A 60,948-nucleotide genomic window follows, 5' to 3' on the forward strand; every position below is an offset into this window, starting at 1 on the left:
TGTACAGAGAACCGTACCTAGATATTTAAGTCGGAGAAGAAGGCGATTGATACAGTTATCCGAAAATAACAAGAAAAAGCCGATTTTGTTGAAAGGAATTTTGATTTAACATCTATCGAATGTGTAGGCAGGATTGTCTAAATGTAACTCGATCCTCTATATAGCGTCGGTTAGTTGCAGTGTATCTCGTATTTATGTGAATCTATTTATAATTTTTAGGAGTTTTAATTTGGGTTCATAAAAATGAATTAACTTGCTAAATTTCTTTCTAGGCTAACATCAGTCGGTTGTTTTAAATGCGAAATAAAAAAGAGACTTTTTTTGTGTGTGTTGGCTATTCAAAAATAAAACGTTTTCTTTTTTCCGTGAGGAGGCTAATGAAAGCGCAATATTTAAAAACAGCAAGGACTGAGTCTTTTGAGATTTTGACTATTTCAAAACGAAGTTTAAATATTGTTTTTCTTCAGAACAGCCATAGCTCCTTAATCTAAATACAATCCCTGTAATCGATTAAATTATATGACTGACTATCTATTACTGACTGGTTATCTGGTGTTTGTATCTGCTCGAAAGTTTTAAAAAGTAGGTTGAAATCAGAGTTTTAATAAGAGAGCTAAAAAGCTATTAAGAAAGATTGAAAATGTATTTCCACTTTTCTAAAGCACGTATTCCTGTATGGCAAATATTCAGTTTAGCAAATATTCAGTTTAACAAGATTAAATTATCAGTTTAACAAGATTAATTAAATTATCAAATATTCAGTTTTGTACGTTGTTGCATGTGTTGTTCAATTCAAAGTTCGTTAAAAAAAAGGACATGTTTTTGAAACACTATAAAAGCTTGATGAGAAAATTCATTTGTTTCCTTAAGAAGAAGGCCAACTTGGGCATAAGAGGGAGAGGGGCCGTGTGCTTATACCCTTTACGTATCTCAAAATCTACAACAGCACAGCTCCTTCCTTGACAGTCAGGGAGGATATTTTTCTTGAAATTAGAAAATTCTTTGAAATAATGAAATCTATGTAAAGAAAATCCTGTCCAGTATTTTTTCTTTTTTTGTTTTTATCCTTGAAAAACTCAATTTGAGGGAATTTGTCGAAACATGTGAAATCTTTTAAAGTAAGATTTGTCGACAAAAAGACAGAAATTTCGATAGAAAAAGAAAGCCCACAAAGCAAAAAAGCATATCTTGATTTGTTAATCGATTGACTCATTTTAATTTTTTAACATGTTGTGCTAAGTTCCTATTTCAATTCAAATTTAGTGGCTTCGAATTTTGAAGTTAAAATATAGCTCTGATGGGGAGAGGGTGGCGACAGTAGTTAAAATTGGGGGGGGGGGCTTTCACTTATATTTTTGCCCTCATTCCCCCTAGATTTAAATAGTTTTTGGCATTTTCATGGCGAGAAAAACGAAATTGCCCCCCCCCCCAAGGTTTTGAAATAACATTTTGCAACCATCCCTAATATTTTTGTGAATTAGAGCCTCTTGAGACTGAAGGCTCCAAAATTCAAGTAAAAACGACCTTGAAAATGTCCAGATTGCGTATTTGAGATGAAACATATTATCTATATTGTTCATATATGCTCAACTCAAATGTTAAAGGAATGCAAAGACAGATATCTGACCGGTCTGTGTTAGCCTATGTAAACTAGACGTATTTACCCCCTCAACTGATGTAACTGAGAGGGTCACAATTTTGTTGTTGATTCTTCTTTTTCAATTTTTTCGTCGATCTAGGATAGCAAACGTTTCCCCCCTCTAAATTGATACCAGTGTATCGGTCTCTGTATCTCCATATTAAGAAGAACCACAATATTAGAAAAAAGGGTATAGTCCCCTGTACCCCCTCAATTGATGTAACTGAGAGGGTCACAATTTTGTTGCTGGTTCTTCTTTTTTCAATTTTTCGCTGATCTAGGATAGCAAACGTTTTCCCCCTCTAAATTGATACCAGTGTATCGGTCTCTTTACCTCAATATTAAGAAGAATCACACTATTAGAAAAAAGGGCATAGTCCCCTGTACACCCCCCAGCTGATGTAACTGAGAGGGTCACAATTTTGTTGTTGATTCTTCTGTTTCAATTTTTTTTGTTGATATAGGATAGCAAACGTTTTCCCCCTCTAAATCGATACCAATGTCTCGGTCTCTTTATCTCCATATTAAGAAGAACCACAATATTAGAAAAAAGGGCATAGTCCCCTGTACCCCCTCAATTGATGTAACTGAGAGGGTCACAATTTTGTTGCTGGTTCTTCTTTTTTCAATTTTTCGCTGATCTAGGATAGCAAATGTTCTCCCCCCCCCCTTCAAATTGATACCAATGTATTTGTCTCTTTACTTCAGTATTAAGAAGAACCGCAATATTAGAAAAAGGGCATAGCCCCTGTGCCCCTCTACTGATGTAACTGAGAGGGTCACACTTTTGCTGTTGGTTCTTCTTTTTCAATTTTCTCGTTGATCTAGGATAGCAAAAGTTTCCCCCCTCTAAATTGATACCAATGTCTCGGTCTCTTTATCTCCATATTACGAAGAACGTAGAACGAGAAAATAAGGAGAACAGAGATAAAAAACAAAGTAGTAACATCCAGTGAAAAACAAGAAAAAATGCACATGTATCGGCCAGGATCTCCACTCATCCGTCCTCAATTCAGAATTAAGAATAAAATAATATATAAATAAAGCAAAATTTTTTTTAAATCAGTTTTCTCACCGAAGGTCTCGAGCCAAATTGACCTTTCAATCACGTACGAAAAATCTCTGTAGGGAAGGGAGCCAGGTTTGATTTTCCTGTTAGGACAATTAAACCAGGCCCTGATTTTGCTTAAGACGTATTAAAAAAAGACGTATTTTTTGTAGCTTACCAGATACTCACAACTTTTGATTGCTATCAAAAACTATTTTGTTTTTCATTTTGAATCAGATTGAATTCCCAACATTTTATAAGGATTTGTCATTCTAAATTGCCGGTATCCCATGTGGCCCTCTTTTTTAACTGGTTCTCACAGTCGAAACAGTAAAGTAGTACATCTTCTCTTTTAGAAAACTAAGGAAGGCCTTTTTAGGGTTGTCCAGAATTCAAAATCCCTTTTTTGATTCTTCAACACATTAAGCTAGACTTAACGACTAAGCCCTTGAAACTTCGAGTCCATGATACAATCTGATATCTATAGTTTGCTTGTACAGGAGGCACGAGGGCACATATTTTCTGCTTAAAATTATATTTGAATTGGTACTTACTTGATTAATTACCACAATATTCTATACATCTACTGTATTTTCTTAATTAATCTGTGTTTTCTTTTTTTACGGTAGGATTAATCAATTTATCTAATTCAGGAGATAACAGGCTATTTATCTCCTCTTATTCTGAAATTTTTTAAATGCTGTAATTATAGATAATTTGCGTTTGTTGATGAATTATGGCAGTGCTATTTCGAAATTATTAAAACATTTTATTGTAATTACTGTAATTTTTTTTGCATTTTAAATGCGAGATTTATAAACCAGGCAATTCGTCATGATCACGACACGACACGTGTAAATATGTTCCCGATTTACGGAAACACAAGTTACTATTTATTGGTGACAATGTTCTTGAAAACACCCTCATTTTTTTCTGGGTTAACCCCTCGATGTGGTTGGACAAATCTCACAGGAATCTTTTAACTAAACCGCTTAAAACGAACATAAAATGAATTCACGCGACTTCCAGGATATGGAAGCTATAAAAAAAACCTTCATGGAATCCTTCAGGGGCCTGAAATATATTGAAAATATATTGAAAATATATATAATTTAAAATCTGAAATCATGATCTCTTCCATAATTTCCTATAATTTGGCATTTTCACCATAATAAACTATGATATGTCTCAGACCAGCGCAAATTAGTGAAAATCATGTGCCTGAGCGAGTATTGAGAATTCTTCAGCAAAGTCTTGCTTTAGCTGCTCTGATTATAATTAGCTTTGAAAAGCAGGAATGACGATTATTTATATAAATTGCTCTCTAGAGGTGAAAATTTTTTTTATTAAATTCTAGTCTTTTGTCTACACATTTGGTTTTTGATAATCATTTTTATTTCATTAATCTTTCATCTAGAATATCCTTCGTTGCAGAAATATTGTTTGTGTATAATTATTCATTTTTAACCACAAAAATGCTTACAGAGGAGGCTCTTTCATGAAAATTAAATAAAAAAACGTTTTTTTTTTAACTGAAAGTAAGGAGCAACATTAAAACGAACAGAAATTACTTTGTGTATGAAAGGGATTGTTCCCTCCTCAACGCCCCACTCTTTACGCTAAAATTTGACTCTTTCTCTCAATTCTACTTTATAAAACCGTAAACAACTTTAGTGTAGAGAGCAGAGCGTTGAGGAGGGAACAGCCCCTTTCATACACGGAGTAATTTCTGTTCGTTTTAAGTTTGAATGTCGCTCCTTACTTTCAGTTAAAACAAACTTGTTTTTTTTTATATATTTAATTTCTGTGAACGTTTTTGAATTAATGCATGTTTGATTTTGGCTCTCTGCACATGAATAATTAAAACAAAATCTGCGTATTAATTTTCTTTTTGCCAAATGACTTTCTCTTAGTTTTGATCAGACGATTCCGAGAAAAAGGGGTGGGAGAGGAGGCCTCGTTGCCCTCCAATTTTTCGGTTACCTAAAAAGGCAACTAGAACTTATAATTTTTAACGAACGCTTTTATTAGTAAAAAATATACGTAACTTACGAATTAACTTACGTAAGGAACTTCTATATTCGTATATTTTTATTATGTATATGAGGGGTTTGCCCCCTCGTTAAAAGTGGCACGAAACCCTGATCGTGAACTGAAAAAAGGCTCGGCTTATTTGCAAGAATGACTGCTTCATCCCCTAGAGAAGGACCACCCACTTACAGATGATCTTTAAAAGATAATCAAATAAATAAAAAAAACTAGTTTTTTTTTAACTGAAAGTAAGGAGCGACATTTAAACTTAAAACGAACAGAAATAACTCCGTGCATGAAATGGTTGTCCCCTCCGCAATCCCTCGCTCTTTACCTTAAAGTTTTTAAATTGTTTCAAAAAGTAGAATTGTGGCAGTGGATTGGAAGAGGACAACCATTTCATGCACGGAGTAATTTCTGTTCGTTTTAAGTTTAAATGTCGCTCCTTACTTTCAGTTAAAAAAAACTTTTTTTTTTTAATTTAATTTCTGAACGTTTTTGAATTCATGCATGTTTGATTTTGGCTCTCCGCCCATAAATTATTAAAATGAAATTTGCATATTAATTCTTTTTTTGGACAAATGGCTTTCTCTTAGTTTTGATCAGACGATTTTGAGAAATAAGGGGATGGGGAAGGAGGCATAGTTGCCCTCCAATTTTTCGGCTACTTAAAAAGGCAACTAGAACTTTTAATTTTTAGCTAACGGTTTTATTAGTAAAAATATTCGTAACTTAAGAATTAACTCACGTAACGAACTTCTATATTCTTATATTTTTATTAAGTATATGAGGGGGTTTGTCCCCTCGTTAATACCTTGCTCTTTACACTAAATCTTAAGTTTTGTTCCAATTCTTGAAGAATGACCCCTAAATCACAAAAACCATAGAATAAGTAGTTGAAATTGCTAAAAATACTTTAGCATAACGAGCGAGGTATTTAGGAGGAGAAGAACCCCTCATATGCGTAATAATCTCTGTTCGTCTTAAATTTTAATGCTGCTCCTTACTTTCAGTTGTTCATAATTATTTTTTGATTGTTTTTTTTTAAGTAATGCTAGAAAATCCTGTGCCCCCTTCATGGAATTTCTCTTCCCCCGTGACAATTCATCCAAGGGAAGATCCTCCTACGTAGCCCCCTCCCCTCAACCCCCCTCCAACCAAAAAAATCCCCTTGAAAACGTATGTACACTTCCCAATAACCATTACTGTATGTAAACACTGGTCAAAGTTTGTAACTTGCAGTCCCTCCCCGGGACTGTGGGGGAGTAAGTAAGCCCCAAAGATATAGTTATTATGTTTTTCGACTATGTTGAACAAAATGGCTATCTCAAAATTTTGATCCGTTGACTTAGGGAAAAAATGAGCGGAGGGGGCTTAGGTGCCATCCAATTTTTTTGGTCACTTAAAAAGGGCACTAGAACTTTTATTTTCCGTTATACTGAGCCCTCTCGTGACATTCAATCACCACTTGATCGATACGATCACGCCTGAAAAAAAAATAAACACGCACCCCTGATCGGTCTTCTGGCAAAGAATACGAAGTTCCACATTTTTGTAAAAAAATAGCTTGAAACTTCTACATTAGGGTTCTCTGATACGCTGAATGCGATGGTGTGATTTTCTATGACCGATTCTATGACTTTTATGGTGTGTTTCTCCTTAAAAGTAAGATGAAAAAAAAGTAAAACTACTTTGTAAATATTGGTATTTTGAGTTGTCTGCTAAATCTGTAAGCCCGAGGTTAATTCGGACTATTGTAATTCCTACTGTAGTAATTTCCTCACAAGAGATTTCTGTCATCTAACATTTAAGTGTTATTAATTTAACTTGCAAATACCTTTTCAGAATGCAATGATATTAAGAACCCATCAAAGTCTATTTTATTTATAAAGACGTTAGGTATAAGCCCACTATTTACCAGACTAAGAAAATATATAACTCAAAATCAGAAACTTTCTTAATATTCGTCATTTCTAGAAACAGTGAGCCCTCCTACGTGCTAACTGAAGACAACTTAAGACATTTACCTTTATATGTTCAGTTTTTCATCAGAAATTAAAATGTTTTTCACTAATAGGTTTCAAGTCATTAATTTAATTTTCGCTTATCCAATTTAAGGTTATTGTTGTTGGGCTAACCTGTGCGGAGAAGGGGGGTGTCTAAAGATTTTTCTAAGATATGTTGATTCCAAAAACATTATACTTAGGTGAACACTTACGAAAATCCAAGAAGTAGAAATAAAAATATTTAACCCTGTTTGGCTAACATATTAGGAAGAGATTATCCGACAAATTTAAAAGACCAATGGAGGAATCTTCTGGCAAGAAAGTATTATCCAATAATCTCGAAAATAACATCAACTAAGTAGACTCGCATGTTTTATTCAGAAGTTAATACGATAGATCAGAAAATGGAATTTGAAGGTTTATTATAGGACTTTTCGAAGGATTGCTAGAAGGTGGCACTTTTAAAATGCTACTGTGGAAATTCGAGACGGTGCTTTTTCTCAGCGGGAGTTATTCTGTTGTTATATTGAGCTTTAAAGACTTTGTTCCTGTGACTTGTTTAAGCATCGTTACTCATCTATTTATGTATACTAATACATCAATTATAGTAGCTTGTGTTTTAATCTTAATTGATGTTGCGCTGTTGGGTTGATTCATATACAATTTCTGCTAAATGACTCACTCATAATTTAACATTAAATGCGCCGATACAGCTATAAGTCTGACGAATCTTAAGAACCTTAGTCGTTTATCAACAGGTTTAAAGAATCTGAAGGAAATTAGAGGCTAATGAAAATTAGAAAATCAATGGCGTTTAACAGAAAAACTAGAACAGAAATTGTTTGTTGATGAGCCTTGACTATATTTAGTTGTAAATATTATTCACTATTAAGTTTGGGAAGTTGTATCCTAATGTTTCTGTGTTAGTTTCTAGTCTGATATGTGCATTTTGTTGACATAAAATCGAAGAAGTTAGAATCTATGTTTCAGAGAATATTATGTAACAATGTTTATGTTGCTAATGTTGCATTCCCTAATAAAGTTATCAATGAAAATATGGAATACCAATTAATTAGACACAGTCAAAGGTTGTGTGCTGTTTTTTCATTACGAGATAGTCCACAAACCAGTAGAGGAAAAAACGTTTACCTTTCGTAAACTAACGGATATTACTGCTTGTTAAATCTCATTTTAAAACATTGAGTGAAGTCTACAAGAGATAGCATGTAAGATCATTTCTTGACAGTTCAAAAAACAGAACTTATCTTCAGCAAATGCTTTCTGAAGCGGCTAAATAGGGTACAGGTTCTTTTTTGTCCTACATAACTGAACTGAAATAAATAAGAAAAAAAAATCGGTAATAAAAGAATTTATTTCTTTTTTTCTTTCTGATCGCGTTTGGGGTGTGGCTTTTTAAACTTATTATTAGACCTATTTGACTTCATCTTCTTCTTCAACGACGGTTTGGGATGGCTTATTTTTCCATTCTCTCCACTTTTCTCTTTTTTACTTGCCTTTCTGAGAAATGTAGACCCTAATGTGCTCACTTTGGCATTTCCATTTACTAATAAATTTTTGTTTCCTTTTTGTTTCTTCTTTTTTCCCACTAAGTTTTCATCTCGCGTCATATTTTCCTTCTTTGATCCTTTACTTGTTTCTGCTTTCGTCACACCGTCAATAGCTTCTGCCCCATCATTTTCAAGAATTTCCTCCTCTTCTTCTTTCTTAACTACGCTTTTCACATTGTTTGAAAGCTTTTTTATTTTAGCAACGAAAAAACCATCCATATTTGTAAGATGTGGATAGAATCGACGAGTCAGTGACAATGAAGGGTGAAATCTGAAAAAAAAAAAAACAGACTATTACCCACAAAAGTGAATACTAAAAATTCCGTTGGTGACAAAGGGAAATTCTTTCAAGATATTACTAAACAGCAAAATTAAAATGTAATTTATTAAACGGAGACTATATTGGTGGGTCGTTTGCTATAACTAATCATACATGATACGTTCAATCGGCACGGTGCACAGTCTAGAGTCATAACACTGATCTAGTAGGAAATGTCATCTGTTAGGGTTCCAGTAATGGCATGTTTCTCGTAATTCAGGTTTCAATTAATATCAGTCTTCTAATTTTGTACACCAAAATTTAGATTTTAATCAAATAGACGCCAATGTCTTCAATTTTCTCAGTCTCTTAAGCGAAAGAAAGAAACTATTTAAGTGATACATAACTGCAGTTTATGGTTCCCATAAAACTGAACTCCATTTAACTCAAAACCTATTTAACACAGCCTTATCAAATTCCACCCCAGCTAGACATAACCTAATTTGACTTAAGATTTGTGTGAGGGTTGAATGAAACGGGGATTAAGTATGAATGAGGGTTGAGTTGCATGGAGTTGAACTGAATGGGGTTTGGGATGAACAGGGTTGATTTACATCCGCACCACGGCTTATAGTTCTCAGGCATTTTCTTTTCGTCACCTTGTTAGCTAAAACAAAAAGTACTTTCCACAACATATTTTTGCTTGAATAATATGTTCTATACTGTTCTAAACTGAAAATAAAATGTTTTTTAAACATTTTTTTATTTTATTAATGTTAATAAATCTAAAATGCTGAGACTTCCAGGAATCAACTATAATACTTCCTTTGAGCCTTATGACGGTTCAAAACTCAAAAATTTTCGTCCTTATTGCCTTAACTCTTTCTTTATTACTAATCAAGCCCCAAGTCCTATCTTTAAAAGGGACTACTCCTGACTTGCTCCATCCTTTTATTAAAAGGATTATTTCTTAAAATGCGAATACATTAATATATATTATATTACTATTATGCCGTCCAGCCACATCTTCCCGTACTTTTCTCTTCATTAAAAAGCCTTTTGTTTAGAAGGTTTTCCAAGTGTGATTTTTTTTTTTGTGCTTAATTCAAACCTTAATAAAAAAAATTACTAGCTCCGAAAATTTTTGTGTGTTTTCCAAGTGTTTGTTTAAATGGTACGGGTAAACGGCGAAAGTAAGTATGACTTTCGTATTAGACCAATACTTGTTTGTTAGCTTTTCGAAAGGCACGCCCGCCCAGAGTCTCAGGGAGGTTGCCAAAGAAATTGACATAGGACCGTTAGATTACCTGGAATGAGGGGTAAACAAGGCACGCCTACCTATGGTCTAAGCCAGGCTGAACCAAGAATTTATAATTGACACAGGACCGTTAATTTGCATGGAAAGACAGGCAAAAAAGCGTCTAAAGTCGAGTGGGTCCATCCGCAATGAGTGTCAGGCAATGCGATTAATTCAATTCATAAACTTAGATATCTGCACTAATAAAAACTTAATTCAATGTTAGTTGACCAACAAGTTGACTGGAATTGTAAGGGAATAAGCGTCCAAAGCCTAGAAGGGCCTGTCTGCCTAGAGTGTTAGGCGAGTGAACCCATTTATAAGCTAAGACAGTTGAGCTAACAAAAAATGAATTAAATATTAATTGACCAATATTTAATTGACTGTATAGTTTAGTTCACTGCGCTGTCTTAGCTTATAAATGGGTTCACTCGCCTAACACTCTAGGCAGACGGACCCTTTTAGGCTTTGGACAAAGGAAGATTCTTCCTTTATTCGACACATGCAATTGTTTAATGTTTAATCGTTTTACTCTCAAGCTAGTTTCTTACGAAAAGAAACAAATAAAACAAGCACCATCAACTGTAAAAAAAAAAAAAAAAAATCCTAGAGCTACCTATGCTTTTTAAATTCTAGTCTGTACAATATAATACTTTCTTTGAGCCTTATGGCGGTTCAAAACTCTCAAAAAGTTTAGCCCTCATCGCCTTAACTCTTTCTTAATTACTAATCAAGACCCAAGTCCTATTTTTAAAAGGGAACACTCCTGACTTGCTCCATCCTTTTAATTTCTCAAAATACCAATATATTAATGTATATTATACAATGTACATTATGTATATACTCTTTCTTAATTACTAATCAAGGCCCAAGTCCTATTTTTAAAAGGGACTACTCCTGACGTGCTCCATCCTTTTAATTCCAAGTGTGATTTTTTTTTGTGCTTAATTCAAACCTCAATAAAAATTTTTACTATCTCCGACAATTCTTGCGTAACTCTTTCCTTTTAGTAAAAATGCCAAAAACTACAAACTAAAAAAAAATGTAGAATGTCTATAGAATCTAAATAAAAAACCGCACCAGGAAAACTTCTTTAAAGATAAAGGGTTTTCGTTGTAGAAACACTAAAAATTGTCTTAAATAATCAAAACTTAAAAAAGAAGGTAGAGATATGAGCGTTAATTCCTGTGAGAGAACGTTCATATAAGCGACCATTCTGCTATATAGGCCAAGGGTTATTATTTTCAACTTTTATAAACAAGAGAGTAAACTCACTTGTGGTGTTTGTATCTTGTAAATCCATCACGTCCAAAATCTAATCCAGTCGGTACTAATTGAATATGCCTCATTTTCAAAGCGTAATTGATAACATCCTCGTTTTCTTCAGGCTAAACAGGAAAATAAATATAAAATAAAGCAAGAACAAAGAGCAACAGCAACACAGTCGGAAATTTTGTCAGTTTCCACTCCTGAGTGAAAATCAGCAATTCTGATGTCAGAATGAGTTTCAAAACAACACTTTTAGATATCAAGTCTCATTTATCTGCACAGGAGATCACTGATAGATTCACGAAATTAGTTACTAAGATAAATAATTTCTTAAACCAGACTGCCTTTCCATTTACAAATAAAATAACGGGTATAATAAGAAACGACGCTATAGAAATGAAAATATAGAAAACCGGGTATAATATTTAAAATAAGACAGTGGAAAATAGCAGAAGTCTTTTTTCACTAATAATAATAATTAAAGTCCACATATTTCGGCTTCAAGTTTTCTTGACTTGTACTTATTATAGTTGTTCTTACCTAGGGCATATGTAATTTCTTCTTAATAAAAAGGCTGTTACATTTGGTCAGATTTCATTATCAAACCATCAACGAAATGAATTACAGCTGTTGCTTTATTGCATTGTGATATATAAGAGAGACAAGCGAATTTGTCATGCCTATATTTGATTTGTAGCTATTGCACGATGAACATGGATATTTAGTAAGATGTGGGTTTTTCATCGTTTGTGCTTTTTTTTACTTTATGCGTTTTTTTCACCTTAAATTTTATTGGGTGTTTACTGCTGCCGGTTACATATTGAACTAGATACCTTGTTCTGTTTTACTCACGACAGAGTTTACTTTACCGTTAAAAATGTATGTGAAAAGAATCAGCTCAAGTTACTTTTTTTTGCAATAATTTTTTCACAGCCTGAACAGGCCGTCAGGACATTTCAACCAGGCCTCTCGTAGCCATTCAAGGTGACAACTAACCCAGAGATGGGCTCTGAGCAGTTTCTTTGGTAGCCAAATTTTGATGGCAGCACATATTTTCAACGTTTCAGGTACAAAATTATTTTTAACACTATCTGAGAATTTATTTGCTTAAATAAATAGAATATAGAAAGCAGTAATGTATTCCAAACATTCCTACTATTTCTTCCTGACCCGGAAACTTCTCGATGCATGTTTCTGTCCTAATTGTTTCGATAAATATACAGAAAAATTTGCAATTGAAGCAATGGGTTTGAGGTAATACACATTACTTTTATTTATTCTTCCTTTCCTTAGCATTTTTTTTCCCTCCAAACCGTGTAAAAAGAAATATTACTAACATTTAAAGAAAATTCGTACTTGTGAAAGAAAAAAAAAAAAAACAACTGCACATCAGTAATAGACTTGTAGAAAGGAAAATTGGAGTGAAGCAGAATTGACAGTCAATCAACACAGATGGCAACATTCTTGGTAATAAAAAAACAGTGACACCAGAAAAAATAGTGCTATCTTCAGGTGATAGTTCAAATGTAGGAAAAATAATCCCTGCCAGGTTTGAGCAGGCAACTTACCAATATCGAGCAAGTAGAATAGACCATATAGCCACCAGTTTTTGAGTCAGCATCCAAACAGTCAATGGCTGCCAGAATCAGTTCCTTTTGAAGATGAGCGCATTTTAAAATATCCTTTTCTTCTTTTGAAGCTTTGGCAGACTGATCTTTTGATATGACACCAGTGCCAGAGCAAGGTGCGTCAAGCAAGACTCGATCAAATCCTTTGACCACCTAATTAGGGAGTCAATATTTTATTTGTCATGAGAGCAATTGCTAACGCTGGCACACATAAAGGCAATATTCAATAAATTCAAAAGTTGTGTAATTGAATTCAATTTCTTAAATAGTCTTTGAAGCACACAGTAAAATTGAACTTTAATCGATTAAATTCAATAAGTAATCCCAAACGTATTTGTTGTTTAAGTCTTGCTAGTGGGTCACTCAATTTTGGAATATAGCTAAAAAAAGGATTGAGGTTTTCGACCTGTGTAAATTTCAAATGCCTGTAACTTTTGATAGCAACATTTTAGAGAAACTTCTAAATATAAATATTTTTATCTTATAGAAACCAAATATGTAAGGAATTTGCGGGTACCGTTTTAACTTTTTAAGTTGTCCTTTGCATCCTCATTCGACACCCATTAACAATAATGTTTTTTTTCAAGTTTTTTGTGGTTAATAAAGGTTTGTTAAAATAGTTTCTATAAAACCCTAACTTTTTCAAACATCTAGCACTAGTCAATGAAGAAAATTCAAAGCCCAGGCCACTTTTCAAGCGTTTTTAACTGATTGACTCGGTCATTTGCCGAAAAAAAAACTTCCGCTAATAAACACACGGAAAGATTTATAGGGATTGCGATTATAACTTTGAAACTATCCTACACCACCCCGTCGAAGGGGCCAGCGCTCACTAGAGTTGTGTCACTAAATTTAATCTAAAAGTCAATAAACAGTAGAAAAAAATATACAACAATTTTTTCCTGAAGCAAACAGTTATTTTTTCTTTTGGAAAACAGCTGTTTGCTATTTGTTCCTGTAAAAATAGGGACCCAACAACCGAAAAGTCCATTTGAGGCCCGATGCAACGGAAATGAGTCAGGAGGATCTTCATTTTATTTCAAGAAGAATTAAGGCGTTATATTTTGACAAAAAAAAATAAATTTAGCCACAAAAGTCAATAAGCACATGTGAAAACAGGGGACATATTCCTTGGTTTTAGATATCGAGATACACATTAGACACAGGACATCCAGTATAAAGGATTTAATATTCAGAGGTAAGTATTATGGGGAACAGATGCGAAAGGTTACTCAAGAATGATTTACTCCATTCAGGAATTAAGGACACTGATGTCGATATTGGGAAAATGCTTATTTTATAACCTGGCTTCACCTAGTTTAAAATGTAATATCTTTTCTTTGACAACAGTTGTTCAATTTAATGCAGGCTGGAAACTGTTCACAAGAGATCTTAAGAACCTTTAACCGGTACTTACTAAACCTTATAGCTTTGCTATTACGTATTGATTACTGATTAGCCATTTATATGCATTTTAGGGGCCAGTCCGCGTAGTTGCAAGTCCAGAACTAGAACACTAGTTACATACACATAGAAAATATGGGATCTCATTTACTGATTATCCGAATACTATAATAATACAAAATAAAGTCACCAGCTTATTCACAGGCCCTTTTTTCATCAGCCTAGTTCAACCCCATTCCTCTGGTGACAAAGAAACAAGACATTAGGCTCATCAGCAATATTTTTCGATTTTCATCAAGCTTGCAAGAACATTACCATACTCCTCCCTTATTGGCAGAATGAAGGACTAGCCTAATATATCAATCCTATAATAGGACAGGAGAATAAAAACAGCCTAATATATTAATCCAATAATAGGACAGGAGTATAAAAGCTGATCTTTGATATTATTTTTAATTAGGCCCGAGGAACAAGACCTGAGCGAAAAAGCATATTTTTTCCCACAGCATCGGAATCTCAACAATTTGGTGAGTAAAAAAGAGGACCAAATTTGGTCCAGAAATTTCCATGGTTGGCATTTTTTACCAGTAGTTGATACCTTCGAACTAATTACCCAAAGCATATGTGCTCTTGGTGAGACTGCGCCGATTCATATCAGTTTACTCATAGGGTACAACCACGATAAAATGTTAATATTCAACTTAAGCATTAACCTCCTCTCTGACCAATCATATTCAAAAGACCACCTTTAAAATCCTACCTTTACCCAGATTAGTTTAAATTCGAGTGCTTTAAGTGGTATTTTAACACAGCAGACATGGGAACATAGATTCGGACAACACTTACTTTTGGCATTTTTCGCCCATCGTAGCTGCAGACCACAGCATTGGCCACACCTAGTCGATGAAGGTTACCAACCACTGCTTTCGCTCTTTCAGCACTAGCGTCATTGGCAAAAATCACGCCTGTATTCTTCATTAGGGCGGCTAAAAGGGGGACAAATAATAAACAATATAGTGTATTATAAATGTCACAACACAAATGGAGATCACAATAATTAAAGATAAATACGGGAAAATTTTTAGCAAACAGAAAGAGTTACTGTTGCATCAAAATGAAAAATTAAGTAAAACATAATTATTCAAGTATACCCGTAGATCATAAAAATTAAAGATATATAAATAAATGGCTCAGCAAAAGATAAAAAGTTATTATTACATTACAACAAGAAAATGAATTTAACCATTATTATCTACAGGACTGAAATAAATTAATATCATCATTACTGTTACTAGGTTTCATCACTACTATTACTAGGTTTAATTTTGGATTAGATTTTTTCTGCTCTTTTTTCCTTCTATTTCTTTTAGCCTTTTGTTCTATAGCAAAAAATAATTAAATATAAAAAATAAAAATAATTGCCTATTTTTTTTTTAAGTAGAGCTCGCCCAAGTTCTGAGTTCGGCCCAAGATATCCAGGAAACCCTTTTTCTATTAGCTTCATTTTACATACAAACAGAAACTTGTCTAGTTTGCTTCTTTTTAAAGGAATAATGGTGTCTTATTATGTTTCTTTTGGGAAAAATAAGATTTGGAAACGAACTTATTATTGTAAAGATATAACAACCACATAATTGTTCTCTCATTTTGTAGTTTAGACGAATTAAAGCTTTATTTTAAAGACTTACCAATATGAGAGGTTTTCCCTCCAGGAGCTGAGCTCATATCAAGGACTCTTTCCTTTTCTTGAGGAGCTAATGCCATTATTGGAAGAAAACTAGATGCACCCTAAAAGACAAAGTTTTTTTTTTGAATTTACAATAATTTAAACTTCTTTTCAAGTGGTATTTCCATAAAGACACCATAAACACTCAAACTGTGACAAAAGCTCCAAGACAATAAACTTGGTCAGACTGTGATTGAAGGTGAGACTCTTTAGGAAGAGAACACTCCTTCAAAAAATAGGTGAACTATACAGAAAATATAGGATATTGTTGGGTAAATCAGATATACCCCAATATTATTAGGGTCTTCAGCCTTTGTATTACCATGCTTTACAATTATCAAACAAAGTTTAAGGTTTGTATTTCACCACCTATTCTTATATTCTGCCGGGCAAATTCGCTGACTAAAAGAAATATAATAAGAATGTCTTTTGGAACAAGTTTGGTTCAAGTGACTCAAGAAAATCGTTGGATTCCTATGATCGTGATTTTCTACAATCAAAGGGTACCGAAAGTTAAAATAAACCAATTTTGTAGGGAAGAAACAGGCAATATATAAAGTCCCGATGAAATAAAAGAGCAGGTAAAAGTGACCAGTCAATCTGTAAAATCTGTTGATCCCCTTCCGAAAATTGCAGACGAGAATCAGACATGCATTATCATGCTTGGAAAAGCGACTGAAATTGATTGATCTCAAATTCATCGTTCAAATGACGCATCAGCAACAGAATACATATAATGAGCAAAGACTCAAGTAGTTGAAGATCTGGCTTTAAGCCTGACAAAATTCACCCTCCAACTCGACAAGACTACAGACCATTCCAAAATAGGGCAGCTTTTCTGGCGTTTACTATCCAATATTGTTCAAAGTAATCAAAGTGGCCTTTCTAGGTCACCAATTACTAATTGATTGCACAGATGTTTTTTTTGCTAAAAGACAATACAAGAGGATATTTTCCTCAGGTGACACGATAGGAAAGAAACAGGCAGCATATTTAAGTCCTGATGAATTAAAACAGTAGGTTAAAATGACCAGTCAGTTTGTAAAATCTACTGATCCTTTTCCCCGAACATTTTCATAAGTGACAAGCCTGGGTGCTAACATGGTCTGGAATCTTCAAGTTTCTTCTTTAGACAGACTCAAGGGACAACTTTGCCTAAAGCTGTTAAAAACTAGGAGAATGCTATGGTGCTCTGCCCACCCTCTACTTTCCTTCAAGAGGTCCCCTTAGTGACTAACAACAAATAAAAACTAGACAAGGCCAAAAATACTATAACATTTGAAAGTAAAAATACTAGACTAAAAAAAAAACTAAGAAAAACAACTAAGTAATTACAAACAAAATAAAGAACAAATGAATTTGACATCAGTTAATAGCCGTGACTTGGTAATTCACTAATTACGATCTCTTACGTCATTTATCTGTACGCCTGGAGTAGTGGACATTTGCAATTTGATCTGAACTTACTTGTAAAATATAATGTCCCGCTAAGTATTCAGGAGTTGCGCCAACAGGCACCTGAGAAGAATAGACGACGAGCCCGACCTTGGTCCATGCCCCCAAAGGATCCAAATTCACTCCACGGTTTATAAGGACCTGGAAAAATAAAATATAAGTAATCACTGTTTTTATAATAAAAAAAAGTAAATTGTTTTATTCCCTAATTTCTCAGATGGAAGATAATGACTTTTTTTTCTTGTACGTTTGGTTTCTAAGATCACATTCACAATTCGTTACATATACTCTAAGATTAAACGTTGACACAAGATGACGTAAAGTCTTTTTGGAGGTTGCGATTCGACCACTAACATTCCCGCTTTTAGCGAAATCTACTCATATGAGCGCATTTTTAAGGCAAAAACTAAGTGGTTTTAAGTATTTTTCAAATTTTTGGGTCAAATCAACCTTACTTTCTCCGAAAATAAGACAAAAAATCGGCGATCACAGCAATATCATGCTTAGAAAAGCGGCCGAAATTAAATGATCCCAAATTCCTTTTTTGAATCACGCAATCAGCAACAGATACAGGTAATAAGTAAAGATATCTTGGCTCAAGTAGCTTCAGATCTGAGTTCCGGCCTGGCAAAATTCACCTTCCAACTCGAGGAGAGTATAGACCATTCCAAAATAGGGCAGCTCGTAATAGTATTCGTACGCTATGTCAAAAACGACGCGATAAAGGAAATTTTTTCTTCTGTAAGCCTCTTACAACAACAACTAATGTAGCTGATGTGAAGATACTTGTGGATGACTTCTGCAAAGACGACAATATTTCGTGGAAAATTGTTTATGCAGTTTGTACGGACGGCATTATCCAGCTATGATGGGAAGAAAATTTGGTTTTGTTGCGCTAATGAAAGGCGATGCATCATAAATCATTTTTAAGCATTCTGCAAAGGCCTGTATTGGCAACCAAAACCTTGCCTCTAAAACTGGCAAAAGTATTAAAATCATAGTGAAATGTATGAACTGCTGGGGACAGGTAGCTCAGGTACTCGCACTTCCTACAATCAATAACAGTGTATTATTGTACATAATTGCATGTATTCATTGTTTGCTGACTGGAGGAGAATAGTGCTTCCAGTGGCTAGTTTTTCTGAAGAAGAAGTCAGAGGTGAAAGGATTTGTTGTGAGTCGATATACCTCCCTACAATTTTTGGAACTGGAACTACGTGCGAAAAAATGCTCTGAAGAACCACATTTTTAGGGAGCTGAATAAAGAAATGGGATATGATTCCGAGGTACTTCTGTACCATTCTAAAGTCGATTGGTTATGCCGAGGAAAGGTGCTGAATCGTGTTTTTGCCCTGCATACTTAATCAGTCCTGTGTATGCAAGAAAACTGTCATACAAATTTTTTAATAATTTTGAATTCATTTTTGTTTTATCATACTTGCATGATTTCTCTGCAGTTCTCAATCAACTCACTTGCACAAGATATACCAAGGGACTGCACTTGCGCACAGGACATCTTGGACACAGCTGGGTTGAATCTCCCAACCAGTTCTGCTTTATGCTTCAATGGGCATCTGAAGTTGACTAGACTGGTTTAAGCTCCATTATCTTAGACAAGGCTGTATTTTCCAAGTCCTAGACATGGCATACTTTAAACTTCAGCTCTAAATTAGGTTTATTTTGGCTCAGACATTCCTTCTACCATTTCCAATGACACAAGGGTGATTAGCCGCTGACAAAACAGGATATCACAAAAGTGTGTAGAGGGCTTTTTTTATGGGTGAGTCACATGTCATATTGTATTTGTATACACAAATAAAAAAGGAACAGAACAAAGACGGCACGAGAGGGACAGCTAAAAACCAAGTCGAGTTTTCTGGGACTGGAATTCTCGATTTTCAAAGCTCGTGATTTCCTAGCGTATTCATAAAATAGAAGGAGAAAACTTTCAAAATGAAAGGCCAGACTTAAAAATTTTATTTCAAATAAATTTGATGTAACAGATAAATATTTAACGCAAATTCAGATGAGAAAAGGTTAAAACTTTACTTCAGATTTTAACTGTATGCACTCAATGTGAATACTATGTGTTGTTCAGCATAAATCAATTTTACTTATAATCATATTCGAAAGAGTTGATCTGAAGATACAGGATTAACTACTACAACAATTGGATATTTCAAATGATGTATAGCAACTGGCACACGCAGAATAAGTTTATAATTTATTCTTTCAAATATCGACATTAAAAAAGAAATTTTATGGAGTAAATCTGCTGACCTTAGCAGTAAAGCTAAGATAAATAAGATTTCGTTTCCTGCTGTGTGCAATCCAATTTCGGAATAGTGTTGTTTAGATAAAATCGTCCCTTTAAATAGAAATTAGATAGGACACTCTGTCACATAAAGTTCTCCAAATCTTGTTTAGATGTGGAAACAACGAAGTTCCATACATGTCCAAGAAAGAGAAACCTGTAAGAGTGTTCTATAAAAAGGGTATACGACAGAAATGGACATCACTCCAATGATTGCTATGCCACCACATATGGCGCTCAGGCAGGGGTGCCAACTTTGAAACGTAAACCAATTCTTAAACATGGTCTTTTTTGTAGGGTTAATCTTACAAACACCCTTAAAAAATATGATAACTTTTTTCGACAGAGTTGTATTGACTGTGTTTCTGCTTTCCATGGTTATTGTGCAAGGATATAAACAAGGATTTTCTTTTCTTTTTTTTTGCAGAATTTCATGATCCGGATACTCTTTTTTATATCCATCAAGTCCATTTCCTAGTCACGAGGAATGCGTGGGGTTGGGGGGGGGGGCTTTCAACACGATCACCACTACCCCTTGGTTCAAATGTATGTTAAATGCAAGCAGAAAAACACGACCCCCTTAAACCGATCCATAGTTTAGCTCAAAGACCAGAAAGATACAATTCATGCCATGAATAGGCTGTTCACGAATGCAGACGCATCTTACCCACAAAAGCTACTTGCATTATCATATATTACTTACCTGTGCTAGGTCTCTTCGCCTTGTTTTGAGTGTATTGACTCTTATGGTCATGGGCCTTGGAACTTCGTTCGCTTCAAGAAATTCAATCACTTCTCCATGTGGGAAAATGTTCATTATCTGCTCCATCAAGTATTCATTGTATCCATAGTAGGTACAGAGGTCTTGTCTTAGTCTTTCAATATATTCTTGTCGATCTCTAGGAACATAAAAAATCAATGAGTAAACAAAGTGAAGAGCTTTTTCGACGTAATACCTTTAACTAGTTATCCTTTTCCCAGACTAAAGTACCTTTCCATGACAATCAAATAAACGATCAAATGCGGATAAGTTCATTTATTTAGACAGTGAGAACAGGTGCAACAGTCTGGATATTTCGATCGCTGTATATGTTATATACAACGACTTTTGTACCTGTTTTCACAATCCCCTTTGCACGTTTATTTGTTCGAAACTGAAGAACGAATAACATCATCTTGTGATTCACAAATCCGGTTATGTGCTAAACAGTAAATACTACCACATTATGCACAAAACACGTATTTAAAAAAAAACATAACGGATTTCCTGGTTATAAGCATCTTCTTAACAGCAAAAAGGGGAGGGGTGATTTTACTTGTAAGATTGGTCCTAAAAATCACAACGCCCTTCATAAAATTAAATATACAGTGCCCTACTGGTTCTGAGACCCTTACTTTTGTAGTTGCCAAAACAATTTCATTGATTTAAAGAATATGAAAATTGCAACTTAGAATGTCACAACATTAAAAAATAATTATTGTATTGACATTTGGACTGATGACTTTAGACGCTTTGAACTGGATTTATCAGGAGTTTCAGAAATCCATAATCTATAAGGTAAGAAACATAAAATAAGGTGATATAGAATTTATTTACTCAGGCAGGAAGGGTAGGGTGTATAGACAGGTGGTAGGAATCATGATGAATAAGGAATCTGCTAATTCTTGTTTAGACTGGGAAGGTAATAATAATATAATGTTTAGTATCTCATTTTGTGACTGGAAAGTACAGGGCATGACTCATAATAATATACGCCCCCTCTAGAACCGACTGTTGAAGATAGCAGTGACTTGGATGAATTTTACTTACAGTTACAGGAACAAATAGACAGGGTCCCAGGTAGAACTATGGTGTTTTATTAGATTTTAACGCCCCGACAAGTAGAAATACGGATAGATGGTATCTGGCCTAGATGAATCTGGTCTAGGAAAAGAAAACAGTAATGGCTACAGACTGCTGCAATTTTGTAGGTATAACAATCTAGTTATCACAAATGCAGTTTTTGGTCATAAAATAGCCCATAACTTAACACGGTATTCACAAGATGGTAAGAAAGCTAACCTTACTGATTCTGTTATTGTAAACCGAAGACTGGCAGGATCAATACAAGATACTAGGGTATATAGGTGTGCTGCTATTAATGTTAAAAGTAAAGATCACCATCTAGAACTGTCAAAAGAGTTGCAGGAAAAGATATAGAGGAAAAAGTGTCACAAAAGTTTGTGACACTTTGGAGTTGATGGAAGATATATTTTGTGAGGAAGACTTAGTGACAGCACTAAACGGATTAAAAAATAATAAGATCCTAGATGCTGATAGTGTGGTAGATAATTTTCTTAAATATGGTGATTATGAGGTCAGAAACCAGTTACGGAAGATTGCAAATATGATTTTTGAAAAAAGGGAAGTACCTAGCCATTTTAAGAAAACTCTAATTAAATCCCTGTATAAGAAAGGTAATAAGAATGAATGTGGTAGTTATAGAGGCATTAGCCTGGTTTCTTTAGCTATCAAACTACTTAGTACAATGACACTTTTTAGACTTAGAGATGCTGTAGATAAAGTTTTAAGGGAAAAACAATGTGGTTTAGTAAGGGAAAATGATGTTTTGACCAGATTTTCACTCTTAGATTAATAACTGAGAAGTGCCTGAGTCATCAAACACCTTAGTGCTCAGTTTTATAGATTATGAGCAAGCATTTGATTCAGCTTATAGAAGAGCTTTAGCAAAGGTCTTATCATTGTATAGTATATCAGACAAATAAACTAAAGTGATTATTGTTATACATGAGAATGATATTGCTGCGTTTAAGGTAGGAAATGAGGTTAGCAGCTTATTTCGTATTAAATCAAGAATTAAGCAGGGCTGCATTCTATCCCCATTTATATGCATTATTTTGATGGACTTCGTCTTAAGGAACACAGCAAAGGCAATGGAAGAACACGGTATCGAATAGAGAAGTAAAGCTCTCCTGGACTTAGATTATGCTAGTGATTTAAGCATCCTAGATGAAGATGTTAAAATATGAATGAACCTTAAGAAGTTCTGCGAGTTCAGGACGCGATAACAGATTTGAAAATTAGTTTTCACGAGACTAAGTCGCTAAGGCTAGGAATAATGTATCAAACAGTTCGTAGAAACGGACTGTAAGTAAGGAGCGACACGGCTCAGCAGTAACAAAAACTCTAAAAACAACAGAATTTTGGTATTAATAAATATATCAAAAGAATCGGCGTATTATGCTGATTCTAAAAAAACAATTCATTAAGCTTAGTGTTACCTAAAAGGCTATGAACCAGAGAAAATTTCTTGATTTTCGAAAAAGGGTAAAACACCCTCTAAAAGTCAAAGAATCTTAATGGAGATGAAACAATCTGACTCAGCGCATAAGAGAGCAATACTGTACAGGTTTTACGCTAAAGATTGACCTTACTGCTCTTTAAGCTGAAGATTGACTATTTGTCCCAATTTTTTAAGAACAACTTAAAACACAAGGGTCGCTTAATTAGAAAAGGAAGCTTTTTTAAGAACTTCAGGGTGAAAATCAAGGTATTGAGGAGGTGGGTAGCCCCTTCATACACATAAAAATTTTGTTCCTTACTTTCAGCTTTAAAAACTTGCTATTTTATTTAATTATTAGTAAAGATGGTGGGTGCAGGCTGTGTTGGCTTCAGGCGGCTTCGTGCTGCAGTGATTTTTTAGTAGTAGCAGTAATTTGATATCCCATCTCATTCATGGAAAAATAAAGCACCTTAATCAAACCATTTATCAAGATTAACTCTTCGCTGTAGCCTACCGACACTCACTTGGGCCTTCACCTCAGTGAACATAGCCTGACACCATCTCCACCCACTTGCTATGGTTGGCAACTAGGGTCTCAAGTCCTTGGAAATAACAGGACTGGGCCTCGTATATGTTTTTCAATGACCGACAAGTAAATTTTCTATATACACACTGTCCGGTTGACGAGTATGTCCACATTTTAAAAATGAAGGAATATTAACATTAACCATAGTCTCTTCTGAAATCAAGAGAAGAAAGCAAGTCTAGAAAAACATTGTTTGAGGCAAATGGCAAAGAAAAGGCATGACTTTCGTTGTGTTTCTTTATGAATTGTCTATCTTATTAACGATTCATTAGATACAGAGGATAGTATATTGAAGAGAGATAATCAAAGAAGGGCCAAACTAACATCTTATAAAGCAGTAAGAATTATCTCATGTTATAGACATGCAGGCTATTTTTCATGTTGAGGAAGTTGGTTGTATTGGGCTGGATTTCAGTATTAACTGTACACCCATTGTTTGTCACAGTACACATGCTCTAATTTCATAGATGGACCATAATCTTTGCTCTTTATCATACCATCAAATTTGCTTAAAATAAAATATTTCCCAATCTTGAAATGTGGTATCATTGCTGTCCACTTGTGTTTTTTTTTAGAGAGAGAGATAAAGTATGCATTGCATCAGCCAAAGCTAGCAATAGAAAATTATCAGAGATGCATTCAAAGCATTTTATATTAGTATCTTTAAAAGCACATCAATAGCATGACAGAAAGATGTAGTAAACATTGTCTCAAGTTAACACTCAATAAAGCCCAAGTCAAAACGTATACAGGAAAACATCTTACTTTCCTTCTTCTCTCCTGTTTTTTAGGTCTGATAAGACTACCAGTATATCTTTAATCCTCATGTTTATAATTGAGAGATCAGGAGGAAGTTGAGACTCCTTTTCAAGCTCTTCTCCATTTGGAAGATGAAACTTCTCAACTTGTTGAATATTCAATTGAAGTTCCTGCTCTGCAAGCTTTCTATAAAAGAAAAAAAAAGAACAGTCTTATTAGCCTACGTGCTTGCATATAGGATGGAAAAAGGACATACTTCAACAGAATAAGGAAAAAACACCTTAAAATCTGAATATGCAGGACTATAAATCTGCCTTTTCCCAGACTTCATCCATTTTTTTATTCCTAGAAGGGGGGTCCTTCCTATAAAGGTCTGGTCGGTGAGCCACTACTTTGATTCCCCTTATTACTTATGGCTTCTGTGTAGCCATTAGGTCTTAAAATGGTTTAAGTCTTGAGGGGCGAGGGTCTAAAATAGATAAAGTTCAATTATAGGTCAAAAATTGTTTATTTTTTCAAATCAAAGGGGTTAAAAAGGGAAGATACTTCCAATACAAACTCGAATCTCTGTAGAACATGCTAATATTAATTTAATTTTTTTTTCTTGGGGGGGGGGTGGGACAAAAATTTACATCATAAACATAAACAAAATATGTATAAGAGATGCGTTATTTAAAAGCATTTATATTAATATTATTTTATATTAATTTATCATTTTTAAAAGCATTTTATATTAATATCAATGAATATATTTCCAGTAAATAATCTATGATCCATACATAAAAGCAAAATAACAATTATAGGAAAGCACTGAAAAGACAAAGAATACTTTGATTACAACAGTGACATAAACAAGAAAAAAACTGGATAATTTAGTACCACTTCTGGGGATTCTTTTTACAAGAACAACAAACCAAATACATAAAAAAAAGCCTACAAAGGAAAAAAAGATAAACAAAGAAAAAAATTGTTGCATCAGGCATCCAGGGTGAAAGGAATCACTTCTTTGAACAGAACTGAAAGGGCCTCTGCAACAAAATAGATGTCCCAAATGTCTATACCAACAGAAAGTAAAATCAGGAAAAGGTATTTCGCATAAAAATAAGAACACCTTGAGTGCACCATACAACCATCTTTTTCTGCTTAAGCACATAACTAATTGAGAAAAAGATGATCTGGGAATGAACTGAAGACGGTTATTTGTTTGCTGTTTTCCTTTTTTTTAAGTAATTTTTTTTTTCATAGATATCTTTTCATGTCTAATATTCTATTTATGTTACATAATATTACTATTCTTAAGTGAGTCTAAGCTGTAGATTGTCTTGATTCACCTTAAAATACAGAGTCAGCTGATAAGAGCCTTTTTTATCCTACATCAAAACGCTACCTCTTAACAATAAGAAAACGAGCATAAATGCAAGCACACAGCTTCCATAGGGCACAGCACACACCATCAGTACTGTTGCCAAGCTATTCACAAGCATAAAAATGATGATTTCCATGATGTGTACATCAAAAACAAAAGTGCCTTTTCATAAACTCAAAAAACAGACCTGGAGTGATGTTACCAGCCAACCAATATTAAGTCAGAATTTTCAAGTAAAGGATGTCTAGATCCTTAACAATATTGTTATTTTCTTGCCAATAGCTAGTGAAAGTACCACTTGTCAGATTATCCGAAGGTGTTCCTGAAGGTTATTTACTTATGGTGTCCTTTTTTTATCATAGAAACTTCGAAAGCAGCTCATTTGATTGAAAATTGAAAGTGCTAGTGCCCTTTTTAATGGTTAAAAGTGATCGGAGGGCGACCAGCACCCCTACGCTGATCATTTCCCCAGACACATCCAAATAAAATTTTGAAATAGCCAATTTGTTCAGCCTAGTTGACCCCGAAATTATGTCTTTGAGGATGACAACCCCCCACCGCCCACATCCCTCAGGGGAAGAGAAGTTATGTTATAGAAGGGCGGCCATATAAACCTCGGAGGGGGTTACATTGGATTTGAAATCAGAAGTTCTAGTGCACTTTTAAGATTCGAAGTGATTGGAGGGCAGCTACCTTCCCCCTACACACAATATTTTATTGAAATGCATCTAATAGAAATTTTGATATGGCCCATTTCTTCAAAGATAGTCCAAAGATCACAGGCAGGGCAATTGCACTGCCTAAGCAAAGAAAATTTGGGCGCAAGGCATTTTTTTAAGATCAGAGCACTTTGTATAGAACAAGTTTTAGAAACTTCAAAAGGGGCTCATTCAATTGGAAATTGAAAGCCCATCAGCCCCATGCCCATCTTTTCTCGAAACACATCTAATAAAAATTTTGAGATAGGGATTTTGTTCAGCCTAGTTGAAACGTCCAGTAATTGTGTCTTTGAAGATTAACCCTCCCCCCAGAGCCCTATGGGCAAGGATTGTAAGTTATGCCCTGGGGGCATATAAGGTTTTTTTTATGGAAAGAGTGGTAGCATAAACTTCGGGGATGGGGGGGGGGGTCACCGGATTGTAAATTGAAATTTCTAGAGTCCTTTTTAATAGTTGAGAGTGAGTAAAGGGCAACCAGTGCCTCCCACACCCATCATTCCCAAAAATATCCAATCAAAACATTGATATATCCACTTTGTTAAGCATATTTGAAAGGTTCAGTAATTATGTCTTTGGGGATGAAATTCCCCCCCCCCCATGGCCCTCAGGGCAAGGGCTGTAATTTATATTATTTGCCCATTGTTAACATTAAAAGTTTTTATGGAAAAGGTGGCCGTCTAAACTTCAAATGTGGCTAATTCAATTGGAATTCAGCCATCCTAGTGTTCTTTCTAAGAGTCAAAAGTGATGGGAGTTAAACTAGCCCCACCCTGCGTCTCCTTTTCCCAAATGCATATGTTAGAAATTTTGGGATAGCCGTTTTGTTCCAAATAGGCTTAGGGGTTGAAAAGACCCCTCAGAACCTGGAAGCAGGGGTTGTAAATTATGCCCTAAAGGCATATAATGTTTTTTTTACGGAATGAGTGGTCATATAACCTTTGAATAGGGCTCATTTGATTCAAAATTGGAAGTTATACTGCTCTTTTTAGGAGTCAAAAGTGAATTCAGGGCAACCAGCCCTCCCCCTCCTCCCACAGCCATAATTTTCCAAAATAAGCATCCAACTAAATTTTATAGATGTCTACATTTTTCAGAATTGTTGAAAAATCTTGTAATTATGCCTTTGGAAACATCAACCCCATCACAGCCCCCAGAACAAGGGCTGTTAGTTAGACAATTCATTCACTGTTTTCATATAGTATGTTATTGAGAAAGGTACGCATGTTTGACCTTTACTTTCAAAAAAGACAAAGGGCATTCAGGCAAGCCTTTCGGAGAAGGAGGTTGAAGGGAGTGTTGAACTAGATCAAAATACATTATGTGTAAACATGCTGTCAGAACGGCGTAACTCAGGAATGACTGAATAAATTAATTTGGGACTTTCAGGAAATGACAAGGGAGATGATCAATTGACCAAAAGGGCAATATTTATACACTACTGCTGCTACAATTATCGCCACAACTACTGCTACAACTATCACCACTACTACTGCTACAACCACAATACAACATCTAAAATCTTGAGGGGAAATTTGAACCAAATCAAAAGACCCTATGTGCATGCAAATTGGCAAAAGAGCACATTTCAAGAGTGGATTTGAGTATTAAGTTGGAACTTTCAGAAAATGCTTAAAGGGGAATATGTGCATGCAATTACTACTTCTACATTTACTACTACTACTACTGCTACTTCAACCGCTACCTCTATTGCAACTACTTGCAAGTCTAAGAGCATTAAGATGAAAATAACAAAAATATATAAATATACAGGTTATCAAAAGGATATGTCAGCAATGACATAACAATAGCTAATTGCATTAAATTGATACTTTCAGTACTTGATGAGAATGATGACCTAATCACCTAAAGGCAATACATATACTACGTATTACTACCACTGGAGTTACTTAACTAATGACAGTATACTAAGCGTATTAAAGTGAAACTTTTAAGGAATGTTTGGCTGGATTTTGCATCACACAAAAAAATTAGATGCAAGCAGGTTTTCAAAAGGACATACAAGAAATATCATAGGCAGCACCACTCTATAATAGCTAGAAACATCATTGAAACTTTTAAAGGAGCTACTTTGAATCAAGATTAGAAATTCTAGTGCTCTTTTTAAGAGTAAAAAGAGATTGGAGGGCTCCTCCCAATCCTATTCATTTGCTAAAAATATCCAATCAAAATTTTGAGACAGCCATTTTGTTCAGCATAGTAGAACAGTCCAGTAACTATGGCCCAATATGCATTAAAACCAGTTCAAAAGGCACTGTGTGTAATGTTGCTAATAACAAACATCAGCAATATATTAAGAATGACTAGGAGTATTAATTTAAAAGGTTTTGCAGCTACTACTATTACTACATCTGCTGAAAAAAAAAACCTGAAATGAATCAAAAGAGTGTAAGTGTATCCAGATTTTAAAACAGTATAGATGGAATTTTTTGGGAATGATATTAAGTTTTATTTTTCAGGCCAACTTGAGGAGGTATAAACTTAAATTAAACAATACTATTTGTGTCAAGATTAAAAATTGCTGAAAAAGTTTCTCCAACATACAAAGAGCAAGCCAAACGAAGGATTCTTAAAGAGAACAAGAGCTAAGAGCTCATATGACACTAGTGACAAGGTCGGAAGAGCCAAGGGCCAAGAGCTCATATGGCATAAGGTCTAGCAAAATTCTAAGAATCAATAGATTAATTAAAAAAGGAAAATCAGAGGCTTAATACCGGTCAGGATTTAAAATAGGAGCTTTGAGACATGAGGTCCTTCTAAATATCAATATTCATTAAGATCCGATCACCCATTCGTACGTTAAAAATACCTCATTTTTTCTAATTTTTCCTCTCCCTTCAGCCACCCAGAAGGTCGAATCGGGGTAAACAACTTTATCAAGTCAATTTGTGCAGGTCCCTGACACGCCTACCAATTATTATCGTCCTGGCATGTCCAGATGCACCAAACTCGCCAAAGCACTGGACCACCACCACCCCCCCCCCTAATCCTTCAAAGAGAGCGGATCCAGTCCGGTTACGTCAATCATGCATCTACGGCACTTGCTTATACTACCCACCAAATTTCATCCCAATCTCTCTGCTCTAAGCGTTTTCCGGTCTCACCCTCCAACTCCCCCCAATGTAACCAGATCTGGTCGGGATTTAAAATAAGAGCTCTGAGACAAGAAATCCTTCTAAATATCAAATTTCATTAAGATTTGGTAACCCGTTCGTAAGTTTAAAATACCTCAGTTTTTCAAATTTGTCTGAATTAATAGCCCCCCCCCCCTCGCAACTCCCCCAAAGAGAGCGGATTCAGTCCGGTTGTGTCAATCATGTATCTGGCTTATTTTTCCCACCAAGTTTCATCCTGATCCCTCCACTCTATACATTTTTCAGGATTTCCTGTTCCCCCCTCCAACTCCAAGCTAATATCACCGGATATGGTCGGGATTTAAAATAAGGGCTCTGAGACACAAGGTCCTTCTACCTATCAAATTTCATTAAGATCCGATCACCCATTCATAAATTGAAAATACCTCATTTTTTTCAATTTTTCTTCTCCCTCCAGCCCCCCAGATGGTCAAATCAGGGAAACGACTGTTTCCCTGTGCAGGTCCCTTACACACATACCAATTTTCATTGTCCTAGTGCGTCCTGAAGCACCAAACTCGCCAAAGCACTGGACCCACCTCCCCAGTCCAATTATGCCAATAACGTATTTAGAACTTGTGCTTATCATTCCCATCAAGTTTCACCCCAATCTCTCCACTCTAAGTGTTTTCCAAGATTTCTGGTTTCCAAGATTTCTGTTTCTCCCCTCCAACCCCCTATGTCCCCAGATCCGCTTCGAATTGAAAATGGAGATCTGAGACACAAGATATCTCTATATATCAGGTTTCATTAAGATCCAATCACCCATTCTTAAGGTAAAGATACCTCAATTTTCAGGTTTTCCGAGATTTCCTCCTCCAACTCCCCCCGAGGTCACCAGACCTGGCCAGGATTTTAAATAAGAGCTCTGAAGCACAAGACTCTTCTAGATGTTAAATTTCATTAAGATCTGATCATCCACTTGTAAGTTAAAAACACCTCATTTTTTCAATTTAACCCCCCCCCCCAACTCCCTCAAAGAGAGCCAATCCGGTCTGGTTATTTCAATCACGTATTTAGGACTTGTGCTTATTCTTCCCACCAAGTATCATCATGATCTCTCCACTCTAAGCGTTTTCCAAGATTTCCAGTTTCTTCCTCCAACTCCCCCAATGTCACCAGATCCGGAAAGAATTTAAAATAAGAGCTTTGAGACATGAGGTCCTTCCACAAATCAAATTTCATTAGGATCCAATCCCCCTTTCATAAGTTAAAAATACCTCATCAGGCCCCCTCCAACTCCCCCAAAGAGAGCGGATCTGATCCGGTTATGTTAACCACGTATCTAGGACTTGTGCTTATTCTTCCTGTGCTTTGAAAAATGGAATAGTTGTGGGCATCAAGTAATGGCTAACTGTAGAAAAAGCCAAGACAGATACTCCAATTGAGTGAGAAGCAAACCCGGCATTAATTCCCCCCTTATTATGACTGTATAAAAAGGAGGTTAGTTCATTTTTAATAGGTATGTCCAACTATTATACATCCATGCATCATTGGTTAGGGCAGTTTCATCCCGATCTCTCCACTCTAAGCATTTTCCAAGATTTCCAGCCTCCCCACCCCCAATGACACGGGATACAGTCGGGATTTAAAGTAAGAGGTCTTAATTACGAGGTCCTTCTAAATATCCAATTCCATTAAGATCCGATCACTTGTTCATAAGTTAAAAATACCTCATTTTTTCTAATTTTTCCAAATTAGCCCCCGCCCACTCCCCCAAAGAGAGCGGATTCGTTCCAGTTATGTCAATCACGTATCTAGGACTTGTGCTTATTTTTCCCACCAAGTTTCATCCTGATCCCTCCACTGTAAGTGTTTTCCAAGATTTCAGGTTTCCTCCTCCAACTCCCCCTAATGTCGTCAGATCCGATAAGGATTTAAAATAAGAGCTCTGAGACACGATATCCTTCTAAACATCAAATTTCATTAAGATCCATTCACCTGTTTGTAAGTTACAAATGCCTCATTTTTCTAATTTTTCCAAATTAACTGTCACCCCACTCCCCCCCCAGATGGTCAAACTGGGGAAACAACTATTTTTAATTTAATATGTTCTGGTCCCTGATACACCTGCCAAATTTCGTTGTTCTAGCTTATCTGGAAGTGCGACTGACAGACTGACAGAAAAACAGACTGCCAGGAGAGACAGACTGACAGAAATTACAATTGCTATATGTCACTTGGTAAATACCAAGCGTCATAAAAACTGAAAAGATATAAAATATTATTTTTCCATGAAAAAGAATATGTAAAAAAAGAACAGAAATCAACTAAAAAAAAATTTCTGCAAAACCATTTTTTCAAAGAAGTGTAAAGAGCTCCACTAGGCCAAAAATGAGCAGAAATAAAGTCTAATAACCTTCCAAGCATAAACAACCACAAACCAACGAAATAAAACACAAAATGAACAGAAATTATAATAAATAATTAAGTTAAACTCAAAACAAGCAATGCATGTGGGTTGTCAGCCCTGCTCATATTAATTTTTCCTTGTTTTGAGTTTGACTTGGTTATTTATTTTAATTTCTGTTCATTTTGAGTTTCATTTATTTATTGATGGTAATTTGTGGTAGTTTTACAATAGGAAGGTTATTTGGCTTTATTTTTGCTCATTTTTGGCTTAGTGGAGCTCTTTACTTTTCTTTGAAAAACTTGTCTTGTAGAAAAAGTTTTTAGATAAATTAAAATCATAAAACAAGTTTGCAAATCAAGCAAATATACCCACTTCCCAACATTAAAATTTTCCACTCTAAGATTTTTTGTTTACTTTTCTCTTTAGCTACAGCATCCAAGTTGTTAAAATCAAATGTCAATATATTGCCATTAGAGAAAACAAGCAAGCTTAAAAATGGAAACTAACAAGCACTTCTCTATTGATAGTCCCCAACATGGACTGAGACCCAAGATAAGAATCACTTTAGCCCATAAATTAAGATAGTCCTCTTTCCCTTAATGAACCTAACTACTCTAAGATACTTTGACTCAAGTATTCTAATTAAAAATGTCTTAAAGCTCAGTTTTCTTACTGTTTTAAAGAGAAGGCAAAATAAAATGTTGTATTCAATTGTTACTTTATTTATTTGGTATTAGATAAACCAAGTGTTTTAAGCACATTAGTCATTATTCTTTCTTTCTGTCAATTCTGACATCCATTTTTTTTTAAATATATATCATAGCTTTTTAAACCCATCCCAAATAGGCAGGGGTTCTAACTTCCAACAGCATCTAAGCTATTAATGAGGCTTTTGACAAGTGGTTTCTGCAACTCCCTCATTCCCTCTTAAATACACTATGATTGGCTTTATTTATCTGGTATTAGATGGTTCAACTCTCAAGGTACATTTTTCACTGTCCTTCCTTTTTAATATGCTCTTTTGATATGGGTAATGTAAAAAGCCAGTCAATCAAAAGGGGGGAGGGGGCACATTTAACATCCCTGGCTAAATGGCTGCAATTTCGAAGTAGAGCTTAGGTATGACTTAATTACTGATTATTTTTTTTTAATTGATTAATAGAATAATTCAATAGCGAATAATGACATACACCCCAATTCTTATAGCTAGCAACATATGGGGCTGATATAACTTACTCATCTTCAATTTTCTGTTGCCTAATCTTTTTGGACTGCTTCTCAATGGGTAGCTCTTCATCACTTTGCTCTTCATCTTCAGAACCAAAATCATCTTTCATATATGCATCATCTTCTTCTTGAATGGATGCTTCTTCTTCTGAGTCACTACTAAATAGTTGATGAGTCTCTTCATCTACTTTGTCATTCTGACTAATGTCATCAGAATCATATTCTTGATTCTTCTTATGTTTTTTAGCTCTCTTTATGTCACTAGGAATTTCTTGTTGTTCAGCATTGTTTTTTTTGCTGACTTTAACTATACTCTTTTTCTTCAGGAGTTTTTCTGCTCTCTGTGCAGCTCTTTTTTTAGCCCTTCTGCCAAGTTCTTTTGGGGTTTCATCTGTAAAATGAAAATAGCATTTTGAACATTGAAAGTTAAACAATTTTACACTTTACTAATTTTAGAATTATTAGAAGATCTAAAGCCAAACTGACAAACCAAGACAGAGCCAAAGAAGTTCATCTAGTGTTTGGGCAATATCTAACCACTGTATCAATTCTTATTCTTTGTAGATGTATTAGTTTTGAGTTACAATTTCTTGGTTTAAGGTAATTATCTCCAAAAGAACTTAAATACAAAACCTATTCAAAACACCTCATTATCTTCTAACTAAAAGCAATTTTAGAAATAAAAGGTGAAGTACCAGCTAGTAGCATGCTAAAGTATTTTTTTTTTTTTTTTTTTTTTTTTACTTGTGAGGGGTCCCAGAAGATGCTTCACTGACACAACAGTCACAAGTCAGAGCAGTATCCCCACCCCCACCTAAACCTTCTGTAGGTCAGATTATGATTCATGCTTTAGATACTAATTATTTTCATTAAAGTGCATATCATGCTCCAACACTTAGAATCTTCAGGGAGCAGTTCTATCATTATTTCTGGTCATTTTTGTTGATTTTAAGTTTAACTTAATTATTTACTTTAATTTCTGTTTTTTTACAATTCACCTACTCATCCTTAACAGTGCCTGTTTTCTTTTATGTCTGATTTGGTTATTAACTCTAATTTTTGTCTGTTTTGGGTTTCATTTATTTCTGTTCATCTTTTTTTTTTTTTAACTAACATAGCTTTAAAATGTTGGTAACATAGTTTTTAAAATGTTTTGGTAAGGAATTAAAATGTTGGATTTTAATTCAAATGTTGGGCAGATTTTAAATATTTTGTCAAGATTTTAAACCAGCAGTAGTTCTGTGCAACAATTTTTAACAATATACTTCCTATAAAACTCAGCAGGGATGGGAAGTCGAGATTTTTTTCATTAAATGAAATCAAAGTTTACAAAATTTTTGGTTCTCTATGAAATTTTTGGGTTGAGGCCATTCTGTAGACAACCCTGGGGTTGGAGGATAAATATAACAAAGCTGTATTCCAATTGTGTTAGCTATGATTATTCTAATTATAATGAAGTAAGAACTGTTGTTTTAACATTTTTACTTCTCAATAGCCCCTAATCTAGACTGCAGGGTAGGAAAGTTACTGCATGCCAGGTATCACTTTGGTGGCATGTCTCTGCACATCATCCAACTTCTTGTGCCACTCTTCTTTAAACCCATCTACCCATAAATTGAACAGACTGACAAAATAAAGAAGCAAAAGACACATAGAAAATTTAAGTTTGAGCTAGATATTCATACATTAGAGAGGAGGAGGGCAGATGTGTTCCTGAGGCTGGAAGTATCTGGGGAAAAATTTAGTATGGTAAGACCCCAAGTTCTTGGCCAGTGCCTAACCTTAGCCAGATATTTTGATTTAAAAGCATCTTTCCTATCTATAGATAGCAGGCTCCTTATCTTGGACATTATGTGTATAGGGTTAAATAGTAGTGATTTGCTGATGGTTAAGACTAGATGAATTGGAATTGGCTGATTACAATCTAGGTAAAACATCTAGTTTTTCAACATTTGAATTTAGGAAAAAGTTACCTCTACACTCTAGCATAGTTAAATACATTATTCTGACTCACAATACTAGTGTTAAATTAATCTATCCAAGCTTGACTGCAAGATTGGGATATATTGTTCTAGCTTTGAGATCCTCTGTCAAAGATTAGACAGTATTTCCAAAGACTAGACTCAAGCTTCAAATATGTGGCCAAGATTAAGCTTTACTGTTTTTTATCAATATATCAATGTTTTGAGTGTTGTATATGATTAAAATATTCAAACCAACTACATACTTATTATATAGGCACCCATAAGCTGAATTTTAGATGGGAGGGCTTTAAAAATACTTTATATCCTTGAATATCAATCTATACTTTATTTTTTCATTAGAGACCATCTTATTGTACAAACACACAATTTTTCCTTTAAAAATGTAAAATATAATGGGCAGGGGGAGAGAGTTGCCCCCTCACTTATGGGTGCCCATGGCTTGTTAAGAAAATTTTGACACATCCAACAGTGAAATAATATGCTTCCTAGGTGGTATAATAGAAATTTTACACTGATTTGGCTGTTAAAGAGTGGATTAACTGGTAAACTACAGCAGCACCCCCACCCCCCTCTCATCTCAAAAAAGCGTAATCAAAGTAAAAAATTTCAAAAAAGTGGGAAACCCTCAGCTACCCCCCTCCCAATCAGAGTGCAGCTTCCCCCTCCCTAATTTTAGCACTGAGAAAATGTAGCATTACTTTGTCAAAAACAGCACAGAGAAAATGTAGCATTATTTTGTCAGAAACAATGGATAATTTTTAAGAGCTAAAAAAGCACTTAAATCTGAAATTGTGGTAGAAGCAGTTATTATATTCATAAAGAGCATAAAAAAAACATTGAGTGGTATATTGACTTTATACAGAAGCCAGTTATATGGTTTGCTATAAATTTACCCAATTACCTCTCCTCTTTGAATGACTCTGGTAGGAGGGGGGTTGTATGGAAGGTTATAGTTGATCTGTAATTAAAACATTAACTATTTATTATTATTCTGCATATTATGAAGTAAGGATTGGGTAAAATTCTAGTTTAGCTACTTTTTGCTATATTGGAAAGGGGTTTGGTTAGGGAAATGAAACTTTCTGTAGTGAATCCAGGGCCACAAATATACTCAGGGAAGATATTACCAAGCTTCCATGTTAACCCTCTTTTGATTCCTAAGTCTCAGAAATTTACTCACTTGACAGGTCCTGTACCTATAGTTTTGACAAAATAACATTTTACCTTAATTTTCAGTAATCAGGTTTTTTTTCTCTGGATTTAATTCTGCAAATGCTACTCCTGATATCTGAGTACAATTTTAAGCCATATCCATGTTTTCTTTGTAAAATTAGGAAATATATTTGCAGATCTTTAGAACCTCATAAATCGGAGCAAAATTCTAGTTTGGTGACTTTTTACTATATTGGAAAGGGGTTAGGTTAGGAAAATGAAAGTTTTGGGGAAGGGTCTACAGGCTAACATATATCCTGGTAAGGTATTTTAAAGTACCCACCTCCACTCCTTCTTTCCACTCACTTCTTGAGATAAGTTGTGAAGCTGAAAACAGTTTTCTTGTACTTCATATAAGCAAAAGATTGGTAAAATTCTAGTTAATTGACTTCTTGCTATCTCAGAAAGGGTTTAGGTTAGGAAAATGAAACTTTCAGGGATGAATCTAAAGACTAAAGTATGTCCCAGGATGGTATTTTGAAGCAACTACCTCTACTCCTTCTCCCTCTAGAGGGCCCTGAACTTTGATAACCTTTATAAATATGTGTGTTATAAATGTGAAACCTTGCAAAATACATCTTCTGCTTAATTGAAGTACAACAAAAATTGTTTTCAGCTTCATAACTTTGCTCAATTCCATTTTATAAGGTTTTAAAGATATGCAAATACATTTCCTAAATTAAAAAAACCCATTGATATGGCTCAAAATTCTGCTCAAATAACAGGAATCGCATTTTCAGAACTAAAGGCAGAGAAAAAGCAACTAGGCTACTAACTGAAAATTAAGGTAAAATGTTGTTTTGTCAAAATTTCAACAGGTATGAACCTGTCATGTAGGCAAATTTCAGGGCCCTCTAGAGGGAGAAGGAATGGAGGTGGGTACTTTAAAAATACCTTCCAGGGACACACTTTAGCCTGTAGACCCATCCCTGAAAGTTTCATTTTCTTAACCTAAACCCTTTCCAAGATAAAAAGAAGTCAATTAACTAGAACTTTACCAAAAGATCTGCTTTTCAAGGTTTCACTTTCATAACACAAAGATTATTAAAAGCCATCAAAGGTCACTGACCTCTGAAGGGAGAAGGAGTGGATGTAGGTACTTTGAAATACCTTCCCATGACATATTTTAGTCTGTAGATCCATCCCTGAAAGTTTCATTTTCCTAACCTAACCCCTTTCCAAGATAGCAAAAAAAGCTAAACTAGAATTTTAACAATAAGTAGGGCCTAGGCTATTATTTATAACTCTTTTCTAAATTGAAAAATAAGAGAAAATGTACCATCTTTAAGGATCTATAAAGGGCTGAAATTCAACTTCTAGCTAAATTAATTAGCTTATTTTATTAAGAAAGATTAGGCTATACAAAATGGCATCAAGTGATATAGGCCTAGTCACCTAATTTATAGTAGGTAATGGAAATACCTGCAACAAATTTAGCTGTATAATTTACAACTCTTGCTCTATGGGACTGGGGGTTGCGCCATCCCTAGAACCATAATTATTTTGTCCTTTAACAATCTGGGCTTTCGCAAAAATTTCGGCTTAATATTAATTTATCATTACTAAAAATAATTTAAAAGAATAACAAATCATGAAAATACCATCCTAAGTAAATATCTCCAACATAAGCTAAAGAAATACCCCTAGGGTTGAGATAAAAGCATTATTTTTCTTTATAGGCTAATTAGTATAATGTTAAACGCCCAATACATTACCTTTTACGATATCGGCTAACTTAGGAGGTTTCTGCTTTTTTGTTTTTCTTCCTGGTCCTCGTTTTTGTTTCTCTTCGTAATTTACTTTCCTACCCATATTAACAAACCACGAGCAACAGCAGCTGTAAATTGTCTATTTGGATTGGGCAATTATTTGTCCCATACCTGAGTTCTTTATCCCCATCTCTTCACGGTAGCAAAATTTCTTGACAGCAGCAAGAATAGCTATAGCTTTTATTCTTGTTATCCCAGAAAAATTTGTATAATCAGCCTAGTTAAAAGTTAGCTACTACACACAGTTTATTGACAAGTAAGGTAAGAACAACACGATTTTCCATAAAATTTGACTACAGGTTCAGCAAATTTGGGTTGGCTAGGCTATGTAATTTTTAGCTCTTCACAGTTGGCTTGCTAGGTGAGGCTATGCCTTATAATTTGTATAATTATAATAATCCATGATTACTATTTCTTGGGGCATTGTAATTTGGATAAGTTCAAACACAGGTAAATTTAAATTTTCAGTTTACAAGATAATTTGGTAAACATTTGTAGATAAAATTTTAGGCTAGTTTAGCTACTTTTGGCTATGCTGTAAAGGGGTTGGGTTAGGAAAATGAAACTTTCAAGGATTGGTCTAAAGGTTAAAGTATGTCCTGGGAAGGTATTTTGAAGTATTTATTTCCACTCCTCTCTCTAGGGGTCCTGACATTTGTTGACCTTTAAACATCTGTGTGTAATAGCCTAAAGTTGAAACCTTGTAAAATAGATCTTCTGCTTAAATGAAGTACAACAAAATTGTTTTCAGCTTCACAACTTTGCTTAATCCCAATTTATAAAGTTCTAAAGATAGGCCTATGCAAATATAGCCTAATTCCTAAATTTCAAGACTAGCTTGTATGCCATTAATGAATCCCATTGTCTAAGTCTATTGTGTGAGAGATGTTATTTTGAGCTTCTGTAATTGGATAGAATATAGGAGATTTTTAAGTCTCATTATATGTTTAATTACATTTCCCTGTACTGATTCCAGAGTTGATATCTCACCCTTATTGACTGGAGTAGCAATACAAATCACAATTCTTATTTTGGTCTGATTATACCAACAATTCTGACCTGCTGCTTTCTTCCCATCAAGAAAGACATTATCCAGTCCACCACACCCTCTTTATTACCAATTGCCATCTGTTTCAGCTAGAGTCTTTGATGGCAAACTTTATTGAAGGCTTTAGCAAAGTCTAGCAGAACTATATCAACTGGGAGACTGGTCAAAGAGCTTGTTTATGTAATTATGTGAGGTGATCAGATTTGTTTCAACTAATCTACCTGGTCAGTATCTGTGTTGGTGTTTTGCTAGAGGGTTGTTTGTGGCCAAATGTTTAAGTACATCAGCATTCACAATACCTTCTAGGATTTCCCCAACAACAGAGGTAATACTACTGATTGGCTGATAATTGAGAGCTTTGGCCCTTTCATCTTCTTTGTGTATTGGTAACACATTGGCAACTTTCCAGTCCAATTGTTTGACTCTGATGTCAATAGACTTTTGAAAAATCTTGAGAGTGATAGTACTAATTGGGTGTGAACTTCCTTTAAGAATTGTGGATGAATGTTATCTGGCCCAACAGGCTTATTTAGATTAGGCTTTTTAAGCCATGATTCAAGATCAGCCTTAACCACTATTATTAGAGACACTTGGGTGTTAATTATGTATTGTGGTGGGGTTGGGAATGGGGCAGCATATGCAGGTGTGAATATGGACATAAATTGGTGATTTGATGCATAAGTAATTTTTGGGGGGTCATTTGACTGGATTCCATTTTAAATCAGCTCAGTAACCATGTGTCTACCAAGGTTATGTGCAGAAGCCTATTTCCAGAACTTCTTGGGGTTGGTTTTGAGGTTTCCGCAATGGCCTCCTTGTAATTCCCTGTCAATTTTCTGGACAGTGCTCAAACTTTGTTCCTTATAGCTTTGAACTTAAATAGGTAGTCTGCCCCATGGTGGTTCTGGTTTATGAGCTTTTACAGTTTCTTGTTCTTGTTCCTTACAATTTTCAATTCTCTGGTCAGAAGGGGAGAGTTCTTGGTTTGCAGCTCCACATGATAGTTGTGTGTTTATTGACAGTGTCCAACAATACATTTGTCATTAAGCACTTTTTTTGACTTATGAAGACTCCCCACACCTTTGACATGCAGACAGAAATATCTTTTCAAGCTCTGCCATCTGGTGTTACAGTACACCATAGGTACTTGAATTCCATGACATTTCCATTTGATTTGCCATCCAAGAGGATTTAGAATAAAGCAGAATGGTTTAGGGTCATCATTTAAGTCTTGGAGCTGCTTATGGTAAACCTAATGTGCTTCAAGGCCTGAGAGACATCATCAACCATGTCTTGCAAGCTCTCAGCATTGGTTTCCAACAAGGCAATGTTGTCTGCAAAATCTAACTGTCAAGGATTGACAGTGATGTCTTTTGATGACAAGAGATTACTCTTTAGACTAACCACATTGGCTTATTACTTTGCTATTTGGAATTCTTGACTACCTGTTGATTTGGAGTATATAACAAAGGCAGCAGTGATTGAATGAGTCCAAAGCTCTAGCCTTTTTTTTTACCTTGATTAGCCACATCCCATGGCTTACAGTAGTACAGCTTGAATGGATGCTATGTAGATTGACATTGTTTTTGTTTTTTTTCTTTTTTAAGATCTCATGTCTGGCCCATAGTGCCTTTCTAGAATGGTTAAGACCCCTTATACCTTTGACATGCTTGCAGAAATAGCTGTTCCAGCTCTGTCATCTTGTGTTACAATAGATCCAAGGTACTTGAATTTGTTGATATTTTCAATTGTTTACCATCCATGATACTTTGACTTAGAGCAGAAAGATTGAGGGTCATTATTTTAGTCATGGAGATGCTTATGGCCAGTTCATTATGCTTCATGGCCTTGGCAACATCATCAACCATTTCTTGCAAACTGTCCAGTTGTCTAAAGATGACCCCATTATGTTTTAACAGTGCATTGTTCATTATCAAGTGTATTGCATAATTGAATAATATGGGCAATAGGCATCATCCCTGTCCAACCCCAAACTCAACTGGAACCTTGGGAGTGTCATTACATGAAATATGGATACAGGTCTCAGCATCCATGTACCTGCTTTGAAGTATGTCAATTAGGTCCTATAGCACTCCATCTTCTGCCATAATCTTCCATGGTTCTTCTCTGATTAGGGAGTCAACAGCAGCAATGAGCAGTGGTAGGTGATATCAATTGTACTGTTACTGGATTATGAGTAGCTGCTCCAGGTATATGCAGCCTGGTCTGAAGCCTGCCTGTTCAGGATAGATTGGCTTGTCCCATGAATTTTAAATCTATCTAAAAAGAATAGTGCAGAAAATTCTCATCACATGATCAATTATGGGATGCCTCTATAATTTCCACAAACAGCCTTATCCCCTTTTTATAGAATAGAACAAAGATTGATAATTTTCAGTCTTTGTCTTCTATACTTGTACAAACAGGCTGGTTAGGAGGCATAATAGAGTTGACAAGGCCTTGTAAATTTTTAATACAGATGCCATCCTTTCCTGGTTTTCTATTGCTCTTCATACATTTAATTATTTTTAGTATTTATGGGATGCTTTGTGAGTATAAATTGATATTGTAAGGCTCCATAGCAGCACATGAGAAAGGTAGCATGCCACATGGGGTTAAGTAGCTTAGAGAGGTGTTCTTGCCAGTGCTCATAATGTATATTTGGGTTGAAACTTTTTTATTACAGTGCTTTGGACAGAGATGAGTGAACTCTTAAGTTCTTGGCACTTTGGTTGTGTCACACTTGTAATTTTGTTAGAACAAAATAAGTTCCACTACTTGCAGCAATAGAATCTGAGTATTACCAATATTAATACCCTCTTTTCTCTAAGACAATAAAATGGTGGGTCCCAAGATTAGAAATTTTTGTTAAATAGGTTGGAGCCCACCCAACTTTGGGAACCACTCTTATAGGCAGTAATACTGAGGGGTGTGTAAATCTTCTTCAATTCCATTTTGTTTGCCAGCTACATGATTTTGATTAAATAATAAAAAAAAATATTTTCCACAAGCCATGTTTTGCAGTATATAGTTGTTGCATGTCAACAAAATTTAGTTTTCAATTTTCATCACAATTTGCTTGTGAAATAGATAATTCTTGCTGGTTTTAAAGTCCTTAACTGTAGCAGTACTAGTGTGTATATAGTATCTTTTGGTTGCTTCAATGCTCTTCTAGACATGCACTAAAAGTTCAAGCTTAATACTCAAAGTTATTCCTGGGAAGTAGCTGTTACACCCTTTTAATAACCTGTATCAACATATTGTTTAATATCCTCCTCAATGTTTGCTGAAAGTTCCAATGCAATGCAACTAGATCAGTACATCCACTAATAGTAGTTGTAGCCTTTGTAGCGGTTGTAGTAGTGGTCACTGTTAAAGTTGTATTAGTGTTACTAGCTGTTGTAGTAGTAGTAATATGCACATAGTGCCAATTGGTTAGTTCAGCATCCCCCTTAAAATGCCCTGAAAGTTTCAACATAATAATCCTGATCATTCCTGAAATGTTACTGATGCCTCCTTTTGACAACCCCCATGCAAAGAGTATGTTTCAGTGTAGTTCAGTGTCCCCCTAAACATTCACTAAAAGTTTCATTTTCATACTATTAGCCCCAGTAGTGGTAGGAGTAGCTGCAGTAGCAGTATATACTGAGTGCCTTTTATTTAGTTCAACATCCCTAACACACCCTGAAAGTTTCAACATAATATTATAAACTGTTCCCAAGAAATTAAGACTGTTATAAACTGTTCCCAAGAAACTTAAATGCACTATGCGTTTTTACTTAATTCAACATCCCCATAATATTCTTTGAAAATTTCATTTTAATACAATTAGCCTCACTAGTGGCAGTAATCGCAATAGTAGTAGTATGCATATTATGCTCTTTGATTAGTATAAAATCTGCCTCAACATACCCTGAAAGTTTCAACTTAATACTCTAAGCCAGCATTTTCCAAACTGGGAGGCGTGCCTCCCTAGGGAAGTATTAGTAGTGGTATGCATATTATGCCTTTTGGTTAGTATAAAATCTGCTGCAACATACCTGAAAGTTTCAACTTAATACTATAAGCCAGCGTTTTCCAAACTGGGAGGTGCGCCTCCCTAGGCAGGCCCGGGCTAGTCAAAAGGGAGACTGAACAAAAGCTAGGTTTTCCGTCTCAAGGTAAAATTAGCAAGATTTTATATATGCTGCTCAACAACCTCTGTTCCGGATTTATCAATTAGACGATCTTTGTGATGAATTAGTTTCTCAGATATGCTTATAAAATTCGCCTTAGAAGTAGAAGAAGAAACTGATGTAGCTAAAACCGCTTATTTAATTGGATATTTCCCATGTGTTGAAGAGAATAATATAAATAAAGATATATTTTTTTCGAATCTATTCCTTGCAAAGCAATTTTTTTGGTGCGAAAGGTTTATTGTGAAAAAATTCCTTTTGCTTTGTAAAGACAGTGCAAAGCTTTGTCAGGTGAATTTTGGGGAAATTAAGTTGACATGTCTCCACTTTTAAATTTTTGCACCCAAGATAACATAGAAGCAAACAAAAATCCGTTTGTTGAACACTTTGATACTTTGTTAATCTATTTCTGAAATTATTTTAATGATCTCAATTTTACAAAATATGTGTGGATACAGAATTCATTTATTGACAGAGAAGGTTAGAAATTTGTATTAACAAGTAATGAGGAATAAAACTTGATTAAATTAGCTTGTGATAATTCTGTAAAAAAAAATTAAGAATACATCTCTAATTCAATTTTGGCTAGGTATTAAGAATGAATATCATATTTTATCTAATAAAGCTTTGAGAAAGAGAGAGAGAAGGATTTATTGACAAAACATATAAACAAAAAATTATTGCTTCTTCCTTTAAAAAGCAAAGCTTGTCCATGGGGAAGGTAGAGAAAAAAAATCCTTAAAACAAAAAGAGCACTTGGCCACCAACACCAGTAATACCATCACACTAAACGATAAATACAAAAGAATATCTTATAGGCTATTATGATTTTCTTCTGGGAACATCATATCAACAAAACCCCAACAATCAATCAATCAAAGCTCATATCATATTTGCAAAAAGCAGTTCCTCAATGGTTTTTCTTAATATTTGGGATCTCCAGTAATCTTAATATCACTTGAAAACTATTCCATTTCAGTGTACCTCTATAAAAAACAGAAAAACCTGAACGGGAAGAAATACCTCTAGGTACATAGAAGTCAACACTGCCCTTTTTTATCATGAGTATGGACAGTAGACCTAATGGACAATAAATCACCAAAAAAAACAAGGCTAAAGGTCCAAAAATAAACCACAATACATAGAATTCATGAGGGCCTTCAGCCAGTAAAATTTTCTAAGTTGGGTAAATTTCCCAAACAGACTTGTGTGGAGATATGCTGGCTAATATTCTTACTGCATGATTTTGTAGAACTCTTATTGGTTTTGGGATAGAAGGAAAAATAGAGAGCCAAATACTCAAACAATAAAGTATACACGGGTGTATTAAAGAAAAATAAAGATGGCAAAGGACAGAGTTAGGAAAACAATGCTGGAGTTTCTTCATTATACCTAGGTTTCCTCCTAGAATTTTACTATTTAAAGTTACACGTTGCTTAAAAGGTAAAGCTTCATCTATTACAATCCCCTTGTAATGGACCAAAGGTGTTGTCAAACACCTTTCGTCACTAGTTTTATAGATTATGAGCTAGCATTTGGTTCTGTTGATAGAAAAGCTTTAGCAAAGTTCTTATCCTTGTATGGTATACCAGACAAATACATTGAAGTGACAGCACTATGTACGAAAAAAACACTGCTCTGGTTAAAATAGGAAATGAAATTAGCAGCTGGTTTTGTATTAAACCAGGGGTTAAACAAGGTTGTGTTCTATCCCCCTTCATATGGATTATTTTGATGGACTTTGTCTTAAGGAGCACAGAAAAAGCGATGGGAGATCATGGAGTCAAATGGGGAGGAAAAACTTTCCTTAACTTAGATTATTCTGATGATTTTAGCATCCTAGATGAAAGCATGAGCAAAATGAATGAGCTTTTAGAGGTTTTGCAAGTTCAGGGTGCTAGAAGGTTTGAAAATTAATGTTAGGAAGACTAAGTCACGAAGGCTAAGAATAAGTGAAGATGAAAAGGTGACGTTGTGCAAGAAAGAGATTGATCAAAAGGGCAGCTTTACTTACGTTGGTACTATTATTAGCAAAGATGGCGAGAGCAGTGAAGATGCTAAAAGTACAATAGCCAAAGCTCAAGGTGTTTTTTCACAATTAAAAAAGTTTGGAAGAATAGGAGGACACGTCCGCAAACCAAGACTAGAATATTGGAAGGTCTATTGATGACAGTGTTCAAAAATGGCTCTGAAGCATGGGCGCTCTGAAAAGTGGATGAAGATTTGATAGATGTTTTCCAGAGAAATTGCCTATGGAATGTTCTGGGTACCTGGCTGACTGACCGTATTTCAAACAGTAGGCTGTACAAAAAATGTGGTTCAATCCTGCTTTCTGGGGCTATAACGAAATAAAGGTTGAGATGGCTACGGCATGATCTGCAGATGAAGGATGACAGATTGCCGAAGATTGTCCTTTTCGGCCAACCGTCTAGGGCTAAACAGAAAACAGATCGTCCTTGGTTGGGGTGGGAGGCTGTCATAAAGAAAGATTTGAAGGAAATGGAACTTCCCGGGAGGATGTAAAGACAGAGGCTTTAAATGGAATTTGATGGAGAAGGAGTGTGTGTAACTGTGCTGGCCTCAGGCGGCTTGGTTCTGCGGGGAGTTGTTAGTAGTAGTAGTAGTGGTATTGCAATCCCAAGGTATTTGAGAGGTGCATTCCGTTTTATAACCTCATTGGACATATCTAATTCCTCGGTCCATAGGTAAAAGTCTGGTGATCACAGGAAAATAAGAAAATTAGACTTATCCATGTTAATCTTTAGTTTTTTATGGCACTTGGTATTAACAAGTGACATAAAGCAATCGCAAATTCTTTTGGTCTGTTGGTCCCGGTTTTGCTACTTTAGGCACTTCCAGGTAAGCTAGGACGATGAAATTTGGCAGGCGTATCAGGGACCGGACCAGATTAAATTAGAAATAGTCGTTTTCCCGATTTGACCATCTGGGGGGGGGGGGGCTGTTAATTCGGAAAAAATAGAAAAAATGAAGTATTTTTAACTTACGAACGGTTGATCAGATCTTAATGAAATTTGATGTTTGGAAGGATATCGTCTCTCAGAGCTGTTATTTTAAATCCCGACCGGATCTGGTGAGATTGGGAGGGGGAAACCTAAAATCTTGGAAAACACTTAGTAGAGGGATCGGGATGAAACTTGGTGAGAAAAAATAAGTACAAGTCCTAGAAAGGTAAGAAAATATTTCTTACCTTTTTTTATTGTAACAACTGAAAAATGAGGTATTACTGGTAAATTTAGTCCATCCGTACATATCTCGGTAAATATACGTTTAGCTTGATCTTCATCCTCAAAGACTGCATTCCTCCATACAGCCACATTATTTTCGTTAGGCTGATACTCTTACAGCCATAAGCCTATCAGACATACACAGGGTCTGATCTTTAAAATACTTCACTTCTGAATACAGTTTAAAATTATCATTTTCAACAATAAAACGTCATTTTCTGCAGCATTTGTGCAAGACTTTAACCCCTGAGAATTCAGACCGTAAGGCTATTTGCTCCAATTCAATTGCTTGTATTCTATTTTCTACTACAATAAATCGCTGTTCAATTGATTGGACTGAACTACGAGTTTCTTGCATATTGTCCATGATCTTTGTAAAGTGCTCTGATTGTGTCAGTAATGAAACTTGACCCAGTAATAAATATCTGGGTTTCCTGACTTATTTGGGGTGCTTGCAGCAATATCCTCGCTAGAATCAACACCTGGGTAACTCCTTCTTTTCCTCCCCATCTTAACTTAGTAGTAGCTAAAATTGACATATTGGAAAAAAAAAAAGAACTACCAGCCTTTTATCGTCCTTTCATTTTTCCACTGTAATATTGCTTTAATCCCATATCATGAATAGTTTCAGAAAATCACTTTGAAGGAATCATAGCTTATGATTTCTGATCTTGAGTTTTGTTTAGGGAAAGGCCTGTATTTTCAAACAGTCTTTTATCAGCTTATGTAAAGTTTTCGTTGTATTATAGCAAACAGATAATGTAGCAATAATCAATCTCCATTCATTTCATTAAGTCAATCATAGAGTAGTGAATAGCAAGTACTATGGTCTTAATTGGTTGAGACATGAATCATGACTGAAAAAGAAAAGCAATGCTTTTTGCTTTAAAAGCATTGATGCCGTTCGCAAGATATCATAATACAAAACAGGATTTTCTACATTAGCTGAAATGAAAGCAAAATATCATGTTCACTTGGTTGTAGAAAAGGAGCTTCGTGCAGTCATTTCATCATTGACACCGATATTTGACAGACTTTGTGCTAGCAAGCACATTCATGTTTTTAAAAGACAATAACATGTTATTCGTTTTCTTAGTTTGTAAGAGTTTGTCTTAATACATTTTGTAGTAGTTAAATTTTCGCGTCTGTATTATTCAAGAAAATGAAAACGAGGCTCCATAAGATTAAACACTTTTAAGGGAGTTGTGGTAAAATAAAGTATGGAAACGTCTGCTCTGAGTTGTTCCTAAAGTATTGCTGTTACGCCCTTTTGACAATCTATATGCTTATAGTTTGTTTTGATTTAGTTCAACATCCTCCTAAACATTTCCTGAAAGCTTCAGTAGTAGTGATAGTTGTAGTAGTAGTTTTAAAATAGCAGTATGCACATAGTCCCCATTTTTTAACATCCCCCCACAACACACGCTGAAAATTTTTAACTTCATACCCTAAACCGATCCTGGGACATTGCTAATACGTCCTTTTGACAACCTGTATGTATATTGTGTTTTTATTTTATTCAACTTTCCCTGAAGTTTTCTCTCTATTACTCTTAGCTTTAATAGTGGTAGTAATAGTAGTAGCAGTAGCAGAAGCTGGAATAGTTGCTTGCAAATATTGCCTTTTGGTTATTTCAACCCCCCCCCCCCCCACAACAAGCTCTGTAAGTTCTAACTATATATTCCAGCTGTTCCTGTAGGTTTCAACAGTAGTACCTGATATGTGCCCTTACAACAACTGACAAGTGTATAGTCGGTTTTGAGTAAGTTAAACATTTCCCTTAACATTCCCTGAAAGCTTCACTTGGATGGCCTTGGCCCTTTTGGATACATAAGATCAAGCATGCCCCCTCTCCCAATGATAAATACTATACGTAAACAATAGGCGACTTGTATAACTTGCAGCCCTTGTCCCAAGGGCTGTGGTGTGGGGGGTATCCCAAGAGACAAGGTTTTTGGACTTTTCAACAATGTTGAACAAGAAGTCTGTCTCATAATTTGGATTGGAAGTATCTGGGTAAAAAGTAAGTGGGAGGGGGGATTGGTTGCCCTCCTATCACTTGACTTAAATGAGCACTGGAGCTTTCAATTTCCAATCGAAAGAGCCCCTTTCAAAATTTTGTATGACACCTCTTTCCATACGAAGTACCTTCGTGAAAAAATAATTATTATAATAGATAGATTATGTATTGTTCCGACTTCACTTTTTACTTAAGTAGTGCTATTGCGCTGTGTAAAAAACTATGGTTAGGGTATTTTCCACCAATACATAAACACTCCATGCAAATCTTTCTAATAATCTCTGGTCTAAGAAAATTCAGCCAGAGACAAAATAAAATTACATAGCACTAATAAGTACTCTCCCGCCTGGACTGGGTTTAGCTTTGGTAAGGGAATTTCAAATTCTTCTGAAAACAAGAGCTAAGAGCTCATATGGCACTTGTGACGAGGTCGGAAGAGCCGAGAGCTCATATGGTACGAGGTCGGAAGAGCCAAGAGCTCATTTGGACGAGGTCGGAAGAGCCGAGAGCTCATATGGTACGAGGTCGGAAGAGCCAAGAGCTCATTTGGCACTTGTGAGAAGGTCAGAACCTAAAGTTAAACTTTATAGCACAAGATCCTTCTAAATATCAAATTTCATTAAGATCTGGTCACCCTTTCGTAAGTTACAAATACCTCAATTTTCAAAATTACCTCCCCCCTCCCAATTCCACCAAAGAGAGCAGATCCGGTCCAGTTATGTCAGTCACGTATCTTAGACAGGTTTTTATTCTTCCCATCCAGTTTCATCCTGATCTCACCGCTTTAAGTATTTTCTAAGATTTCCGGTCCCCCCAACTGCCCCCCCCCAATTACGTTTGATCCGGTTGAGATTTAAAATAAGATATCAGAGTTACGAGGTCCTTCTAAATATGAAGTTTCATGAAGATCCGATCACTCCTTCGTAAGTTAAAAATACGTTATTTTTCTTATTTTTCAGAATTACCCCCCCCCCCCCCCGCAATTGAGCGGATCCGTTCCAATTATGTAAATTACGTATGCAAGACTTTTGCTTATTTTTCCAACCAAGTTTCATCCCAATCCCTCCAATGTAAGCGTTTCCCATCATTTTAGGTCTCCCCACCCCAAACTTCCCCCAATGTCACCAGATCCGGTCAGGATTTAAAATAAGAGCTTTGAGCCACGATATCCTTCTAAAAATCAAATTTCATGGAGATCCAATCACCCGTTCGTAAGTTAAAAATACCTCATTTTTTCTAATTTTTCAGAATTAACCCCCCCCCCCCCAACTACCCAAAAGAGAGCGGATCCGTTCCGTTTATGTCAATCATCTATCTAGGACTTGTGTTTATTTTTCCCACCATGTTTCATCCCGATCCCTCCACTCTAAGTGTTTTCCAAGTTTTAGGTTCCCCCTCCCAACTCCCCGCCCCCATCACAAGATCTGGTCGGGATTTAAAATAAGAGCTCTAAGACACGATATCCTTCTAAACATCAAATTTCATTGAGATCCGATCACCCGTTCGCAAGTTGAAAATACCTCATTTTTCTAATTTTTAAGACTTACTCCCCCCCCCCCCCCAACTACCCCAAAGAGAACAAATAAGTTCCGATTATGTCAATCATGTATCTAGGACTTGCGCTTATTTTTCCCATCAAATTTCATCCCGATCCCTCTACTCTAAGTGTTTTCCAAGATTTTAGGTTTCCCCCCTCCAACTCCCCCCAATGTCATCAGACCCAGTCGGGATTTAAAATAAGAGCTCTGAGACACAATATCATTCCAAACATCAAATTTCATTAAGATCCAATCACCCGCTCATAAGTTAAAAATACTTCATTTTTTCTATTTTTCAGAATTAACCGGCCCCTACCCCCCCCCCCCCCAGATGGTCAAATCGGGAAAACGACTATTTCTAATTTAATCTGGTCCGGTCCCTGATACGCTTGCCAAATTTCATCGTCCTAGCTTACCTGGAAGTGCCTAAAGTAGCAAAACCGGGACTTTAGGTTTTCCCCCTCCGACTCCCCCCAATGTCATCAGATCCGGTCGGGATTTAAAATAAGAGCTCTAAGACACAATATCATTCCAAACATGAAATTTCATTAAGATCCAAATACCCGCTGATAAGTTAAAAATACTTCATTTTTTCTGTTTTTTGCGAATTAACCGGGCCCCCACTCCCCCCCAGATGGTCAAATCGAGAAAACGACTATTTCTAATTTAATCTGGTGTGGTCCCTGATACGCTTGCCAAATTTCATCGTCCTAGCTTACCTGGAAGTGCCTAAAGTAGCAAAACCGGGACAGACCGACAGAATTGGCGACTGCTATATGTCACTTGGTTAATACCAAGTGCCATAAAAAAGGAACAGTATTATGTCATTAGACACAGTGACAAGCAGTTTAGAGTTTGCTAATCGAGACGAAAATCAGACAGTTGTGATTCGTCTCCATTGCCGGAGAGCATTTTGAAATGCACAGAATCTGCTTTGTGGGTAGAAAGTTTTGAAATTTCTGAAGAATAGAGACAAAATCAATACGTAAATTTGTATGCAACTAGCCTATCCGTCACATGTTCCGAACCGACTTTTCCTATTTTATTTCCTATGTATTCCATTAAATTCAAAACGTATTTTAATTCGGTATTTGAAAATTCTAGGCCAAAAGGCTCAGCGTGCGCAAAGACGGGGTCTCTCCCCAGTAAATTTTGTCTCTTAGAAATTAATATAAAAAAAAATTATAAAAAAAAGTTTTTTTCAAAAAGACGTGGATAGCCACATTATAGCCTAAGACGATCAGAAACTCAGTCAGAAAATCATTCAGACTTCAAACAAAGAAGTAGTCCTACTCCTGTTCATGATAATTTCTGTTTGTTTCAAGTTGGATTTCATCGTTCATTATAATTTCTGTTCGTTTTTGGATTTATTTATTCATCTATAGCAGTTTCTGTTATCTTTATATTCAATGCAGTTATTTATTTCAGTTTCTGTACGTGTTGGTGTTATTTATTTATTGGTAATAATTGCTGTTCATTTTAGGTTTGAAGTATTACAAGACTTTATTTCTGCTCTTCTTAAGTATCATCATGGTTCTTTGCTTTTCTTTCAAAATCATCTTTTTTTTAATAGATAAGGAAAAGAAAGGTTTTGAATAAGACAAAAAAGGGCCCAATTCAAATTTTAATGAAGGGGTGGAGTCTCCCAACCTCTTATTCCTTCTTTCCAGGGGTGCCATCTCTGCATATTTATATTTGTTGTTTATTTCTAGTGTAGCCTAACCTTAGGATCTTTCGTATTAGCCACTGGAATGCTGAGTGATACTGAAGTAAAATGACATTTCCGCTGTAAAGTTTATTTACTTCAAGGGAAACGAATATGTTGTAAATGGGGGTTTAAGGTTTATTTCATACATGACTCTGGGATTTTCCATGTTGTCTAATTCGGCTTATTCCACCCAGTAGCGAAGCTGTAGCTTAATAACATCTCTACCATGAAGTTCGCTGCATCAAAGGAAACTTTGGGTGTAAAATTTTCGGTTTAACATATATTTCAAACATAACCCTAGGCTTTTGCAGTATTTTAAGGGAGCTGAAGTTTAAGCTCAAATCCTTAAGAAAAAAAGCCTTGGAGACAAGAATAGAAGTGACTTTGCAAACAAATGTAAGGAGAGTAAACCACCCTAATATCTGTCTTTTGTGGTGGCAGCCCCAAAGAATCAACATAGACAATCACAAAATTATAAAACAGTTTTCAAAAACTCTTGCTTGACTTATTTACTCTGATGAAAAAATTTCCCTCTATTAAATTATTGCCCTTTTAATCTTTTATCAAATACCTGCAAATATACAGAAGTTTATTTTGGAGGAACCTCATTTGGGGGAAGGTTGTAGATATTACAATTTGCAAATTGTTAGAAAACTATATGAAATGAAAGTTTGACAGATTACAATGTCTTTCACCATTCTTTTGATTTGTTCATGGCAAAGCTGCTAAACAGAGATTTTGTCTGGATTATTCTAGACAATATGTATCCCCATAAAATTTTCTGATTGAGCTGCAATTCTGCTGTTCTTGTCTCTTTTTTTTTAAGTTTTACCCTCCCTTTTTGTAAATCTAACACACATATTCCCCCTTCTCTCTTCCTCTCTCTCCTCCTTCCCTCTCTTGCTCACTCAGTGTCTGGTAACGGAGCATAATAGTAGCTAGAAAGATTACAGGTAGATTGAGATTTTATCTATGTTTTTTTTTTTTCTGGTGCACATTTGGTGTATATATTTTGCAATTTTGACGAATCCTCCTCCCAAGTCCATGCCTATGCTGGCTCCAACCCTACATTAGTTGTAAATTAGACATGTCAAAATTCGTAATGCAGGGTTTTAAGGTATCACTGATCAACACTATTACAGGATTGCGAAATCGCATGTTAACCCGAACCGATTGACATATCACCCCGCCATTCTGCTAAATAATTGATTATGAAATAAGCTAATAATTGATGAAATAAGCAAATATAGTCATATCAAGTACTGCCAGGGTTTTTGTGTCTCATGGGTGTGAAAGTCACAATTTTTAGAGGAAGTGTCAGAATATCTGTCGTGGGGAGGGGGATTATGGCACTTAGGCCCAAGTATTTAAGTGTTCCAATGAATGTAAATTATTTTACAGGGTAATGAAGTCTGATACGCATACAAGAAATATGTCTAAACTTAGTCTGAAGTCATTAATATTCACGCATTATATATATAATATATATATATATTTATTTTTTTTTTCAGTTGACCAATGAACGTATCGGGTTTGAGACGAAACATTAAGAATATCGCCCATAACTATACTGATGCTCAGGTTAAAGTCAGAGAAGCCACCAGCAATGATCCGTGGGGACCGCCAAGTAGTATCATGTCTGAAGTAGCAGATCTCACTTATAATGTTGTTGCATTTACTGAAGTCATGCAGATGATCTGGAAAAGGTTGAACGACCATGGTAAAAATTGGCGCCATGTTTATAAAGCTTTGGTGTTGCTTGATTATCTTATTAAATGTGGTAATGAAAAGGTTGCTCAGCAATGCAAAGAAAATATTTATGCTATTATAACTTTGAAAGATTTCCAATATTATGAAGATAATAAAGATCAAGGAATGAATGTCAGGGAAAAGGCTAAGCAATTAGTTGCGTTATTAAAAGATGATGAAAGGTTAAAAGTAGAGCGAGGTCGAGCTTTGAAAGCACGGGAGCGTTTTGCTCAACAGTCTGGCCTCAGTAATACAGAAAGTCATAGTGCTTTAAGGACTTCTAGTAGTCTCTCAGAGTCTTCAAGCAGCAGGGAAGCTCGAAACGGCTCGGATATGGACCTTGCACGACCTAGTACTGCTGGAGAAGAGGAGCTACAGTTACAGCTTGCCATAGCGATGTCACGAGAGGAGGCAGAAGCAGAAGAATCAAGAAAGCGGAGTGACGAGCTCAGACTTGCCCTAGCTATAAGCCAATCAAGAAAAAGTGATGGTGAAACAGAATTAAATCAGAGTCAACCTAAAAGTGAGTCGCATCTTCTTGATCTTATGGATCTAGAACTGGGTCCTACTCAACGGGAAACAACTTTATCACCCAGTGATGCTCCCACGCCTGGATGGGTTGACCCTTGGGGCACCCCAGCTCATCCTGCTGAGCCTCCTATGCCCCCAAGGCCCAAAGTACTAGACCCATGGGCTAGCCCTGTAAACGCTACTGGAAATGATCCATGGGGATCAAATGAACTAGTCGAGCCTGTTTCAGCTGATCCTTGGGCTCCGTTGTCAGAAGAAAGGAAAACTCCAGTCCCTGGTCCATCGAGTCCTTGGAGCCCAAACTCAACTTCTAGTGTTGAAGAGTTCGATTTACTTTCAAATCGCCCCTTAAGCTCTTCCCGGAATAGTATGGCGTCACCTAGTGGTTTGGAAAATAGTTCATTAAATAAGCAAACATATTTGCCAAAAAGAACTCCAGAAGCTTTTCTTGGTGCTAATGCAAACTTGGTAAACTTGGACAATCTTGTTGCACCAAAGCCTCCCAATCCGATTGCTAATCCGTTTTCAATGACGACTCCATTAATTGGCGCATCACAGCCTAATCCATTCCAACCGACTGTTGCTGTCGCAAAACCTTCCATAAATGACCTTAGAAATCAGTCTGTTTTCAATGCAGGGACTAGCACTAGTGCAGTACCCCAAAACAACCCATGGGCTCCGGTTTCACCAACCTCAAATCCTTTTCTTGCTTCGTAGTATGTTTTTTTTTTGGGATTGATTAGATTCAAAGTAGTTTTCATTGCTTAACTACCTTATATGGATTATTTATTGTCGTTATTGATTTTTGAAAAGATACCTTACAAGTTTAAATTGAGTGCCTGTCTCACGTGTTTATCTGGAAGCCGTTGATTTTGGCTATCTTTTTATGTTTTCATCTATCGGATTTTTTGTCTCTTTTTGATTCTAAGATTATATGTATTTGTCAAAGGGTAACCCGTAGTCTTAGAAAGCTTTACTTCAGAATATTTCATACTTTATTGCTTTCATTTGGACAGTTTTAGATCGTAAAAAGAAATTGAAAAGTGGTTTTATTTTGCCCAGATTAGTTTAAGCTTGTTCTGTGACTTAAAATATATTGTCCTATTTAACGTGTGCATTCTGACTATAGTTTCAAAATAAAATCGATATTTACATAATTTTCGTTTAGTTCTTGCCTTGACAATAGTTGAAAAATAGCTCCTAGAAGCTATAAAAAAGGAAAAATTAAAGTTTATAAAACAAAGTTATAAAAGTTGAAAAGTTATGAAAATGATCCACTTTTGTTTTATTCCACAAATCAACAATTAATGGGATTTGTTAACAGGGAGGCTACCTCGGACACGCATATGATGATTCTTTCAGATGAGATTTCTAGTTTTTATTAAAATTGTAAAAAAAAAAAATCACGAAATTTTTTTGAACCGTGAATTCACAGAACTCAATGTTCTAATTTGCTTTCGTCTAGTCAGAATTACTCGCTCTTTGCGAAAAATTAAAATGAATCTTTCAATCGAGAATGAACATAATTATGTTTATGGTTTTTTCAAATTAGAGTTTGGAAACGGACCTTATTCCCCCCCCCCCCCAACAGAAATTGAGTGATAGCTTGTGTCTATTTTTATTTTGCGAGGGCGGGGAGGGGTGCATTTGACGGCAAATATTTTCAAATTGTGCTTTTTATTTTCTTTCTTTTTATTCATGCAGGTGTTTCCTGAATAGGTCGTATATTCTTGTTGGTAGTATTTTGAGATTTTAGTTTCTGTTGCGACTAGAAGACTTGATCCAAATATAGGGATCTGCTTGCTAACAAAAATCGTACTTCAGGCAACTCCCCTTGCCTGTACTATCAATGAAAAATGCATTCTATAAGGATGACTTGATTCCCAAAATATGACTTGTGTAGAGTTTCTCTTTTAGCATTGATTCAGCAGTGCAGCCAGAGATATTCTCTGGGAGTTCCCTCCCCCCCCCTAAAAAATCTGAAAAGTTGTTTCAAAGCATGTTCTCTTTTGGCTTGTATTGTATCGAAGTCCCCTCTTTCTCTTCCGGCCTCCCCCCGATGTGGAACTCTGAATATGGCCTGCGGGAAATATTGCTTGTTTCTAGTTTATCCTCAGTCATCGGTATAGTAATATTTATCAAGAGTTAAGAGATGTGATAAACTAATATTGATCATTTTCAGAATGTATTTTTTAAGTATTTGTTGTTTTTTTTTCCTTTGTTTGTTAAGTTCGTTGCTTTTTTAAAATCGACATAAAATAAGACTTAATTCCACACTCAAGAGATATTGAAGTATGAAAAGTCAATAGACCGCGTAAATATTTGATAATTTATTAACTTTGTGGCAAGAAGTAGCATTTACCAAAAGTTGATTGGATGATTTTCTCATTACTATCTAAAATCGTCATCCATGTCATCGATATCTAAAAATCGTCATCCAAATAGGAAAGAAAATTATTAGCCTCCCTAGAAAATTTATAATTTCCACTTTTCGATTTTAGACTGTTTCCCACTTCAGCAAGTTAACAAAATAGCCTAATATTATTTAAAGCTCCCTGTTAGATGCACAAGTCTTATAAGTTTCCAAGGTACCCAAAAAGCAAACTTTGCTCCTAAAGAATTTAGGAAAATGTTTACATTAATGCACTTCGCTGTTATAAAATGTCAAAGGTAGAATATCTGGAACTGATCTTGTGAAGCTATCTTTTTTTAATCAATTCTGGAGTTGGAAAAAAATTGAAGAGACTGTCCTTTTGTTTTAGCACCAGTTGCCGAATTAAGTGAGATCAGCTTCAGGCAACGTTCCTACTTGTGTACCAGAATCACCCTATTTAAAGCTGTTTTTTTTTTCAGTTTTTCAGGAGCTAGCCCAAAGTATGAATTTCGATTTTAGGTGATCAAGAGTCAAAAATTTGGAAGCGAGAGTATTAGACCAGTGGGTTGTGAGCCCAAGGGACCGCCTTATATATTTTTGTGTGGGTGGGGGCATCAGTTTCTGGGATCTTGTTGTCGTTTCTAAAGAAAAATTACAGCTGCTGACAGTTTAAGTGTGTGTGTTCACCTACAAATATATGTTCTCTCCTATCGTATATATATCTAGTAGGTAAAAAATTTTACATAATGCTGATATAACAATTTTAAGCATTGCATTAATTTGAAGCAATCATATAAAATTTAGATTTTTCACTGTTATAATATAAAAAAAACTTCGTTTTCTTAAAGAGTTAAAGAGGCTGCGTCCCAAAGTCGAACCTTAAAACGTACAGGAATTAGAAGAGGCAGTTGGGGGGCTGCCGCCCCCCAAACCCCCAGCTTTTAAAGACTCTTTTGTACAGGTTTTTTTTTTTGGGGGGGGGGGGAGACTTCATTGTTACTAATTACTAGTTTCGGCGCAATGGTTCTCCTGTCCTCTTGTGTTTAACATTTTTCGAAGTTATTCCATTATTCATTCATTTCAATTTTTTGTTAATTAAAAGAGGGCCTTTCCGAAGCCAAGAGCTGGGGGTTAGCAAAAAAACAAAAAACCTGTACAAAAGAGTCTTTAAAAGCTGGGGGTTTGGGGGGCGGCAGCCCCCCAACTGCCTCTTCTAATTCCTGTACGTTTTAAGGTTCGACTTTGGGACGCAGCCTCTTTAACTCTTTAAGAAAACGAAGTTTTTTTCATATTATTTCTGTACGTTTTTCTACAATCCATGGTGGATGTAATTTAATAATTCCTGTACTCCTCGTCTCTCAAATGATAAGCTGTCCAGGTGTTATCAAAATTTTTTTGATGTTGTGAAAAAAAACCGCCCGTAAGGGACTTGAACCCTTGACCCGAGGATTAAAAGTCTCACGCTCTACCAACTGAGCTAATAACTTGCATGTGTATAAATATAACTTCTCAATAGCTTTTAAAAATTTCAAATTAACATGGGCTCTTATGGAGAGAAATCCGTTAATTAAATTAGCTAATGGGTGGTTTCTGTAAAACAGGGAAGGAGTTATCGGATCAAGCTGAAATTTCGCGGATAAGCTCCTGGGCCGTAGGGGACCTTAACTTGTGAATTTCAGCCCGATCGGACAACGTTAAAAGGGGGGGGGGGGGGGTTGGAGGGTCGAAACTTTCGGGGGGTTAAGATTTTCCTACGAAACTTTCATGGGCACTTACTCGGAGAATTCCGCATCGAATGAGTCTTCGTACACCCAGATCCGATGTCGGATGTGACCTGTAGGCGTCTAGGAAAAAAAAGTAAATGAATTTCAAGTGGCTATGCGTGGTTTCTGGAAAACAGGGAAGGAGTTATCGGATCAAGCTGAAATTTCGCGGATAAGCTCCTGGGCCCTAGGGGACCTTAACTTGTGAATTTCAGCCCGATCGGACAACGTTAAAGGGGGGCTTGGGTTGACAGGTCGAAACTTTCGGCCAGATTTTCCCCATGAAGAAAAAATTGGAGGGGGATGAAATTTTGCAGGTTTCTTAGTTGGAGCTCGGGCTACGAAATGCATCCCTCCCCATCCGTCTGCGACCACTGGAACCGAAGATCGCTTAACATTGTCGTGTGTCGCCTCTTTATAGAGGCACGAGTGTGCCTCCTTGATTAATAACGGCCGAGGCTACAGTCAGTTTAATGCAATGCTGTTCTTAGTGCTGAATTTCTGAAACTCGAAAAACTCAAACGTCACCTATAATAAGTACAGCTTTGCGAAAATGATTTTGGCTGAGACTTTTGCGGAGCCTTCTCATCTATAGCGATTCTGAACTGAAGTTTAAAAATTTTCAAATTTTCTTCGTGTCTTAAAAAGACATTGCTTATACTTATAATAAAAGAAATTCAAAAACCTTAAAAAAGGAAACCTTTTTGAACGCAACCGGTTATATAATGTCAGTAGGAAGGCACAAAAAACAAAAATTTACAATTATTAGTAATGATTACTCTCTATATTGACAAGGGACTACAACAATTCAAAAACCTTGAAAAAGAAAACCAAAAGTTTGAAGCTTAGTATATATCGTTGTTAGAAATCAGACTAGATTCAATAATCAAATATCTTTGAACAGATCATAGAATGAAAAGACATTAAATTCCGTAAAGAGCAAAAATATGGTAATTGCAAAAGTATTTCTATATTTTTTAACAAGGGATTACAACAATTCAAAAACATTAAAAAAGAAAACCAAAAGTTGAAAGCTTAGTAGAAATCGTTGTTAAAAATTGAACTTGCTTTAATAATCAAATTTCTTTGAAAAGCGACAGTATGAAAAAAAATAAAATTGCGTGAAGAGCAAAAAACTGGTAGTTGCAAGAATATTTGTTTATATATATTTATATTTGTATATTTGTTTATATATATTTTTTTATTTGTTTAACGATGGATTACAACAATTCAAAAACCTTAAGAAAGAAAACCAAAAGTTTGAAGTTCAGTAAATGTCGTTGTTAGAAATCGGCAATGCCGATTTCTAACAACGACATTTACTAAACTATTAAATTTGATTATTAAAATGTATCTTTGAAAAAACAGCAAATTGTCTGCGATTACAAGACAAGTGATAATGACAATCTATATATAGAAGGCTGCCGCGTGCCAAGTGCTGGGGTACAATGGCTGGTAATTGCAAATATATTTATGAATATTTTAACAAGGGATTACTACAATTCAAAAACCTTAAAAATGAAAACCGAAAGTTTGAAACATAGTAAAAATCGTTGTTAGAAATTGGACTTGCTTTAATAATCAAATATCTTGAAAACACTTTGTGTGAAATTAGATTAAATTGTGTAAAAAGCAAAAACTGGTAGTTACACAAATATTTGCATTTATTTTAACAAGGGATTCCAACAAACCGAAAGTCTTGAAAAAGAAAACCAAAAGTTTGAAGCTTAGTAGATATTGGTGTTAGAAATCGGACTTGCTTTAATAATCAAATATCTTTGAAAAGACAGCAAATTGTCTGTGGTTAGAAGACAAACGACAATGAGACATGCCGAGTGGCGGCGGTAAAGCTGCTGGCCTCCCGTTACTATATATATACTATACCCGTTACCACTATATATATATATATATATATATATATATATATATATATATATATATATATATATATATATATATACATGATCACAGATTCATGTTTATTCGGTATTTCTTTGTTGTTGTTTTTTCCAAGGAAAAAACAATGAACCAATAATTCTAGAAAATTGGGAGATAGCTCATTCTATTGGAGATTAAAAATTCTAGTGCTCCTTTGAGTAACCAAAAAAATTGTGTCACATCGAAGGCCGTTCTCCAATTCTATAGCACAAAATTAGAATTTTGACCAAAGGATGGCTAAGTTGTTGTCGACTTCAAATTCTGACATAATTAATCGATTTGAAATTAAATAGTTGGCTTCCCAGTTTCACAGGCAGTGAAACCACGTGGTGGCGCATCCGCTCCACAAGTCATCGCTCATGTCGAACAATCGGGAGCCAATCATGGGTGAACGCCAATTTTATTTTTATATTTGTTGCTTCTCGACAGAATGGAAATCTCAGCCGAAATATTTGCGCTCCCCTTCTTTGAATTACTCAGTAAATCATATTATTTTGTTATGCTATCTTATACCATGCTTAGCCAGTGTAGTCTTAGAAATTATTTAGTGACCGACTCCACGCCCTTGGATTCGAAAATTCAACATTATTTCCTGAAATCTTCTGGACAAGAAGGTGCTATAGTACAAAACCCGGCTCATGATGTTGCTGAAATCCCGTGAAATACTGTAAGAATCTTTAGAGTAGGCCATACTTAACGTGTCCTCAGTGTATGATATATTTCAAAGAAAATCGTTATCTCAGTTTCGGTCTACAATGCATCGTTAGTATTCTAAATTTCCATGCTTTCTTTTGGAATAATAG

At 35.5% G+C, this 60,948-nt stretch overlaps 3 protein-coding genes across 6 annotated transcripts in view; 2 read left to right on the forward strand and 1 right to left on the reverse strand.

The window, feature by feature from the left end:
* Window positions 1-3,465, forward strand: part of LOC136031983 (transmembrane GTPase Marf-like) — a 503,142-nt gene extending 499,677 nt beyond the window's left edge. For all 4 annotated transcript variants that reach the window (XM_065712044.1, XM_065712043.1, XM_065712046.1 and 1 more), the window contains exon 14: window positions 1-3,465. This exon is cut by the window's left edge and continues 286 nt beyond it. The gene's annotated coding sequence lies outside the window, so the exon portion shown is untranslated.
* Window positions 3,466-8,078: 4,613 nt separating this feature from the next.
* Window positions 8,079-38,153, reverse strand: LOC136031984 (probable 28S rRNA (cytosine(4447)-C(5))-methyltransferase). The gene is made up of 10 exons (XM_065712047.1): window positions 38,003-38,153; window positions 33,100-33,481; window positions 24,280-24,459; window positions 20,348-20,543; window positions 17,343-17,471; window positions 15,838-15,937; window positions 14,996-15,135; window positions 12,686-12,898; window positions 11,124-11,236; window positions 8,079-8,563 (listed from the first exon to the last, which is right to left on the reverse strand). Exons 1-10 carry the CDS (start codon window positions 38,097-38,099, stop codon window positions 8,095-8,097), a joined length of 2,019 nt encoding a protein of 672 aa, XP_065568119.1. The 5' UTR covers window positions 38,100-38,153; the 3' UTR covers window positions 8,079-8,094.
* A 7-nt stretch (window positions 38,154-38,160) lies between these two features.
* Window positions 38,161-55,227, forward strand: LOC136031985 (epsin-2-like). The gene is made up of 2 exons (XM_065712048.1): window positions 38,161-38,317; window positions 53,302-55,227. Exon 2 carries the CDS (start codon window positions 53,309-53,311, stop codon window positions 54,785-54,787), a length of 1,479 nt encoding a protein of 492 aa, XP_065568120.1. The 5' UTR covers window positions 38,161-38,317; window positions 53,302-53,308; the 3' UTR covers window positions 54,788-55,227.
* Window positions 55,228-60,948: the final 5,721 nt, after the last annotated feature.

Source organism: Artemia franciscana, chromosome 10 (genome assembly GCF_032884065.1).
Source record: "Artemia franciscana chromosome 10, ASM3288406v1, whole genome shotgun sequence".
In the NCBI taxonomy this organism is placed as follows: Eukaryota; Metazoa; Arthropoda; class Branchiopoda; order Anostraca; family Artemiidae; genus Artemia; species Artemia franciscana.

What these genes read in the sequence shown, in the direction of transcription:
- LOC136031984 (XM_065712047.1), bottom strand. Translation starts at nt 38,099, where the DNA reads ATGGGTAGGAAAGTAAATTACGAAGAGAAACAAAAACGAGGACCAGGA. An exon ending in CAACAGAAAATTGAAGATGA is followed by an intron (nt 24,460 to 33,099) that starts GTAAGTTATATC and finishes TTTCTTTTATAG; the next exon opens with AAAGCTTGCAGAGCAGGAAC. An exon ending in GGCGAAGAGACCTAGCACAG is followed by an intron (nt 17,472 to 20,347) that starts GTAAGTAATATA and finishes TTATTTTTCCAG; the next exon opens with GTCCTTATAAACCGTGGAGT.
- LOC136031985 (XM_065712048.1), top strand. Translation starts at nt 53,309, where the DNA reads ATGAACGTATCGGGTTTGAGACGAAACATTAAGAATATCGCCCATAAC.